The 72,089-nt window shown below is 41.7% G+C and overlaps 2 protein-coding genes across 2 annotated transcripts; one reads left to right on the forward strand and one right to left on the reverse strand.

Annotated features, from left to right (window-relative positions):
• The first annotated feature begins 19,011 nt into the window (after positions 1 to 19,011).
• Positions 19,012 to 20,203, forward strand: LOC103410112 (GATA transcription factor 4-like). The gene is given in 2 exon segments (NM_001328767.1): positions 19,012 to 19,320; positions 19,415 to 20,203. Coding segments are annotated over 2 exon segments (720 nt in total). The 5' UTR covers positions 19,012 to 19,137; the 3' UTR covers positions 19,952 to 20,203.
• Positions 20,204 to 43,397: 23,194 nt separating this feature from the next.
• On the reverse strand, positions 43,398 to 47,912 carry LOC103431878 (disease resistance protein RUN1-like). Its single transcript, XM_008370051.4, has 6 exons — positions 47,277 to 47,912; positions 46,023 to 47,121; positions 45,620 to 45,916; positions 44,680 to 45,501; positions 43,828 to 44,428; positions 43,398 to 43,646 (listed from the first exon to the last, which is right to left on the reverse strand). Exons 1-6 carry the CDS (start codon positions 47,774 to 47,776, stop codon positions 43,453 to 43,455), a joined length of 3,513 nt encoding a protein of 1,170 aa, XP_008368273.3. The 5' UTR covers positions 47,777 to 47,912; the 3' UTR covers positions 43,398 to 43,452.
• Positions 47,913 to 72,089: the final 24,177 nt, after the last annotated feature.

Raw genomic sequence — 72,089 nt, forward strand, 5'->3', positions numbered from 1 at the left:
GACGAAAATTCCTAAAGAAGTTGGATTTTATGACACGGGAAAAGTCATAACTCTCAAAACACCAAATCTGGCCAAGTCCCATATCCCTGATGTGGTGTTCGTAATTGAGTTTGTGCTGGAGCAAGCAACTAAGCCATCTTCTCCAACTTCAATTTTATTATATACTAACTTGCTGATTTTGATGATTCAGGCACCTACACTAGAATTTAAACTATTGCCGGATCACGTCAAATATCATCTTCCATTCAAGGATCAATTCCATGTTATGGGTCATATCCAAGTTTAAAAGGAAGTTTCGTCCAGCTGGAAGACGTTAAAGCAAGCGCTTCTTGGGAGGCAACCCATGTATTCAAATAAGGAACATTTTTGAATTGCTCCACGATTGGTTTTGCGTTCCTAAAAACCTTCATTTTTCTGCAGTTTTATTTTGCCATGATTGTCATTTTTATTTGTTGCTTGTTTAATTGTTTTTGGTGTGGGTTTATTTTTGAAACATTGACAGATATGCAAGGTATTTTACATTCATTTTCATAAAAAAAAAAAGGAACATTAAGCAGAAAAATACAAGAGAGAGACTTCACAAAGGCTACTTAGGTGAAATCTCAGTAGTCGGCGGAGCCTCAGCAGTCGACGGAGCCCCAGAAGGAGGAGGCATCGGAGGTTGATCATTTGGAGCTTCATTATGCGGTATAGCCCCAGAAGACGAAGGCAAATGTTGTTGGAACAAACCCACAAACCTCTTATGATCAAGTAAAATCTGACCATCAGATTCCTGCATCTAGTCAATCTTCCTCTTCATGTTTGTAGCATAGTTATGTGCGAGCATGTGCAACTATTTATTCTCATGCTTGAGCCCTCTAATCTCCTATTTAAGACTCATCACTTCAGCCGCCAATGATTCAACTTAACGGGTTCGAGCAAATAGGTGTTGAGCCATATTGGACACGGAACCTGCACACTGCACACTGAGAGCCAGAGAATCCTTAACATCCAACTCATCAGATCGTTTGGAAAGTAGTCTGTTATCTTTGGGAGTGACAAGGTTTTGGGCTATCACCGCAGCGGTCATATCATTCTTCATCATCGAATCCCCAACGGTAAGAGGACCAGCAGGGGATATGAAGGATGGGCGCCATATGTTGTCTGGAGAAGGCATGGCTGCCTCTTCACCAAGGTTCAAGTCAAAACGACGGTCGAAAGGGCCAGATATTTTCAAAGGTGTTAAAGAAAGAAGAGGTCGGACAAGTCAAGATCGTAGAAGTGCAAGAAGGGAGTTTCTACAAGCAGAAATTCAAGTGTGCTTTGAAACGTACTGCATACATCTATAAAAATCAGCACTCGACGGGATTTCAAAGATCGAAGAGGCGAGCTCAGAAAACAAAGAGGCCAATTCAAAAATCGAAGAAGCGCTAGCTTTCTCAAAAGCTGGGCTTGCTCAGAAACCACGGGCCAATCTTTTTTTCCAGATTTGTCCGCACTTGTCACATGCAACCTCTGCAGTCGACGGAGCTCAGAACTCGAAGAGGCGAGCTTAGAACTCGAAGAGGCAAGTTTAAAAATTGGAGAGGCATCTGCTTTTTCCAGACGTGTCAGCATCTGTCACATACACACTTAGCTTTGTGAAAATCACAGGCAGCTTGTCGAAGCACCGATTCCAGATATCGAAAAGGCATCAGCTTTATCCAGATGTGTCAGCATGTATCACATACACACTCAGCCTTGCGAAAATTACGGGCAATCTATCGAAGATTTCTGGTGAAGTAGAAAGCACGTGAAGTTTACTGTTCAATCATCCAACGATTGCTGACAAGAGTGAATGAATAGTACCGGTTATTATTTCCTATAAATGTCGACCTTCACCCTCCATAGCAAGGCAGACATACATAACCTTCCGTCATCTCCAAGAATGCCTTCCCAACGAAGCCTCTCAAGTCACTCAGTGTTCCTTATTCCTTGGGGTACCTCTGCAAACAACTTATCCAAAGCAAAAGTATTTTATATCATGAAGGTTGAAAGCAAAAGTATCTCATATCATGCTTTCTCCCTGTCCTTCTCCTTATCGTAGTTTTCATCTGCGGGACAAGGAGAAGAGAGCAATTAGCCAGCACTTGGTATCAATCTTCCGATCTGGAACCGATTGCCTGGAACCCCTTCCTGATTGCTTACCTAGCCCTGCTCTCGAGTACTCATCTTCAACATCTTATGCTTCCTCTTCGTCTACCACATCTGCCTGGGGAACAAATAAGGGAAGTGAAAATGATACCTCGAAGCATGTGGAGACAATGTGCTAATTCATCCTCAGCTAGGGACAAGGAGAAAGAAAGCAAGAGGTGGGCACTTGGAAAGATTTAATAAAGAAACAGACCATCACCTCTACCTCGTGCCTAACTGCCGTGCAGAAGAAACAATCAGAAAAGAATGCAGACTGCACAATCAAATCAACCTAGCAGAAGGAGTCTGATTTGAAACCAAGGAACTCTCGCTCAGAATTTCGAACCAGTTCAAGATCAAAGCTGTGGAAAGACAATAAGATCATCTATCTCCAAAACCAGATTTGCGTTCTTAAACTCTACTTTGTCTAGTTTTTACTTTGCCATAGTTGCCATGTTTATTCGTTGTTTGTTTGCTTGTTTGCTTATTTTTGTGTGAGTTTATGCTTGAAACATTGAGGACAATATTTGATTTAAGTGTGGGGGGTAACCAAGTTGTTTTGCATGAAATTCGTAGAAGTTTATCACCCATTACTTCTAGTGTTGTTTCTTGTTGTTTTTAAGTGTTTTTAAGCTGTTTTGGAGTGTTTTAGTGTGTTTTGACATAAAAATCCGAAAATCTCATAAAAATTTGAAAAATTGTTTTGAAAAACCCAAAAAGAATTGTTTTTGTGTGTTTATTTGTGTCTTAGGGTACCTTCCAACCCAATGATGAGGATTTGGTTTTTAATTACATGACTGTTAAAAAGAGTTATAAACATGGATAAAAATTTGATTTACTCTTTGGTGTATGCTTGGTTGTGGTTATAATTTATGAATTCACATGCAATCATAAAGAAAAAAAATCAGTTTTTGTAACATGCTTGAAGGAAGGAACTCAAATGAACGCTACACCTTGTGAGACTTGAGCCTAAACGTTTATTTGGAGAGTTAATAATCTATGCATCATTGTTTTCTAAAGTCGTTGTATGATCTCATTATTTTTTGCTTGGTTGCTACTTAGAAGGCGTTTCATCATTTAGTTCCAAATGCTAGAACTCATGCCTATTTCATTCAAAGCATGCTATTGATTTGCATAACACATATTCAAGATGAAGTTGTGTAGTGACCACCAAAGCCAAATTGCCGTGCTCCTATTTCATTATGTGTTTAAGTTTAACCCTGTTGAGCCTTGTTAAGCCTATGTTCTTTGTTAACCCACACTATCCTTACCTAGCCTAGTTTTAGGATCATCCATACCCTTGTTCTTGAATCATAGTAAAGCATGACCTAAAATGAACTCCTTTTTTTATCAATGAATGTAGAAAGCAAGTGTGGGGGAAGTGATTCTTGTGTGTGTGTGTGTGTGTACCAGAGTCCTTAATAAGGCATGGGTAGAGAAAAGAAAAAAAAAAGTATGAAAAAGAGCTCTAAAGTGTTGTTTGTTAAAAAATGGTCCAAAACATTGAATTCGGCCCAAAGTGTTGCATGAATCTTCCCTTTGTATGTAAAAGTTGATTCTGCATTCTAAAGTGAATTCCAAGTGTCTATTTCATTGCTTTGCTTGCAATCGCTTTAAGAACATTTGTTATTCCTATCCTTTCTTTGTTAGCCATTACCCCCAAGCCCTGTTACAACCCTTGACTTCAATCTTGACTGTTGTGCGTTTTAATTTGTGGAGTTCGAAATTGGTATAAGCATATGGTGTCACTGGTTCTCGCATCTAAGTAGTAGCATACCATTCATGAGATCATATCTAAACATGCTTAATAAATCTAGAAAATTGCTTCCTTTGTTATAACATATGTGAGTCCCAGTCTCTAGTGTAGGGTGTGCAGTCAGAAAATGTGTGTGAAAATAGAGAGTATCTTGTAAGGAATTGAGCAAATTCTCTAAGGCATGTTACTACATTCAAAACATTGTTTTAATTGGTTAATTGTGAGCTAGTAAGTAATGACTATGAATAACTTTGTGCTTAAGTGTGAAGATAACCAAAATCTGTGGGAATGATGATTTTTAACATGTCATGTGCATTGGAAATCCCTGAGGCAAATGTTGGAAGGTTAGGTTGTGTTTTGTTTGTTTTGTTTCGTTTTGTTTCTTTTGTTTTGCTCGAGGACTAGCAAAAGCTAAGTATGGGGGAATTTGATAGGAGCATATTTATGCAACTTAGTTAGCTTGTTTCTTGGCATTTACTTAGTTTAATTCTAGTTATTTTGGTACTTTAAGCTATTTTCGTGTGTTTGTAGGTTCAAATAACAAAGTTAGCAACAAAGTGCTACTTGGAGCATTTTGGAACATTTTTGGGCCAAGATTGGATAGTGCAAGCATGGAGACATGAGGATGGACATTTTTGAAGATTTGAAGGCTAGAAATCAGCATATGTGTGTGCAAGTGTGTTGACCTACAATTACCAAACATCCATCCATTACACCCATTACGTCCACTCATTACCAAACATCTATCCACTACACCCATTACATCCACTCATTACCAAACACTCACCCACTACACCCATTACATCCACTCATTACCACAACACTCACCCACTACACCCATTACATCCACTTATTACCACAACACTTACCCACTACACCCATTACATCCACTCATTACCAAACATCTATCCACTACACCCATTACATCCACTCATTACCAAACACTCACCCACTACACCCATTACATCCACTCATTACCCACTACACCCATTACATCCACTCATTACCAAACATCTATCCACTACACCCATTACATCCGCTCATTACCAAACATTTATCCGCTACACCCATTACATCCACTCATTACCAAACACTCACCCACTACACCCATTACATCCACTCATTACCGCAATACTCACCCACTACACACATTACATCCACTCATTACCAAACATTCACCCACTACACCCATTACATCCACTCATTACCAAACATTCACCCACTACACACATTACATCCACTCATTACCAAACATTCACCCACTACACCCATTACATCCACTCATTACCAAACATTCACCCACTACACCCATTACATCCACTCATTACCAAACACTCACCCACTACACCCATTACATCCACTCATTACCGCAATACTCACCCACTACACACATTACATCCACTCATTACCAAACATTCACCCACTACACCCATTACATCCACTCATTACCAAACATTCACCCACTACACCCATTACATCCACTTATTACCACAACATACACCACTACCACCTTAATTAGATGGTGGTCCTCTCCTTAGCCTATAAATACATCCACCCTTCACCAAAAAGGGGGGGGAGATCCATCCAAAGACACATTCACGGGGACAGTTTAAGGAGAAGGGAGGAAGACACATTCTGCCGCAAGGCAGAGTCTTTTCTTCTTAACCATTCTACACATTCCCACAACAAAAACACAATTCCATGCACCTTCATTTCCCTTTCCTTGCCGTGACCTCTATCCAACCTAAACACATTTAGCCATTCCCTTCCATATATCCATATGCATCCATCAAACCACACCTTATGCCATAACAAAGAGAAGAATGAGGACCCTTGGACGTGCTTGCCATTCAAGTTGGATTGTTGGAGCGTTTTTAGGTGTTTTCATTCTTTTGTTTTCAATGTCTAAATTTGTTTATCTTTGCTTTGTGAGTATGAGGAACTAAACCCCCCTTAGCTAGGGGGTGATTCAAAGCCATGAACATATTTGCAATATGAATTGATTACCTTCAGTTGTGATTTCATAAGTTGTGAATTCAATTTGTTTAACTGCTTGATTGATAACTTATTCGTGTATGTTTATTAAGAATGCACACTTAGTTTGCATGCATGAATATGATGCTAGAGTATAAGGGAGTTTAACCTAATAGTTACGAACTTATATTCACAAGTAGTGGAGGTCGCTTATAAACGATCGCGTTAAATGAATTATTGGCAGGAGTTTCATGCTCATCATAGTAACGAATGCCTCGTCAATACTTATAGTTTTCATAATGCTTAATGATCTTTGATTGTATCTTTATTGTGCTGTTTACGAAAAGGACTTTTGAATAATGCTTGAATTGTTGTATGCTCTTTCTCATCCAATTCAATAACTTAAGGAGAACTTGAAGGTTAATTTAAACGGACTTAATTAACCTGGGGTGTTGAGTTTCATGATTTATCGAAAGAACAATTGAAAAATTGGTTTATATGCAAGTGTGTCATGTGTGGAGAAGAACCCTCTAGCTAGTCCATCATCTATAGTTTACCCAAATTCGTCCAAAATCTATTTTAGTTTACAATCTGTTTGTTTTGTATTCAAATTCATCAAAATCAAATCCCCCTTTACTTTAAAGTGTTTTATTAGTCAAAATCTGTTTTGATTTGTGTTTTTAAGTGTCTTAAGTCAAGTTAGAACCTAATTTCGTCCAAAACCATCCCTAAAGTCAGTTTAGAGTCTAATTCTTTGTTTTAAGCTGTTTTGAGTCTTTTAAACTAGTTTTGAGTCTTTTTATCTTTTGAGTCTAGTTTGGTGTTTTAAACTTAATTTTATGTTTTTAAGTCAGTTTAGAGGTTATTAGCAAGCCCTCCTAATCCCCGGTCCAGAACGATCCCTACTTACATTCTTTACTACAATTGATACAAGAGGGTTTAATTTGTGTGTTAAGTAATTTTCGCATCAGATTGCCATTGATAAAGAACTCTTCATGGTAGCTATGAGCTTTTGGTGCTCGGCTACCAACACCATGATCCTTCCATTTGGCCTTATCAGCCCCACCATCCTCGACATCTCAGTTATCCTTGGGACTTCTCCCTCTAGCATCCCAATAGATGCCGCTCTTTTTGGGTTCCTGTCTAATCTCGACCTTAAAGCACTATTTGACGAACGGGCTGTCGAGACGCTTTGCTGGCTGGAGGGAAGTAAATTTACGGAAGGGAGAGCATAAAGCCTTCCTATTTTACTGGTACAATAAGTTTATCTGTTGTACCAAGTCAAATAAGTGCTTGGTCGAAAATATGTCGATGGCTAGTGGTCACTCCCTGGCGCTCAGTCTAGCTATCCTCGCCAATCTCCTACACTACCTGGCCGAAACAACCATCAATAAGATCGACCCGCACCAGAACAGACCTCTTTGGGTATTCTAACTCTCACTGCAGGTCTATTTTTCCGCACTTCGACCAGAGATCCCCAACTTTCAGTCTACTACAGAGCTCGGCCTTCAGTTGGCCTCTCGATCGGCGCCTCCTCACCGGGCCGAAGAAGTCTTCAAATACTTCTTTGGCCTAGATGTCCTCTCCGATGATGAATTTTTAATATGTCGTCGTCAAGAGTATCCATTTTCCATCAAGCTTCCAACGTCAACATGGAGTGAAAGTGAAGATGATGGTCTTTGTCAAAACTGGGGGTCATTCGTGTTAACACGCAACCTTCCCCTTGGCTGTGATGCTCGCCGAGCAAGCTGGGAGGTCTACCACCCCCACTTTGCTGCCCGACAGCTCAGCTACCTCCAAGGTTGCCCGATGCCTCTACTTGCTTCCAGCTCCCTTCTAAGCCGAGGACGCCTCTCTAGTTCCTCAGAGAGGGAGTGCAGAGATACCGAGAAAGAGTTTTAGGAACGGTGTAAAAAATTTCGCCTCTAACCAACTGTTCCTGAATCTCTCGGCACTGACACCTTCGGCGACTGGTGGGAATGATGCATTTATGACTTTTTTGGCGCTTCGGTCGAAGACATGGTCAACAAAATTTTTGGCGACCGACCCAAAAAAAGCTTCTGCCCCTCAATCCAAAAAGACAAACCAAGGTATACGGCTATCTCTTCCTTTATTCTCCAAGCACTTACTCAATTTTACTAACTTGATTTTGCTTTCTCAAGCGGTCGAGTACTGAAACAAGCAGACGTGATCATCGTGGCTATGGCCAGGAAAAAGTTGGCCCCTTCCTCCAAACAAACTAAAACTGCCGAACTTACTGAGCAAATAGTCTCGCCAAGAAACCGAGACGGCAGGTGAAGCTCCTAGTCCCACAAAATGCGTCAAGGAATTGGCAAAGAAAAGAGAACGGGAGATTCACATTATCTCCAGCCAAACCACTCCTAGTGCCTCTCATCCTACTCCTGTTATCCAGGCTTCCACGGAGAAGCAGCCAACTCAAACTAGCCTAGCATTCCAAATTCAACCCGTCCATGGGGTCCCTGAGGTCATGGTCGAGCCAATTACTTCACCATTGGTCGAAAACCCTGCAGCTCCGGGGCCGACCGTTGCACCTGTCTTGGAGGAGGTAACCCCTTCAGTCAGGAAAAATCTCCCTAAAAATCCAAAACAATCAACGATCATCTTGGAAGAGGTGTGATTATGTTGTTAGTAACTCCTTTCTTTCATTAAATTCAAAAGTATTAATAGCTTTTTATTTCAGGATGACAGAACGACGAGATTCCGCTGGCGAGTCGCCCTCGACCAACCAAACATCCTTCCATCGATCCTCCCCTGTGGTTGAGGCAATTGACCAAGTCGATTCTCCTGCAGTCGATCGTGGAAAAAGCCTCATGTTGAGCCTGAAGCGACGGCAGAAACCCCAATTCACTAGCAAGATCAAGACCTCGGCATTCCCCTTCAAGAAATGACTTCGGCTTTTGTAAGGCTCGATTACTTTCATTTGTTAACTTTGATATAATGAGTCTGAACCGAAAAAAATATTAAATGTCAGGTGCCCAATTATTCATTTCATCGAAAATTCTGTGCGCCGAAGGGTGTTATCTATATTTCCTGGCCATCGAACGTAGATAACCTTTATCGGGCGCGTGAATTGAGAAGCAGTCTAAAACATTGGGCTTGACCATTAAGCTCTCTAGGCTCAAGCAATGAACCAGGAGACATGGCCGAAGTTTTCTCTCGGCAGGTCTAAAATAACTTTTCTTTGTTATATTCTTTTACGATTTTCATTTTGCCTAAATTCTTTTCATGTGCAGCCTTCGTGGGAAGTCGAGTTCGATGCTCTTCTTTCGAATACTTCTAGATCGGTTGGCCATTCGGCAGCTACAACCAGGCCCTCTGTATCAATGACCGAATCAAATACTCTTGTTAGGCTGCAAGAGTTCTTGTCTCTCTCAGCTTCATAAGTTCCATAACACCAAGGCCTCGACTTAGTGGGTGCATGTCTAAACGATCTCGCAGCTGATGGTCAATTGAGTACTAAAGCTATGACTCGAGTGTCTTTTATCCTAGAACGAACTCGACAATATTTCGGTATTTTTTAGAAAGCTCTTCGGGCCGAAGATGACTTGAAAGCTGTAATGGTCGTTTGAGAAGCTCTTTGTCCAAGGTCAAAGTTTTGAAGGCAAAAAAAGAAACACTAGCCGACCTTGACAATTAAATTGTCGAACTCCAAAATCGAAGATCGACAGTTGCTTCCGAGCTTACAAAGGATTTTGAGTTAAGCGGTAAATCTTGCTTAACCGAATACACGGCTAGCATGAAGTGGGTCGAGTAGCTAAAATGGATAAGAGAAATCGGCAAGTTGAGGTCACAATGGGCAAGGTGAGGTGGTTGGAGTTGAAGGCCGTTCTTGAATCTCTCATTCATTCATCACCCTAGAATTAGTTGTAAACTGATTAACCAATTCTATTTGTACACCCTTTTGTGAACTTAATGAAATGAACTTTCATTCCCACATCTTTAATGTGACTGGATAGTATTTTTTAAAAACTTCCCGTTGATTGGCAACTTGTGAATTACAACAGCTTGATCCCTAAGATGGTATACCCCATTGCCGAGAACTTTATGAACAACGAATGACCCTTCCCAATTCAACGACCACTTGCCGAACCTGGGGTCTTTAATTCCTACGGGTAGTAGGGTTTGCCAAACCAACTCTCCTTCGCCAAACATTTTTTGTCTAACTCGTTGATTATAAGCTCACTCGGCGATCTTCTTTTGCGCCATCAATAAATTATAAGCATCAAGTCGATTTTCTTCCAAATCTTCTAACTCTTACCGCATGGCCTGACTGTACTCGGCACTGAACAAACTACTTTGTTCAATCACTTGCAACGAATTTATATTTAGCTCAACTGGTAACATAGCGTCATGGCCATAGGTTAACGCATATGGAGTCATTCCGGTTGCCGATCGGAGTGAAGTTCGATAACCCCACAATGCTTCGTTTAACTTTAAATACCACATACCAGGCCTTTCTTTTACCATTTTCTCGAGAATACCGATTAAAACCTTATTACTTACTTCGGCCTGTCCATTCGTCTGCGGGTAATACGGTGTAGATTGCTCGAGTTAAATTTTTAGATTTGTCGTGTACTCCTGAAACCTGCCAGATGTAAAGATCGTACCATTATCTGTTATGATTGTTTCTGGTACGCTGAATCTAATCACGATGTTTTCTTCTACAAAATTAGAAACTTCTTTAGACGTTAACTCGACATATGACTTGGCTTCGACCTATTTGGTGAAGTAATCTGTTGCAACAAGTATCCATGCAGCCAGCGCATCTTTCGTCTAAGTACCCCTTTGCGTACTCGATACAATCCTTCAGAATGCTCGGCCAGAAATAACCGTGTCGCTGAAGCAGCTAGCACATCTTTCGTCCAAATTGATGAACCCCGTAAATTCCTTCGTGTACTTCTGCCATTGCTTGAGCGGCTTCTTGTGGGATGAGGTATAACAATAATAGCCCATCCTCACCTTTTCGATACAACTCATTCTGGTATGATACGTAGTTTGTGGAATGGACCCTTGTCCATCGGTCGTGTTTTTCGCCTGGGTTATCAAGATATTGTATAATCGCCCTTCTCCAATCGTCTGGTAATGCCTCGACAGCATAAACCTCTATAAGGTCCTTCCGTTATAACAATGATGGTAAAGACATGACTCGTGTATGGATCACGCAATCGCGTTGAAGAACTTGCTGATTAACCAAGGCCGAGTATACTCGTCGTGACATAGGTATTTCTCGACCTAGTTTGCCCTCTATGGGTTGTGCTCCGGAGGCTATTTGAGCTAATTCGTCAGCGTCGGTGTTGTGAACTCCTGAAATGTGTTTGAAAGTAACACCGTTGAAAGATTCGGCCAAATAGTTAGCAACCATGTGATAAGGTGCCAGAGTACAACTCATGCAACGAAAAGTCCCATTAATTGATTAATCACAAGTTCGGAATCATCGAGAATAAGGACACGAGTGGCCAGATTGTGTAGGACACCGAGATCGATGAAAAGGGCTTCGTAATCGGCCTGATTATTCGTATAATCGAAATCGAGCTTAAGCGAAAAATACCAACGGTTGTGTTCTGGGGATTAAATAAAAATCCCGACACCAACCGAGGCTGAAGTACTAGAGCCATCAAAGTACATCGTCCAGTAATTATCATGTATACCATGCCAATTTCAACATCATTGCCCCCAAACCCGTATGGTGAAGGATGTTGGGCCAAAAAATCAGCCAAAGCTTGGCCTTTGACGGCTTTCTAGGGCATATATTGCAAACTAAATTCAGACAGTGCCAGTGTCCACTTCCCTATACTGAATTCAGATAGTGCTAGTGTCCACTTCTCTATTTGGCCTTTTACTATTGGCCGAGTAAGCATGTAACGAATGACGTCGGTCTGGGCAATGACCTGAGTGACCGACGGGAGCATATAATGTCAGAGCTTTGACGTGGTGAAAAATAAGGCTAGGCAAAGCTTTTCAACGGCAGGATAATTGATCTTCGGTGGGTTGAGATTACGACTAAAGTAGAAAATGGCTTGTTCGCGCCCAACATCATTGTCTTGTGCGAGGAGGCAACCGATGGATTCTTCGGTCGTAGAAATGTATAACTTGAGAGGTTTGCCGCATCGAGGTGGTGCAAGGACAGGTGGGGTCGTGAGAGAAACCTTGATTTTTGTAAAAGCCTCTTCATGTTCAGTCCACCACTCGAAAGTATCAGAATCCTTGAGCTTCAGAAGTGTAGAAAAGGCTCGCATTTTCCCTACCGAATTAGTAATGAATCGGCGAAGAAAGTTAACCTGGCCAAGCAACGACTGTAGTTGCTTTTTAGTCGCAGGGGGTACAGTATTGATGATTGCTCGAGCCTTATTTACGTCGACCTCAATGCCACGGTGATGTACGAGGAAACCTAAAAATTTACCAGCGAATGTGCCGAAAGCACATTTGGCAAGATTCATTTTCAAGTTATGTTGGCGCATGCGTAGGAAAGTTTGTCGAAGATCATCCAAATGTGTTTACCGACGTTTCGATTTGATTACAACATCATCGATGTAGACTTTAACGATGGTTCCAATTAAATCATGGAATATGGTATTCATCGCTCGTTAGTACGTGGCACCGGCATTCTTGAGGCCGAATGGCATAACAACCCATTTGTATGTGTCGAGTGCCCCCGGGCAATGAAAAACGACCTTATGAACATCAGCTTCGGCAATGAAAATCAAGTTGTAACCGGCATGTCCATCCATGAAAGATAAGATCGCGTGTTTTGCTGCTGCATCGATTAACAAATCTGAGATCAGCATTGGATATTCATCTTTTGGAGTTGCTAGATTCAGATTTTTGAAGACGATACAAATACGTAAAGCACCATTTTTCTTTAAGACTGGGATGATATTTGCCAACCATTTGACATATCGAGCTGTCCGAATGAACCCGGCTTTCAGAAGGCGAACGAGCTCATCCTTTATACCGAGTTATACCTCGGTTGAAAATCATCGAGGTGGTTGACGGAATGGTTTACACCCATGTTTAATGTGTTACTCGTGTTCGACGAGTGCTCGATCTAAACCAAGCATCTCATGGTAGCTCCAGGCAAAGCAATCTTTGAATTTCGTAAGTAAATCACAAAGTTTGACTTTCATATGTTGGGGTAACAAAGCACTAGCAAATAAAGGCCGTGGATCATCGGTTGTCCCAACATTTATTTCCTTCAAGGGATCTTTGACTTAGGGTCAACTATCTTTGAGCTCAGTCGGGGCATCTTGAATCTTATCAAAGGATAAGACGAGACCATTATCTCTTTCGGTAAGAAACTCCACGAGATTGACGCCTGAATTCGGTTGTTTGGAAATAGCGAACTAGTGGGCCAGCAATCGTTCCATGGTATATGAAACTGCGACCCAGCGTTTGGCATGCTTGGTGTCAAACATCAGGATTGGTGATGAGCTCAGCCAACCTAAGTCTTACCGAATCCTGGTGAACAGTCTCGGCGCCTACCTCGATGGCTTTTTGAACCGAAATCTAAGTCAGTCGTCTTTCATCGTTAAAACCATGCAAGGTGATATAGCCGACGTGGTCATCATAGTAACGTGATTGTATCATGTTGGCTTCGAATGGCTGATTGTCGGTCGAAGGGACCAAGACTGATTTACCATCCCAAAAAATAAGAACCTAATATAATGAAGAAGGGATACAGTTTGTTTGATAGATCCAATCCCGACCGAGCAATACATTATACTCAGTCTTAGAGTCGACTATGAAGAATGCGATCACGTGATTACAACCTGAAACACTCACCTTTTACTCCTTTGGTTTGGGACTTGTCACTGACGAAGCTGCTCATGGTTATCCCTGATGGAATAAGTTCGTCGTGAGATCGTCGTAGTGCCTTCATGACAGAGACAGGCATAATGTTAACCGTCGCCCCAAAATCGACAAAATTTTTGGAAATTGGATAACCTTCAATGTGAGCCGTGACATACATCAGCTTCAGATGTTGAAGATTAACAGAAGAAGAGTAAGGAAATAGTTCGGCCAAGGCTGCTTTAAGCTTGTCTTCTTTGCTTGTTTGCCCATCTTATTCGATGGCGATGAAATCAACCTGTGTTGCCTCCTCGGTAACCACGTCCTCATCCAAGAAGTTTGGTTGGTGCATGGTGGGTTGAAACTCGACAGACGAAACATAGACCATGCTGATGTCCATATTTTCAAGGACTGAAAGGCCTATTAGATCTTGATCGTCGTTTTCTAGGCCATCGAGTGAAGTAATGTGTTCTGGAGCATCTTCAACTTGATCATCTTACGCCTTAGCTAGTACTTGCTCTTGTGAAACATCGACTAGACCTCTTTCATTCTGGTTGTCGTCCTCGAGATTACTTGTTGCTGGGGTTTGATTTTGTCCTTGTAGCGTTTTACGGGCCCATTTCTCGTAAACGATTCGAGCATCTCTTATGTCTTGGTAAGCATCCAAATGCACCACTCGTTCTTTTTCATGACCGTAAAGTCGAAGAGCGATACGACTGAGAAAACTTTGAAATGATGTCATAAATACTAAAGGTCTTCAAGAGAAAATTGGAGCTCGGCAGTATCTATATCAGTATATGGGTCGACCACGAAGCCGAAGACTCGAGCTTCGCGTATATGCTGGAACCTGGCCTTCATCGCTGGATCAGTGATTTTCTGGATAATCTGTTCAGCATCAGGGCAAGTGAACGCCAGGTCGAGGGCTTCTTGACATGCCTTGGACAAGCCGTACAAGTCATTAGCGGAATGCTTCTTGTGAAATTCTCGCATGTACTTTAAAGCCTCGCCAAGAAACGGGGGTTGCATATTTCGTCGTATTTTAATTAATGGCTCTGGGGAATGAAACAAATGGAGTTTGCTTTCTGTTTCTTCTCTGAATTGCTCAAAACAAGCTTTCATTTCCCCGAGTCGAAGAAGAAGTTTGATGCGCTTCTCAAACTCCTCGATTGTAGTTTCAAAGTCGCAATTAATTGCCTTCTTTTCCTGAAGTAATTCGTCCATAATTACTGGGGGCTTTCGGTCGTCTTTACGACCTACTACTTCTTTCAACTCCTACTTGGTAGCCGAAGTCATCTGTGCCGCCTGTCGTCGAGCCATGCAATCGATCTGTTGGCATCACCGCTTCTGAGACTTAGATAACGCGGTATATACGTCGGTAGGAGAATAGTAGCTATACCATTGTTGGTCGCATGGCTCAGGCGGCTTAAAGGTTTTTTGATTCGATGAACTCAAGCTGCTAGAGTTACGCGAATAATAATCCTCATTGTAGAATAGTGCGTCAAAGTCAAGACGCCGTCTGGCTAAGGGTGGGTCGTCAGTTCGTTTTTAGGGCCGAGCCTTTCGAACACCTTTTCGCGCTGTCCTGCGTCGAATACCGTCGGGGATGTTGTGGCGACCGTAGATGGTTGTCGCGATGTTAGAGCATGATGAGGTTTTTCTTTTGGCTCGGTTAGGATGACGCGTGTTTGACAACGACTGCATAAAACCATTAGCTCATCGGTTTCCTCTGTGCTGGAGTCTGACATTGATTCCACTATGGCCAATCCCGACAACTCTGTAGGTGGTTCGTTTGAAGATAAATCGATCTTGAGTCGCAGCTGAGAGTTCTGCTTTGGGACAGGTTGTATCGAAATGAACCTAGCCTTTTCTTTCCTTTCATTTTTAGGTAAATGACCATCCACCATACCAACTGTCGTCGAAGGGAAAAGGTCGACGTCAACAGTCATTTGTTTCTCAGGAAATTTTAGCTTTCCTTCATCGATCCAACTCTGAATGGCATCACGAAACACGACAGAGTTGTTTGTCTATGCTTACTTGAGTTGTGTATTTGCAATATGTTTTGCCCTTCAACTCTTCGGCCTTAGGAACGTTATGCCCTGGCCGAAGTTTGATAATCTTTGTAAACAACAACTGGTGGAAAATTGCATCAGCCTTAGTGATATCAAAAGTATAAACTTTTAATGCTTTGATTGTGGCTTCTTTAGAGGCTGAGCGATTTTTGGCATCCTTGAAGTTAGGATGGGCTAATGCCTTACATATGTACGGCTTATCGATTACAATTTCGACCGCGTCTACATTAGCATATTGGGAGTCTTCTCCTTCGGCCGATGCATAACTGACCGAAGGATTCTTGTAGATTGTTCCTTAGGTCGGAGATTTCAATATTTTTTCTTCCCGGAGTGGATAATCATACTGCTTTACATGTTGAGCCAGTTCATACATATCTCGAAAATTTGCCCCCAAGAATTTCTTTTTGTATTCTACGTCTAACCCATTCAAAGCAAGCCTAACAAACTTGACTTCGGGCAAAGACATTCGGCACCAACTTTTGGTCGATTTAAACCTTGTAAGATAATCCATCGGTGACTCATCAAATGCTTGAGCCATCCTGGCCAATGAAGACACTAACATTTCCATTCCCGGCCGATAAAATTGCTCATGGAATTTCTTGACTTAATCCTCCCAACTTTGGATAGAGTTAGGTGGGAGGTTGATGTACCATGCGAATGCCGAGCCTGTCAACGAAAGTTAAATGGTCGCAATTTATGGAAGTCACTATTAACATCTCCGCATTGCACAGTGAACCGGGCTACATGTTCTAATGAGGACAAGGACGATTCTCCAGCAAAAAGGCTGAAATCTGGAATCTTAAAGCCTTTTGGATATTTGAACTTTTCTACATAAGCTGGGTATAGATGGATGAACTTTGGGAATTTCGGCCCTTTTTTCATGGCTGAATCAATCATTCTTTGGACCTCAATTACATCGACGGATGACGTTTCTACGCCTTGGACAAAATCGTCCATCTGATGCTTAATCCACTTATTTTTTCCATATCAATCATTCTGAGCCAAGCAGATTCTGTCTCTGCTGGTGATGCTGTTATTAAACTGTTCTTTGGAATAAGTTGTTGGTCGGCGTAGCCAATAGTCTAGGTATTGCTAACCAGGACCTCGAGCAATCTAGTATGCACGGTGCTATAACTACGTACTTATTCGAGTATTCCTTTTATTTCTCGGTTGAACGTCTGTTTAAACTGCCAAGATTGTTCCTCAAGCCTTCTTCGGAAAAATGACCTAGTTGATGGATTAGAGCCTTCACCACCATCATCATCACAATCTTGTATTAAAACACACTCGATTTTGTTAGGGGTTCCTGCGTTGTGAGGTTGGCCGCCGAGGCCAACGTCTTTTTCTTAGGGCGTCGCGCTTGTGGCCTCAGGTGTCACGACGACAAGAGGATTATGTGGCATGTGAGGAGTCCCCTTTTCCTGGGTTCTGGACTGGAAGATTAGTCGTGGACTTTCCCATGACTATTTTCTTTTTAACCGATCGTGTCTCAATGGTCATGAGCTTTGTAGTTTTTAGCACTACGTCCCACTGGGCGTGCCAAAATGTTGACCCTAAAAACTACCAAGCTTACCTGATGCGCAGGTCGAGTAACTAATGAGCAAACTACGTCATTCAATTGATGCAGGGCGTGCCAACTCGTTAGCCGAGCTCGGCTGAGGAGTAAAATGTGTTGACGTTGCGTTGAGCGCACGGCTGACTTCTTGATCTTGCGACTTCAGCCGAGGAAGGAACATGTCTCGGCATTTGGGTTCTAGAGCTTGAAGACAAGGCTGCTAATTTTGCGAAGTTCACAAATCGTCGGCGCCTGATTTGGTCACAGTGATTATATTTGTAAGGGTATAAGCACGCTGAATCGACACTAGAGTATATGGGCACAGATACTCAAAACAGATATATATCTTGATGGTAAATGTGGTTTGGCCGTCAGAATGCCAAACTCTAAAGCTTACTTGTGAGTATCTAATCATAAAACAACTCGGCGTTCAATGTGCCGAGCCCTAGTAAACTCTAACACCTCACATCGCCGAAAAGGCTAATGAGATGACCTTTACCAATAAAGACCCGAAAGTCTTTCTCGACCGAGACTTAGATAGGTAACCAGTCGGCCTCGACGCAGTGCTGTTTATCTAAACTGAAGGTGTTCCGTGGTCGGCTGGTTCTATGACGATAATGTTGTTTATCCAAACTAAAGGTATCACCGGTTGCCTTCACAGTGCTATTTATCCAAACTGAAGATGTGTTGGCGGAAAAAGAATAAAAATCTCAAAGTTGTTGAGTGAGTTTGCGCAGGGCAATTTATGTGTTGAACTGGAGGGCCTTGAATGATGCACTCCTCCCTTTATTTATAGTAACAAACCTGCTTCTGATCAAATCAAAACTATATTTGGATTAGGACTTCTTACCCCGATCCAATCTTATCTCAGCCAGTCCTACTCCTATTAGGACTTTGAACTCCACCCCTTATCAAACCGCATTCATTCCCAAGTTTCGGCATCCTCATCCTGCCAACACTCCTTCTTGTATCAGGATTCAACTACCCCATTCGTCCGTCTCGCAATGGGACTCATCCACTTCCTCTTTATCTGGAGTATTCCACTTCCTGAAAGGACTCGGGCGGCCTTGGCTATGCAGCCCATGAACCGAATGACCCCCAGCGACCCCTGAGCAAGGTTTCTGGGCCGAGAACAATTCTAAGCTCGGTCCAAACCAGTATCTTGGGCCCAAACAACTTTCTAATTTAACATCCAATTTAACAAATTCAAAAAAAAAAAAATTACTTGTTAATTTATTTATCCATACTGGGGGTTTTGGAGGGTTGTAGAAGCGTACTGGCGTACTGTGCAGCACTAATGTGCTCTCTCTGCCCCTCTATCTCTCTGCACAGAAAAAAAAGCCAGAGCCCCAATTAAAAACACTCGCCACTCTCTCTCCTCACGTTCCTCTGCCCCCTCCTCCATCAATATATCAACCCCCACCCTCCACCCTCTCTCTCTCTCTCTCTCTCTCTCTACAGAAAGAGAGCTGAGCCTGAGAGAGCCTGAGAGAGCCAGAGAGAAGCAGCTCACACACAAACCCCATTTCTCTTAACTCGCTCACTTTCCTCGGTCTCACTGAGTCACTGCCCTCTCACTCGCTCTCTCTTTCTCTCTCTCTCTCTCTCTCTCTCTCTCTCTCTCTCTACAGAAAGAGAGCTGAGCCTGAGAGAGCCTGAGAGAGCCAGAGAGAAGCAACTCACACACAAACCCCATTTCTCTTAACTCACTCACTTTCCTCGGTCTCACTGAGTCACTGCCCTCTCACTCGCTCTCTCTTTCTCTCTCTCTCTCTCTCTCTCTCTCTGTTGAACTGCAAAGCGAAATACTAAATAAAAGAATAAAAATGGAAGACTTCTTCCCCGTCGACGACCTTCTGGATTTGTCAAACGACGCCCTGTTCTCTACCGACTCCATGGACCTCCACCACCATCCGCCGCCACCTGACCACCTCCACGGCACCACCACCACCTCCCTTTTCGCCCCCGCCACCACCTACACCGACTTCACCAACAACCTATGTGTCCCTGTAATTCCCACATTACCCTTTCTCCATTCAATTTCCCCATTTTCATATTTTTATAACGTTTTCTAATTCTGGTTTTGTTTCTGGGTTGCTGTAGAGTGATGACGTGGCGGAACTGGAGTGGCTATCGCGCTTCGTCGACGACTCCTTTACCGATTTCCCCACCACCGACCTAACCGGTTCCGCTTCCTTCCAAAACGAAGCGTCCTTCATGTTTCCCAGTCGGGTCCGCACCAAACGCTCCAAATGGGCCGGCCCGCCCGACCCCCAAAACACCCCCGCGAGGCCCAACAGGCCTAAGAGAGAGCCGTCGGAAGCGTCCCCTTCACCGCTCAGGTGCACGCACTGCGCCTCGGAGAAGACGCCGCAGTGGCGGGCAGGACCGATGGGCCCCAAGACTCTCTGCAACGCGTGCGGGGTCCGGTACAAGTCGGGTCGGCTCGTGCCCGAGTACCGGCCGGCGGCGAGTCCGACCTTCGTGCTGACTCAGCACTCGAACTCGCACCGGAAGGTTCTGGAGCTCCGTCGCCAGAAGGAGGCTTCTCAGCAGCAGGCACCGCAAGAGCAACCACAGCAACACCGTCCGCATCAGCAGCAATTCTATCTTCACCGCGACGAGTTTCGAGTTTGCTGACGTGTGGAACACGTGGCGGTCTCTCAGTTGATGGGCCGTGTGGAAATTTGACCATAAACAATGGGAATTTTTTGTTTTTGAGGCAAAGAAAAAAGTTGAAATTAATTTCCATTACTATTTTGGATATTTAATTAATTAAAAGAAAATGTATTAATTTTTGTGAGGGGGATTATTGATTAAAAAATGAATTTGTGGTGGGCCGGTGGATGATTTTAATTAGGATCACCGACCAATGCTCTCACTCTAAATAAAGCATGGCTGGCATGATGGGGAGGGAACGGCACGTGATCAAGTGGCAGAGGATTTTTTAATTTTTTTAATTTTTGTCAAACAATAAATTTGTTAAATTAAATGTCAGATTAAGAAATCGAATGGGATTCAAACTCACGCCGTGGTGTAATGGCTGATTTAATATTTTTTTGTCACACAATTACAGTAGAGCAATTCTTTTCTCTTGATAAAAAAGAGTTGGGCAAATTGGGTAAAAAGAAGGGATGTGATATCTGTGGAGCCAAAAATATTCACAGGGCGACACGTGGATTTTTGGACAAAAATGACAAAAATACCCTTGCAGTACAACGAGGTTCCTACGCGCAAGCAGCGGGCAACCCTCTTTCAACCAAGACAGAAGTGCCCAAAATAGGTAACAATTCGAAGTCTATCTCATCAAATCCTTTCTACAAGGTAATTCCTAAACACATTTCTTTTAAATTATGTTAATTGGCTAATTAATGGATTTATTGCCTAATTAACCCATTAATTGTCAATTAAACCATCCATTATATCCAAATAACTACAAAATACATCCAATTCAACCCTAAAACACCACATGGCCGGCTATCCCCATTTCAAAACCTAATCCATCACTTTTTTCTACCTTTTTCACCATTTCTTCCTTTTTATTACCCAATAAATTCAAAAACCACCAAAACATTCATCTTATGTTTAATAGCCAAATAAATTGGCTAATTAAACCTAAATTAAACCTAAAAACCCTAGCCACCTCCTATCCCTATAAATATACTCCCATTCTCACCAAAAAGCTAAATTCCAACACTTTGGCAAAAATCCCAAAATTCTCTAAACACTATTTCTCTCTAAATTCTAACTTTGGCATCGGAGGTTCTTCGGCCAAAGCCCCCCCAATTCATCATGGGCGCGTGAGGCTCTTGGCCTTAACCTAAGGTGTTAATTGTTTTGTAGGTGCAAAATCGTCCAAGATCGAGGAGGAAGAAATTTGCATCCACAATATCCACACATCCCTTTTTACTTTTCTCACATCTTTTTAATTTTCGGCCGTCAGATCGGATGAATTGAAGAAGATCAAATAACAGAAATTAATAAAGAGTGGGAGAAGTAAAAAAGGGGTGTGTGGATAGTACACCCCAAAAAGAATTGTGCTAGCAATGGTCACTCATATGCTTTGTAAAATTGTTAATGATTGTCAATTTGTTAAAGCATTATAAGGTTTTGCTGTCAGTTATTGATGTATTGTGTGACTTATGGGTGGTCTGGGAGTGATGTGCTTAAAAAAAAAAAACACCTATGAAAAAAAGCTGTGAGGGTTTTAGGTGTTTGATAAACTAAAAAAAAAGGCTTATTTTGGAAGCTGCTGTGAGAATAAGCTGAAATTAAAGGAAAAAGCTGAAGCTACTATTTGCAGCTTTGGAAAACTGGCTTTTTTTCAAAGCACACGGAACTACAGTGCTTCTTTAATGAAAAGACCTACTATCAGACTATTTTTTTTCCAAAAGCACTTTTACAAAAAAAGTTTACCAAACACTCTGCTGATTTATTTCATAGCCGCTTATTCTCACAGCACAGCCGCTTATTTTCACAGTAGCTTTTTTTCAAAGCACAGCAATACCAAACTAGCCCTTAGTTGTGGAGCCTTCTGCTCCAAGAAATTAATGTCATGACATAAATTGTGACTCGCTAGATGCATTGGAGAATCCTCTTGCCCTTGTGAGATGAAAGGAAGCTTTGGATGGGTAATGGATCAACAAGGCACAAATTAGGGCTTCTGAGGCCCAACACGTGAAAACAGGGGAAGAAAGAAAAAAGATAAATGAGTTGGTGTTAAAATGAATAGGTGTTAAGTTATGGCTAGTGGAACTCCAGGTCAGCTAGGTCAGCTAATGCACTAGGAACATGGAAAAATTTCTCATGCATAAGGCATTTCAAAGTGAGTTGGATTTTTTGTGCTTGTATAATAGAGGTATTCGTTGATCTACCCCCTAAACTTGTAAGGATTAGCCAATTTCCCTCTCAACTTTAATTTTGGTCAATTTCCCCCTCAACTCTCATAATTAGTCAATTTCCCCATTGTTCACTTTAAGGACAAAAATGTCATTTTCTCTACCCCTTCCATCTTCTTCCTTTCTCCATCCACGTTTTCTACTCCCACCCAGATTCTTCTAGGGGTGGGCATTTGGAACTGAAAACCGAAACCAAAACACGAATCGAATCGAACCGCACTGAACAGTTTGGTTTTGCGGTTTTGAAACGATTTCAGTTTCGAAACCAAACCGCAGCAAAGAAAACGGTTTGGTTCGATTTTGGGTTTTCAAAACCACACCGAAACGGAAACCTAACCATATAATAAAATTAATAAATAAATGTTATATTTTAAAACTGAAACACATCTTCATCTCCTTAACTCATCTTCTTAAAACTCATCTTTTACTTAACTCATCTTCAATTCTGTGACCTGGTTGCTTCTGCTTGCATCTCTTCGAGTCTGCGACAGTGCGACCTGGTGCAGATTTGGTGCAGTTTTGCTGTAGTTTTTTGCTGCTGTTTTGGTGCTGTTTTTTTATGCAGTTTTGCTGCTTTTTTTTTGCAGTTTTGCCACTGTTTTTTGCTGCATTGTTGTTGCTGTTTTTGCTACAATTTTGCAGCATATTCATTAATTAATATATGAGGAAAATAAGACCGTGTTATACATAAATAAGTGTGTATATTTTAAATTGTACATTTTTTTCTCAAAAACCAAACCAAAACCGTTTGAAACCGTACCGAACCGAACCAAACGGTTTGGTTTCATTTCGATTTTGGCTTCAAAACCACATCGCAAAAAGTTTCAATTTCGATTGTGGTTTCACTCGAAACTGCACCGAACCGCACCGCGCTCACCCCTAGATTCTTCTTTGTTAGAGAAGCACCTCTTCACCAAAAAAGAAATTGACCAAAAAGAGATATGCACCTTTGTTAGAGTAAAATTGCCAGTTCCTAAACAAAACGCCTGAGTCTGTAATATTAGACTAGTGCTTGTTTTCAGTTGTAATTATTTTAGTCTAAGTTTGTCTCACATGCTCTCGATCACAAAATGGCAAGCGTTTCAGAGACATCCACTCAAGTAAGTTTGACATGCATATGCATTCACATGATATAAGTTTTTGTTCAATGGGCTGTTTAGCTTTGAAGTTTAACAATTGAGATATGGGCTTTACATATTAATTAATTTGCTATGAGTTCGTTTAGCTTAATTAAAGGCCTATTTATTAATATAAGATTTATTTGGAGTCAGATGCTATGCAGTTAAAATGAGGATAAATTCAAATGGTTTTGTTTTTATCTTGATCTCATCTATTTAGAGTTTTAAGTCATGTTGAAGTCTCCTACTGCAACTTATATAGGGTTTTGAGGGTGCTGCCGCTAGATTAATAGAGTGCATCAAAATATGTTTTTATGTTTTGCCGCATGCACTAGATTAGTTTAGGGTTGTCCATGTTGCTGCCGCATATGCATGAAATTGGGTTTCTTAGTTAAAAACATCAAAAGGCAGTGGCGTTGGTTTTTGAGCAGAACGAATTGTTTTCTTATTGCTGCCATCTTGTGGTTTCAACCAAGGAAGAAAATATCGGTAATATCGGAAATATCGGTAGGCCGAAAACATGGAAATATCGATGGAAATATCGGGATAATATCGATATCGATAAAAATTACATGGAAACCACGGAAATTGTAAGAAAAACTTGGAAATTTTTATTAAAACTTTGCAGGATGTTTATTTAGTCAATTATCTATTAGTTTATCACAAAAAATTGGAAGGAAATGCATTGCATGATGGATTTAACATTATCAAGTTGATTATATAGCGAGCTGACAAACATTGTGAGTGTATAAAATATGTAGAAATTAATGAAAGAAGTCTAAACACACCATAATCATTTATATATAATGAATTAGTACAATATTTTACACTTTATACATTGCATGGTAAGATACATGAGTGACTTAGTACCACATAGAGTTCCTATGAGGTTCAAAATTTTCACTATCTTCATCATCTCTATGTGTAGAGTGAGTGTATTTTGAAGAGTAGTTAGCAACCATGGCAATGGTTTTCAAGAACCAAAACCCAAAAGTCAATAAGAAACCGAATACTTCGGTATTTTTCGGGATTACCAAACAAATGGGATTTGGAAACCAATCCCATATCGAAAATTTTGGTATTTTTCGGGATGGGATTCTCGAACTTCAGGATGGTTTTGGTTTGGGATTTTTCGGTTTGGGTTTGGGACTTTTTCGGTTTGGTTTGGGATTTTTCGGAATTTTTTCCAGCCCTACCATGTAAGTGACCAAATAAAAAATAGAAAAATTAAAAACCACATGCCATTGACTAAGTAATTAATTGACACAATTTAAAATATAATACCACAAAAAATTTGGAAAATGTGCAAATTTGTTTCTTGTAAAAAGAATTCAAAACAAAAGCATATATATAAGTATTGTAGCATAATATCACAACAACATAAGTGGTATGGTGGTTAAGGCGCTAAGGAGTTAATGTGGGAGGGGTTCGAACCCCTCTGTGTTCAAAATTGTGACTTTTCAAAATTTTCAGGAATTTTTGAACAAAATATCGCGCCTACTAGTATGCGGTCTAGTTGATGAGTTTTGTAAGTCTTTCTGTACTTATTTCTCTTAGTATTTGTCCTGGCTTGGGAGCCCGAGGATTTTCCCAATGGTGGGTTTTGCCTCGTTAAATCCTACATCATGTGTGCACTTTTTATTTATCGTTTTAATTGCATATGAGTATGATAGTTTGATATGTAATGTGAATGTAGATTTAATTTGAGAACTGAAAATTAAATTGAAAATTGAATTGGATTTTTAAATTGGAACCTATTCACCCCCTCTAGGTTAAACTAGTACCCATCCTAGAACTTTCAACCTTAGGGTGCGTTTGTTGCACCGGACTGTCTCGGACTGGACTAACTTCAAGGACTAAGCTGGAATGGCTTACACTAGACTAAACTGGACTAGTTTAGTGAAGCGTTTGGTGCAGTGTTGGACTAAGAAGCAGGATAATGAAAACAGTACTATCACCAGTTTGATGTTTGCTCAGACTAGGACTACATTCTTGTTCTATTTTAATTGCTTTTTTATTAAAGATATTATTAAAATTAATAATATTCGATGAAAGTGAGATTCAATAAAAATACAAAAACCAAATTTTCTTACCAACAAAAGAAACATACATGATTCAAGAGTAGCATTGTTCCAAACAACAATATAACAAAGTGTTCTCCCAACAAATCAAACGATGTTACATGAAAGCAACAAATCAAACATCTAATAACTAAAGAAAATAAACACCCGTAAACAAAACATAGATCATGTAAAAGAGGCCTTAATCGGGTATCAAAATTTGATACAACAACTACTTTAACACCTGCTTTCCTCAGAGCTTCAACCACCTTCTCAGCATCAGGATCACAGAGATGCCAAGCCTATGAGAAAACAAAGAAAAATATTATCACCCACTTCACACCTCTATATTGCTATACAGAAAATGGTACGTAAAAATCACCCAACCTTGTCAGTCGTATAATAGTTATAAAGTTCTTCAAAGCACTGAGAATCGGAACAGCTAGTGGAAGAACTGACTATATATTGCGATAAGGGTCTCCCATCATTTACATATCTACAATGAAAAAGGAGAAAATGCTCACTTTAAAGATAAAAGAGAAAATCAGAGAATTCACTCCAAACATGGCATAATTACTGCTAAACTTCTGCATTAAGTAATTGAGATTAAGGGGGACACTGAAAAGAAACAGAAAGAAATGATTCACTTCTACTTGACCAATCCCATTGAAAACACGATGGCTAGACGGGGGAAAATTCTACGCTAGACTTTAGGGGACTATCAATATATTTCCAAAATACAAGGAACCATAAGACCATTCCTACGTCTTCACATTTCCTTATCCAGTAGCCCTCCCCTCCCCATCACCACGCTCGGGAGATTTATCTACTACAACTAGTAGTCGATCCCATGACCTATTAGGTAGAAAATGCAAAAAGTTCAAGGTAGAACGAGAATCGTTGGATAACTTCCTCACTCCCTCCCACTGAAGCACAAATTTAATTGAAAGTCTGAAACAGTTCAATCTTTCCCACGTTAAACGGTCAAGCCAGAACGAGACGGGTGATGAAATCACAAAAAATTATGTATTCATATGGGCAGTAAGAATGTAAACTTTGAGCCATAAAAAAGGATTAGATCACAGTAATCCTTTTCACTGTTCCAGTCCATGTAAATGGTTATAACCTGGATCTCAAAGCCCTTGCGCAATTTTCCAACATCATCTGGCAGACTTACTACAAATTCTATCAACAATCAAGAGCGAACCCTAAATCAAACATTTGTGTCAAGCCATGGATTATATGAGATCCCAAACAAAAAGCTAAGAGCATCTACTGCACCACAATCTGATAAATACTTTAATCCACCCCCTCCCCACACACACAAAAAGTAGAAATTCTCACTTCGGATTACAAAGTAATTAAACAGCAGAAGCAGACAAATATGTGAAAGAAAGAAATTTTGCAGCAAAATTGAAAGAACAATGAAAGAAAGCAAGGATTTTTAGCAAAAAATTGAATTAATTCGAGATGGGTTGAAAGAATTACAGTGAATTTTGTGACAGAGACGAAGCAGAAGAGCGACGGAGGCCAAGGTGTTCGTTTAGGGCAGGCGGGGAGCAGAGAAAATTGAGAGGGTAACCTTGAGTTGAAGTTAGGCTAGACTAGGGAAAGAGAGCTTGTTCTTTGCCGTCGATCGAGCAAGGCGAGGAGTCGAGCGGGACAACACGAGAGAGAGGTAGTCTTAGCAGTCCGCTCATATTTGGGGGGTCTCACTAGGACCACCTAACGAAGGAGTTAGTGAAAGTGAGTCCAACTTAATACCATCAAACTTAGTCCTGTAGCCAACAAACAGAGGATTACACTAAAAACTAATCCAGTTCAGTCCAGTCCAGGTTAGTGAAGCCAAATAAACGTGCCCTTAGTTCTTTAACGTGGCAATGACTTTCAACACCGCTTACAAATCCACAGCTCCATGGCACCAATAAGCCTTCTCATGAAACATTTCAAATAATAGCCAACAAGTGGCGATGCCTGCTAACCCTCCCATGAAACCTTTCCATTTCAATTTTGTATAAAAGTAGCAAAAAAACTTACTTGAATAATGAAACTCCAAAACCCACGTGCAATTATACACCTAATACAACACATAAAGCAAACCAATCACAAAACCCCTAAATCTTACTCTCCATAATTGCCGAAACCTATCCCCAAACCCCCCACACACCGACACCACTACAACAAACCCTGACAGTGCCGCCGCGCCCAAAAACTTTAGGAAACCCACTGGAAGCTTAGCCCGGGCAAGGGAATTACCGTATGTCGAATCGGAGCCTCCTGGAACAAAAAGGAAGCGAATGAGTTGGAGAAGAGAGGTCGGGCAATGGCGGTGGGCAAGGAGACAAGGGAGAGTGAGAATGAGAAGGGAGCTGGGAGAGTTGGAAGGTCAAAAATGTAGAAAAAGGCAAAAATTGATGGGGCGAAGGGAAACATGAATGGGGGTTTAGCAACGGAAGAAGAAGCGAAGGAGACGACTGATGAGAGGGTTCTGAAGATGATGAAGGTGAGGGAAGAAATCACGCCGGTGGAGTACCGGTGGAACCAAAACGGGCTTGGCTCGGAGAAAATGAAGAAAATAGAAAGTTCGGAGAAAAAGAAGAAGATAGAATGTTTGGAAAAAATGATGTTTTTACCCTTCAAGGCGGTCACATGGATAGCTGTTTGGGCCAAAAATATTGGTTTAGGCCGATATGTATTCTCAACCCGAAAGGCCTTACGGAAAGATTACCGTGGATCGTTTAGTTCATGGGCTTCCTAACCTAGGTTGGTCAAGTCATGCTGCGAGATGGGTAATTGAATCCTGACACAATAAGGAGTCTCGGTAAGATATGGATAGAAGTGAATCTGGTTTGATAAAGGACTGGGTTCAAAGTCATAGTGAAAATAGGACTGGTCGAGATGGTGTTTGATGAGTAGGGTTTTAACTTAGTCTAGAAAGTGCCTGGTGCTATAAATAGAAGATTTTGTGCATCGTTCAAGTCTCTCCAATTCAACACACAACTGCCCTACACAAATTCTCTCAACAACCTTGAGATTTTTTCCTTTTCCTTTTTTCGCTAACACATCTTCAGTTTGGATAAACATCACTGTGAAGGAAACCGATGATATCTTCAGTCGGCATAGATAGCACCGTCACCGTAGGACCAGCCAGTCTCTTAGCATCTTCAGTTGACATAGATAGCATTGCGTCGAGGGTGACTGGTTATCTATCCAAGTCTCAGTCGAGAAGGATTTCTGAATCCTTATAGGTTGAGGTCATTTCATTAGCCTTCTCGGCGAAGTGAGGTGTTACAGTTTATTAGGCTTGACACATTGCACGCCGAGTTGGTTTATGATTAGATACTCTCAAGTGGGATTTAGAGTTCGGCATTCTGACGGCTAAACCACGTTTATTGTTAAGACATATATCCGCTTTGAGTATTTGTGCCCTTACACCTTGGTGTTTATTCGGCGTGAGTTTACTCTGACGAATACCATCACTGCGACCGAATCCGACAACGACGACGATTCGTGAACTTCGTAAGAATAGTAGCCTTGTCTTTAGGTTCGAGAGCCCAAGAGGCCGAAATGTGTTCTTTCCTCGGTCGTAATTGCAAGACGAAGAAGTCGGCCGCGCACCCAACGTAACATCAACATATTTTACTCCTCGGTCGAGCTCGGCCGACGAGTTGGCACGCCCCGTATTCAACCGAAGGACGTAGTTAGCTCATAGATTACTCGGCCTGCACGCCACGTAGGCTTGTTAGTTTTTAGGGTCAACATTTTGGCACGCCTAGTAGGATCCAATGCTAAACTACGAAGTTCATGCCAATTGAAATACGATCAGTTAAAAAGAAAACAGCTATAGGAAAATCAACAACCGATTTGCCAATTCAGAACATAGGACAAAGTGTATCACAGGCACAGAATCCCCTTAGTGTCGTGACACCTGAGTCCACAAGTGCGACTCGCTGAGAAAAGGAAGTTGGTCTTGGCGGTCAGCTTTGCGGTCTAGAAATCCCTAACAAAAACACATGCGTTCTCAATGAAGGGATAGTGGAGGACTGTGATGAGGATGGTGGTGAAGGCTCTGATCCACCAACAGGATCGTTTCTTCGAAGACGGCTGGACGAACAGTCTAGGGCAGCTGAATAGACGTTTAGTTGAGGAATCGATAAGCTGCACGACGTGATACGCAGTAACAGTGAGGTACAAAACAGATTGCTTGAAATACTGGTTAGCAAGGTCTGTGACGACATGTCATTAGATTTTTCCCTACAATTGCCACCAAAGAATAATCTGTTGCCAGTAGTACAGGCCGAGCTAGTTCTTACTCGGCTCAAGCCAATTGACTTAGAAAAGAAAGGAGGATCGAGTAGCAGGACAGATGGACCCGACCAGAGGGTGGAAGTAACGTCCGTCGATATAACCGAGGTCCAGTGGATGATTGATTCGGCCATGAAAAATGGGCCGAAGTTCCCTAAATTCATCCATCCATATCCAGCTTACGTGGAACGGTTCGAATATCCTAAAGGTTTCAAAATTCTAGACTTTAGTCTTTTCGCTGGAGAATCGTCTTTATCCTCGTTAGAACATGTGGCTCGTTTCACTACGCAATGCGGAGATGTCAACAATGATTTTCACAAGTTGCGGCTGTTCAACTTTTCATTGACCGGTTCAGCCTTTGCCTAGTATATCAACCTTCCACCTAATTCCATCCAAAGCTGGGAGGAATTGGTCGAGAGATTTCACGAGCAATTTTATCAGCCAAGGATGGAGATGTCAGTTTCTTCGTTGGTAAGGATGGCTCAAGCATCTGATGAGTCACCAATGGATTATCTTACCAGATTTAAATCGGCCAAGAATTGGTGCTGAGTACCTCTCCCTGAAGTCGAGTTTGTTAGACTTGCTTTGAACGGACTCGATGTAGAATACAAAAAGAAATTTTTGGGGGCAAACTTTCAGGATATGTATGAATTAGCTCAGCATGTCGAGCAATATGACTATTTGCTCCAAGAAAAGAAGATGTCGAAACCCCCATCTCGATGGACGATATACAAAAATCCTATGGTCAATTACGCGTCGACCGAATGTGAGGAATCTTAGTACATCAACGTGGATGCTGCCGAGATAGTAATAGATAAACCATACGTGTGCAAGGCATTGACTCAAATTAATTCCAAATAGGTCAAAACCCGCTCGGCCACTGAAGAAATAGCAAAAACATCAAAAGTTTATACCTTTGATATCACAAAAGTCGAAGCAATTTTTGATCAATTGCTATCAGCAAAGATCATTAAACTTCGGTCAGGGCGTAATATTCCCAAGGCCGAAGAACTTAAAGGAAAGACATATTGCAAATACCATAACTCGACAAAGTATGCAACAAACAATTGTGTCATATTTCGTGATGATATCCAGAGCTGGATTGACAAAGGCAAGCTAAAGTTTCCTGAAAAACGCATGATGGTTGATATGGATCCATTCCCTTCAGCGACAGTCAGCATGGTAGATGCCCGTTTGCCTAAGGGTAAAGGAAAATAGAAGGTCGAATTTAGCCCAGTACAACACATCCGAAAGCAAAGCTCCCAGCCTCGACTCAAGATAGATCTATTTTCCAACGCGCCACCTACCGAGCTATTAGGACCGGCCATAGTTGAACCAATGTCAAACTACAACATTGAAGAAAATGGCAGGCTAATATTACCACAGATCCTAAAGAAAGGTTCCCAACCTCGACTCAAGATCAACTTGTTTTCTAATGAACCACCTACCAAACTCTCAGTACCTGCCATAGTCGAGTCCATGTCAGACTCCAGCGAAGATGGAAATGGTGGGCCGATAGTTCTATGTAGCAATTGTAAGGCACACGTTGTATTAACCGAGCCCAAGGGGAAACTTCCCCTAATGCAGATACCGACATCACAACCCCAATCGACGATTACAACAAAGCCCTCAAAGGAACCTAGTGAAGGCCAGCGCCAAAAAGTATTCGACAGGCTCAGCCCAAGGAAACAGACAGATGGTCCTGCATCAATCAGACGGCGCCTTGATTTTGACGCACCGTTTTACAACGAGGACTATTATTCCCGTAATTCCAGTAGTTAGAGTTCATCAGCAAATCAAAAAACCTTCAGGCCACCTGAACCACATGACCAACGATGGTACAGCTACAATTTTCCCACCGACATGTATACCGCGCTATCCAAATCTCAGAAACGTCGACGTCAGCGTATAGATTGCTTGGCTCGATGACAAGCTGCCCAACCTGTTTTGACCACTAAATGGAAGCTGAAAGAAACAGCATGAAGTGGAGATGATCGGCCAACCCCAACAATCATGGCTGAATTACATGGGTAGAAGGAAACCAATCGGGATTTCAAAACTACCATTGAAGCAGCCGAGAAGTGCATCAAACTTCTTCTTCGGCCCAGGGAAATGAAAGCTCGTTTTGAGCAATTTAAGAAAGAGGCCGAAAGCAAACTGCCTTCGTTACCTTTAAAAGAACCATTAATCAGAGTTTGGCGGAATCTGCACCCCCCATTCCTAGGTGAATCATTGGAATATATGAAAGAATTTCACAAGAAATATTCCGCCAACGACTTGTATGGGTTGCCCAAGGCTTGCCAGGAAGCTCTTGTAACATTAACTTGCCCCGATGCTGAGCAGATCATCCAAAAAACCACTGATCCAGCAATAAAAGACAGATTCCAGCACATTCGAGAGGCTAAGGTTCTCGGCTTCGAGGTCGACCCATACACGGATATTGACATAGCCGAACTCCCTTTTTCTCTTGAAGATCTTCAACACCTTCGGTATCACTTCGAAGTTTTTTCGACCGCCTCTTTGTTCAGCATAACGGCTAATGAGACAGAACGGGTGGCACGACTTGATGCTTACCTGGACACCAGGAATGCCCGGATCGCCTATGAAGAATGAGCTCGCAAAATACGGTAGAAGCAGAGTCTAACACCAGATGCATGCAATCCCGAAGACGACAGTCAACAGGATACAGCGTCGAATTGTATGGCGCAAGCGCCTGAATGTGTTGAGACACACAGCAAGCCGGCCGCGAATGCTCCGACACACGATGATATCCTCATAACTCTGGAAGATGATGACCAGGATCCAATGGGCCATTCAGTCCTTGAAAATATGAAAATCAACATGGTCCATGTTCTACCGATTGAATTTCAGCTGACTACACGCGAACCAAGTTCCTTGGATGGTAATGTAGTCGCCGAGGAAGCAACACAAGTTGATTTCGTCACTACGACGGAGGATGAGTCACCAGAAGGCGACGATAAACTTAAAATAGCCTTGGATATCTTGTTTCCCCGTTCTGTTTCGACTAATCTTCAGCATTTAAAATCGTTGTATGTCATGGCTCATATTGAAGGCTACCCAATCTCTAAGATTTTCGTTGATTGCAGAGCAACGGTCAACATCATGCCTGTATCTGTTATGAAAGCATTACAATGATCCACCGACGAACTCATTCATTCCGGAATAACCATGAGTAGCTTTGTCGGTGATAAGTATCAGACCAAAGGGGTACTCCCTTTAGAGGTAAACATCGTAGGTCGTAATCACATGATCGCATTTTTTATCGTCGACTCCAAACCTGAATATAATGCTTTGCTTGGTAGGGATTGGATTCATCAAACGAATTGCATTCCTTCTTCTTTGTATCAAGTTCTCATTTTTTGGGATGGTAAATCAGTGGTGGTCCACCTGGCCGACACTCAGTTGTTTGAAACCAACATGATCCAGGCCTGCTATTATGATGATCACGTCGGCTATATTACCCTACAGGGTTTTAATGAAGATGGACGGCCGACCCGGATCTCAATCCAAAAAGCCATCGAAGTAGGCGGCGAGACTCGGTTTGGCCAATTTACTCCCCACCACTGATGATTGACGTCAAAAGTGAGAGGCGTCGGGCCGCAGTTTCATCAACGATGGAATGCCTGCTGGCCCATTGGTATGCTATTGCCAAGCACCTGCATTCAGGCATCAACTTAATCGAATTTTTGGCTGAAGAAGATAACGGCCCAGTACTATCGCTAGATAAAGTTCAGGCTGCACCGGCCGAGCTCGACGACAGCCGACCCTAAGTTAAGGATCTTCTAGAGGAAATAAATGTTGGAACGGCCGAGGATCCTCGGTCGCTCTTTATTAGTGCTTTATTGCCCCATGCCATGAAAGTTGAACTCCATCGATTGCTTCACGAGTTTAAAGATTGTTTTGCTTGGAGTTATCATGAAATGCCGGGTCTCGAACTGTCGAACATGAATTATGTATCAAACCTGGTTGCAAGCCTGTTCGACAACCTCATCGCCGATTCTCGACCGAAGTACAACTCAGCATAAAAGATGAAATTGTTCGACTATTAAATGCCGGGTTTATCCGAACTGCTCGATACGTCGAGTGGTTGGCTAATATCGTACCCGTGCTCAAGAAAAATAGGCCCTACGCATTTGCATTGATTTTCAAAATTTGAATCTGGCAACACCCAAGGATGCATATCCAATGCCAATTTCAGATTTGCTAATCGACGCCACAACTAATCATGACATGCTGTCATTCATAGATGGACATGCCGGTTATAACCAGATATTTATTGCCGAGGTCGATGTTCATAAAATTGCTTTCCGTTGCCCAGGGGCACTCGGAACCTATGAGTGGGTAATCATGCCATTCGGTCTAAAGAATGCTGGTGCTACATACCAACACGCGATGAATACCATTTTTCATGACTTAATCGGCACTACCATAGAAGTATATATTGATGACGTCGTAGTCAAATCGAAAAGTCGCCAAACGTATATTGATGATCTTCGGCAAGCTTTCCTTTGCATGCGACGACACAAGCTTAAGATGAACCCGGCCAAATACACCTTTGGTGTGTCGGTCGCTAATTTCTTAAGTTTTCTTATCCACCATCGTGGCATCGAGGTCGATGCGAACAAAGCTCGTGCGATTATTGACGCACCACCACCGACGACCAAAAAACAACTCCAGTCCTTGCTCGGGAAGATAAATTTTCTTCGCCTATTCATAGCTAATTTCGCTGGCAAAATGACGGCATTCTCTACACTATTGAAACTTAAGGACTCAGATAAGTTTGAGTGGCATGAAGAACATCGAGCGGCTTTCACACAAATCAAGGTTGCTCTCGCAACTCCACCCATCATCGTACCACCTCGACATGATAAACCCCTTAAGCTTTACATTTTCACAGCCGAAGCATCCATCGGTTGCCTCTTTGTGCAAGATACTGATGCTGGGCGAGAACAAGCTATTTTCTATCTCAATCGACACCTCAATCCTCCAAAAATCAATTATTCAGCAATTGAGAAGCTTTGCTTGGCTTTGTTCTTCGCCGCATCCAAACTCCGACATTATATGCTCCCATCCGTTACGCAGGTCATCACCCAGACAGATGTTATTTGATATATGCTTACTCAACCAATATTCAAAGGTCGAATCAGGAAATGAACACTGGCACTATCGAAGTTTAGTTTACAGTACGTCCCATAAAAAGCCGTCAAAGGGCAAGCGCTTGCCCATTTTTTAGCCCACCACCATTCTCCATATGGGTTCGGGGGCACCGATGTTGAAATTGGCATGGTGGAAACACGTGACAATTATTGGACGATGTTTTTCGATAGTTCCAGCACGTCAACATCGGCCGGTGTAGGGATTGTACTCCAGTCGCCACACCGACACCCTTGGTTCTTTTCCCTCAAGTTGGATTTTAATTGTACCAACAATCAGGCCAAGTACGAAGCCCTTGTTATCGACCTTAGCGTACTTCATGATTTGCACGTTGCTCACGCCCTCGTTTTCAGTGATTCGGAGCTTGTGATTAACCAACTTAATGGAACTTTTCGGTGCATGAGTTGTACTCTGGCGCCCTATCACATGGTGGCCAGTTACTTGGCCGAGTCATTCGACAGTATCATGTTCAATCATATTTCCTGTGGACAAAACACCGGCGCAGACGAACTCGCTCAGATAGCTTCCGGAGCACAAATCTTAGGGGGCAAGAGTGGACCAATGATTCCTGTTTTATGTCAATCGTGTCTAGCTCTGGTTAATCAACAAATCTTTCAGCGAAACCTAGTCATCCGTACATGGGTAATGTCCTTACCTTCGTTGTTGGAACGGGAGGATCCTGTAGATGTCTGTGTGGTCGAGACGCTACTAAACAACTGGAGAATGCCAATTATGCAATACCTTAATAATCCCAGAGGCAAACACGACAGAAAGACAAAGGTCCATGCCACAAACTATGTCTCATACCAGAATGAGTTGTATCGAAAAGGCGAGGATGGTTTATTACTGTTATACCTCAGCTCGTAAGAAGCCGCTCAGGCAATCACAGAAGTACATAAAGGAATTTGTGAAGCCCATCAATCAGGATGCAAAATACGTTGGTTACTTCACTGCCACGGTTACTTTTGGCCAAGCATATTGAAAGATTGTATCGAGTATGCACGAAGATGCGTCCAGCGTCAAATTCATGGACCCATCCAAAGGCCCCCGACCGAATTACTCCATTCGGTCACCAAACCTTGGCCGTTCAAAAGATGGGTAATGGACGTGATCGGTAAAATCACACCATCATCTGAAGCAGCGAAACATGCATAGATACTTGTGGCAACAGATTATTTCACTAAGTGGGTCGAAGCAAAATCATACGCCGAATTAACATCCAATGAGGTTTGCGATTTTGTGGAGGAACATATTGTGACCAAGTTCGGCATACCAAAAATGATCATACCAGATAATGGCACAGTCTTCATAGCCGAAAGGTTCAAAGAATACACAGCGAGCTTAAAAATTCGGCTTAAGCAGTCCACACCATACTATCCACAAGCAAATGGACAAGCCGAAGCAAGTAATAAGGTTTTGATCGGTATTCTAAAAAAAATGATAAAAGAAAGACCCGGCATGTGGCATTTAAAATTGAATGAAGCCTTATGGGCATATCGGACTTCACCCCGGTCGGCAACAGGAACCACCCCATATGCGTTAACCTATGGACATGACGCGGTGTTACCAGTCGAGCTAAGTGTAAATTCTTTACGCGTGATCGAGCAGAGTAGCTTGTCCAACGCCGAATACAACCAGGCCATGTTACAAGAGTTAGAAGATTTGGAAGCAGATCGGCTTGACGCTTATAATCTTCTAGTGGCACAAAAGAAAATTATTGAGCGAGCTTATAATCAAAGAGTCAAACAAAAAACGTTCGGTGAAGGAGAGTTAGTTTGGCAAACTGTTTTACCCGTGGGAATTAAAGACCCCAGGTTCGGCAAATGGTCGTCGAATTGGGAATGACCGTTTGTCATCCATAAAGTTCTCGATAAGGGGGCATACCATCTTAGAGATCGAACCGGTATTATTCACAAATTACCAATTAATGGAAAGTTCTTCAAAAAATACTACCTAGTCACATGGGAGATGCAAGAGTAAAAACTTGTTTCATTTCATTAATAAGATGGTTTACAATCAAATTATTCTAAGGTGATGAATGAAGAAGAGTTCCAAGAAGTGCCTTCAGCTCCAGCCACCTTACCTCGCCCATTATGACCTCGGCCTGCCTGTTCTTCTTGTCCATCTTTAGCTGCTCGACTCACTTCGCGTTTACTGTAAATTTGGTTAGACAAGATTTTCCGCTCGACTCAAAGTCCCTCGCAAGCTCAAAAGTAAAGGTCGACCTTCATTTTGCCAGTTCGGCCATTTGACGGTTGAGGTCGGCTAAGGCTTCCCTTTTCATCTTTAAGGCATCGATCTTCGGACGAAGAGTTTCCTAAATGGCCAGTGCGATTTTCAAGTCATCATCAACCCGAAGAGCGTTCTCGAGAATACTGAAGGATTCCTGAACTCGCTTCAATACGGACGACACCTGAACGATAGCCTCGGTGCTCATTTGACCATTTGCTCCGAGATCGTTTAGGCATGCACCCAACGAATCGAGTCCTTTACGCTCAAGAACTTGTGACACCGAGAAAGATAAAACTTCTTGTAGCCGAACCAGAGCAGCGGAATCGGCAGGTTCAGTCGTAGCGGCCGAAGAACGAGTCGCTCCAGAAGTGCTTGACAAAAAAGCATTAAATTCAACTTCCTATGAAGGCTGCACAAAAAAATCATTTTAAGTACAAGAAAATTATGAAAAAATATAACAAGAGGGTTTTTGTTTTAAACATGCCAGGAGGAGACTTCGGCCATATCTTTGGGTTCGTTGCTCGAACCTAAAGAACTTAATGGCCGAGCCTAGTGCCTTAGACTGTTTCTTATTTCACGCGGCCGATGGAGGTTATCTACGTTCGATGGCCACTGAGGCGGCCAAGAAATATAGATAACACCATTCGGCGCGTAGAATGTTCGATAAAAAGAATGGGTAGGCACCTGACATTCAGTAACTTCCTGGTTTAGAGATCTAAGGCAGAAAAGTAACCAAAGAAATGCGGTAGGGGTACTTACAAAGGTCGAAGTGGCTTCTTGGGGAGGAATGTTGAGGTCCTGGTCCTGCGGATGAACGGGTGTTTCCGTCGTTGCTTCTGGCTCGACGGTAGGTAGTTTGCCACGATCGACTGCAGAAGGGCCGACTAGGACAACCGCCTTTGACGCAGGGGGAGGCGGATCCCGTAGTTGAAGGTGACTCAGTAGTGGAATCTCATCGCTTCCGTCGCTCTCTTCTAGAACGACTGCCGTGTGTTTTGGATTTCTGGGAAGATTTTTCTCTGCCAAAGGGGCCGCCTCTTCCAAGACAGGCGTAACAGCTGGCCCTGAAGTTGCAGACGCCTCGACCAGCGGAGCAACAACTGGTCCAACGACTTGAGAAACAGGCCATACATGGGCCGTTTCTTTGGCCGATACTGGCTGTTTCTTTGTCGAAGCTTGAACGACAGGGGTAGAAGGGGATACTCTAGGAGTCGTCGCCCCCGTAGTTTGACTAAAGATAACATGAATCTCCCGTTCTCCTTTCCTCACCAACTTCTTGACCCGTTTTACGGGTTGTGGGGGTTCGAGGGCCATCTCGGCCTCTTGACGAGGCCGTTTCCTCAGCAATGCCTGTACGGTAGGCTTAGTCCTTTTAGAGATGGTCGATTTTTTCCTAGCTGCAGCCACAACGACCATTTCTGCCTTTTTCAGTGACCGACCACCTGAGAAAGCAAGAGCAAATTAGTAGAGTTAAAAGTCGAAGGAAGAAGGTAGAAATAGATCGTTACCTTGAGATTGGGGGGTATAAGCCTTATTGGGTCGACCGCCGAAGATCTTGTTCAAGACGTCTTCGACCAGAGCACCAAAAAAGTTTTGGGTATACTCTTCCCACCAATCACCGAAGGTGTTAATGCTAAGAAATTTTGGAACGGTTGGTCGAAAGCGGAATTTTTGGCACCGTTCTTGAAACTCCTTCTTGGCATCCTTGCATTCCTTGTCTGAAGAGCCAGATAGGCGTTCTCGGCTCAGCTGGGAGCGAGAAGTTAGAAGAGGCACCGGGCAACCCTGAAGATAGTCGAGTTGCCAAGCAATGAATTAGGGGTGATATACTTCCTAACTTGCTTGGTGCGCATCACACCCGAAATGAAGGTCGCGGGTAAGCACAAACGACCCCCAGGATTGACAGAGATCAACATCATCATCTGCACTCCATGCTGATGTAGGAAGTTTGATCGACAAAGGATATTGTCGATGACGACAGACTAGGAATTCATCGTCGGAAAGGGCATCAAGGCCAAAGAAGTATCTGAACACGTCTTCGGCTTGGTGAAGAGGTACTGGTTGAAAAGCCACTTGAAGGCCGAGCGCTTCAGTAGGCGAGAAGCTGGCAAGCTCTGGCCGAAGGGTGACAAAATAGACCTGCAGCCAGAGTTGGAATACCCAGAGAAGGCCACTCTGGTGTGGGTCGATTTTCTGAAGGGTCATCTCGGCCAAACAAGGTAGAAGATAGGCAAGAATAGCTGGACTGAGCGCCAGGGTGTGACCGCTAGCCAGGGTTTTGGCCACTGGCATGTTCTCGACCAGGCATTTGTTGGACTTGGTACAACAAATAAATTTGTTATACCAGTAGAAGAGGAAGGCTTCGTGTTCCCATTGTCGTAGGTTCTCATCCCCTCGGCCGGCAAAGTGGAGATAGAGAGTGTTGTAGTTGAGGAAGTTCTTGTAAAGTTTTTGAACTTCCTCCTTTGAGGGTTCTTGGCCCTCTCCGCTCAGTGTTTCGATGGCCCGATCATTGAAAAGAACCTTCATGTCAATGGTCGACGGGTATCTGGAGAGGGTAGCGTCAACCGGGATGCCGAAAGGGGAAGTCCCTAAGATCGTGGTGATATCAAGGATAATGGGGCCCATAGGGCCGAGGGGAAGGACCATGGTATTGGTAGCTGAGCACCAGAAACCTGAGGTTGCCATAAGAAGCTCTTTGTCCACGACAAGCTCCATAGATGAAAGATGGATGACATCATAAATGCCCAGAGCTTTCCATTGCTCGCCGAAGATCTTTTCCATCCGAGCAACCCAGGCTGCCCAAGTCGCAGTAGTCGAGGGCCATGAGCCTTGGGGTTTTGCCAAATCCCACCTCGACCATTCAAACCTTGATAGTAGGGGTGTTAGGCATTGATCCTTGAAGAGCTCGGTAATGGCTGGTGGCACTGCATCCTTGAAAAGTGGACCAAGGATTTGGTGGGGGGTGCTCATATCGCTCTCAAAGTGCAGAGTCTTAATTGAGCGCTAATCGATGATGGTCCCACATTTGTCGCATTCCTTAGAAAGCTTGGAAATGAAGGAGGCCATTAGAAATGGTTTCGAAGGGTTTCTGGGAGAAAGTCAGGGGGTTTTGTTTAATCTTTGAGCAAAAGAGAGTTGAGGAAATTTGAAAGCGTAAAGAATGAATGATAGAAGGTTGGGTATTTATAGACTCGTGGAATGAAAGACCAAATGGGGAGAGTGATCAGGAAGATCGCTAATAATGATGGAGTGATGGAGAATATTAACAGACTCAGGAGAAAGAAATAAAAAACTCATAGATTAAGGGGTCATGATGATTTCGTGACGGTGTCTTTTATGAAGAAATGGTGTTTTGGTGTCCGCACGATCTCGAGGGTACCGAAAGATTCGCAAATCAAGATTGCATGATGGCATGCGGTGACAGGTATATTGATTTGAAGACGTTTGGACATCCGCATGTCTTGAGGAATTCAAAAATCTCGCGAATCAATGAGGTAATGATGAAAGGATACTCCAAGTCATGTTGAGAAGAGGACACTTGGCGAGATATCTGACGAAATCAAGATCGTGCAATCGTGCTTCATAAATGCTCCTCGGGAGATGGAGCATGGTGTCGCTTTTTCAAGGTCAGGCCTCGGCCAGAAACTTCAGGCCGAAAAAGTTCTAAGAAGCGAGGGGGCAATGTTTGGGCCCAAAATATTGGTTTGGGTCGAGATGTATTCTCAGCCCGGAAGGCCTTACGAAAAGATTACCGTGGATCATTTAGTTCATGGGCTTCCTAACCTAGGTTGGTCAAGTCATGCTGCGAGACGGGTAATTGAATCCTGGCACAATAAGGAGTCTCGACAAGATATGGATAGAAGTGAATCCGGTTTGATAAAGGACTGGGTTCAAAGTCATAGTGAAAATAGGACTGGTCGAGATGGTGTTTGATAAGAAGAAGAAATCCTAATTCGAGTAGGGTTTTAACTCAGTCTAGAAAATGCTTGGTGCTATAAATAGAAAAGTTTGTGCATCGTTCAAGTCTTTCTAATTCAACACACAACTACCTTGTGCAAATTCTCTCAACAACCTTGAGATTTTTTCCTTTTCCTTTTTTCGCCAACACACCTTCAGTTTGGATAAACAGCACTGTGAAGGCAACCGGTGATATCTTCAGTCGGCATAGAGAGCACTGTCACCGTAGGACCAGCCAGTCTCGCAGCATCTTCAGTCGGCATAGATAGCACTGCGTCGAGGGTGATTGGTTATCTATCCAAGTCTCGGTCGAGAAGGATTTCTGAATCCTTATTGGTCGAGGTCATTTCATTAGCCTTCTCGGCGAAATGAGGTGTTACAGTTTATTAGGCTCGGCACATTGCACGCCGAGGTGGTTTATGATTGGATACTCTCAAGTGGGATTTAGAGTTCGGCATTCCGATGGCCAAACCACGTTTATTGTTAAGACATATATCCGCTTTGAGTATTTGTGCCCTTACACCTTGGTGTCTATTCGGCGTGAGTTTACTCTGACGAATACCATCACTGTGACCGAATCCGACGACGACGACGATTCATGAACTTCGTAAGAATAATAGCCTTGTCTTCAGGTTCGAGAACCCAAGAGGCCGAGACGTGTTCCTTCCTCGGTCGCAATCGCAAGACGAAGAAGTCGACTGCGCACCCAACGCAACATCAACATATTTTACTCCTCGGCCGAGCTCGACCGACGAGTTGGCACGCCCCGCATTCAACTGAATGACATAGTTAGCTCATAGATTACTCGGCCTGCACGCCACGTAGACTTGGTAGTTTTTAGGGTCAACAATAGCACATGACATATTTAACAGAAGAATGGATGGAAAATTTAGAAAATTTAACAACAGGGGGAAATTGACTATTATGAGAGTTGAGGGAGGAAATTTGCCAAAATTAAAGTTGAAGGGGGAATTTGGCCAATCCTCACAAATTCAGGGGGTAAATTGATAAATACATTTTTATAATAATCAAACTTATATGATGGAAATGCCACTAGCACTACGGTCTAAAATATTTTTCTCTACTTAAAGAAGTCTCATGTTTGACTCTTATAGGTGACGACTTTTTTGACTTAACAGTTGTGTGACTAGCGATTTTGAGCTCAACTGGGGAAAATTTAATAGTTGAGTATATTTTGAGCTCATATTGACTCTTGCTAACCATTTTGTTGGTTTACTATATTTACATTTTACATGTGCATAAAAATTAAAAATATTAATTTACTAATATTATTTTTTTTGGTCAAGAATTTACCAGTATTGAGAATACATGTTTATAGAATTGGTCTATAATCTATAGTTTTTTAGCCAAAATAATCTCTAAGATTTCATCTCTTCATTTTGGTTTTTGAGAATTGAAATCAATTGAGGTGGTCCTTGAGTTTGTTCATCATCAATCATTTTGGTCATTTCTTGAAAAATCTCCATTAAATAAGAATAAAAAAAGAAAAATATCCTCAATTTTTGTCAAAACATTTTGTCCTATTCTTTAACAAGGAAAACACTAAATTAATGGGTAACTGAAGGTTTTCATTTTGATGATGGCTCATAAAGTCATTATTTCAAATGTATTTTCTAAATTAATGGGTAACTAAGGTTTCATTATATATAATAAGGAAAACACTAAAATTGAATAATCTACTAGCTTTATGTTATTTATGAAGAATCGGAGAGAAAAGAGATTCATGTATTCATGATTTTTTTTTTTAGTCAAACGATAAATTTTGTTAAATTAGTCTCTGATGAGGTTTGAATCTACACCATCATGTAAAAGCTCAATACCTTCTTACCATTGCGGTAAATGTCACTTACATGTATTCATGAAATTGGATGAACCCTAAACCCTCGTAAGAGATTAGTCTTACCTGAAATCGGAATAGAGGAAGAGGGAAAGAGATGAGGATGGGCAGCTGCCATGGCAACCGATGACTGTCAAGTGGGGTTGGAGTCGTGGAGGCGAAGGACTGGGATTGGTATTTGTCAGGGACAGGGACGGAGGGTGGTTGCTAGATTTTGTTGTTTTTTCTTCAAGTATTTAATTTGTAATCCCTCATAAGAAATTATAAATCCACCCATAACAAAACGGTCCACACGTCAAATTTTAAATGAGTAGCATGGATGATGTGGTACTACAGTATTATCTAATAACCCGCCAAGATTAATCAATTATTCAAAAAAGGTCGTACCCAGTGCACAAGGCTCCCGCTTTACGTAGGGTCTGGGAGAGGTGAATGTCGGCTAGCCTTACCCCTATTTATGAAGAGGCTGCTCCCAAAAGATTAATCAATTATTCAGATAAAGTAATTTGATTGTGTCAAGTATAACAAATGTGTTTCATGACTGAGAGAGAGGAAAGCGAGAGAATACTAAAGAAACGAAGAGAAAGAAGACAGCGGTGGATATAACGAAAATCTTGCAGCCTCTTCGACCGCCGCTATTGCTTGCTCTCTCTGCTTCTGCCAATGCCTCTGCTGCTGCAACTGCAATCGCAAGCGGCTTATCGCCCACCTGCTGCCCTTCTTCTTGGTCTAGACAAAACACAAATACCAGACAGTCCAAGAGATCAATACAGCAAGTTCTTCAAAAATGCAAGTGGATATGGACTTACATGTGTACTCTAAGATTGATATATATCGTATTTTAAAGCACTAACAAGAACAATGCCGGATGAGAAAGTGAGAGTACGAACAACTTTGCTAAACAACATACCATTCTCGTCATTAGAGTCTCCAAAGATGCCGCGGAACAAATCTTCCTTTTGGAACCTAAAAACATAATCTTTATCTTTCACCATGGGTCCACCCCACAAGAGGTACGTTCCTGGAACAAATTCTTCCAAATCCTCATAAAAGGGATGGCAAGGGTCTATGTTGTAGTCTTGGGTGCTCATGATCTTGACTTCTCGCTCGTACACAAGTTGGATGCCGCACTCTTTCACTAGAAAAGGAGGATCTGTAAATACGGAAACAGTCACTTCATCGCCACATTCTAATCGATTCCCAAACTTCCAGTGGCTTAACCATGTCACGTCGTTTCCTTCATCTGGAATGCCGTAGCAGGAGGGGCCATATATCCACTTAAGGTCCTTGCTTTGGTTACTTATTTTGATCATTACTGGATTAGGTATACTAGAAAAATGATACACACCAGAATTTGTGTAGACGGAGAAGATATTCAAGCCTTGGATCTTGAGATTAGGAAGTGAAGGCAAAGTATAAGATATTGAGGACCCTTTACTTGTATGACTGAACTGGCCTGGAACCTCGTTTCCAGGAAGAAATGTGCTGAATATACCATATTCATACAATCCCTATGCCAAATAGCAAACAGTAATTAGGCAGCTGATCTTGCTAGGCCATAGTCGAAGTTGTTTTACCAAAATTTAGTTCTTCCCAACTTTTCTTTCTCTAGCTTACATGTCACATGATAATGCACAAACCATCATTGCGTTAAATACTAGTAGTGTGAGCATGTCATGCAAATTTGGAAAAACAATTGGGGTTACATATAGCATTCTTGAGAGAGAGAGAGAGAGAGAGAGAGAGAGAGAAAGAGAAGCACCTCAATGGGACGGATCATGCCATACCGATATAGCATATCTGGGATGAACATCCTGATGGCTTTCATGGATTCCAAGTTGCACAATCCCAAAAGTTTGATCATTTCTACATCAACTCTTTCAATGGGTTCTAACTTATACCAGTACTCAATCTCAGCAAGTTTAAAGTTGTAACCATGCATAAACCTCTCCGGGATGCACGAAATTGTTTGAAATGTTATTTTTTCCAAGGATTCAGAATGGACTGTAACTAATTCTGTAACTCTCGGTAGCCCCACAAGCGATTTGAGTTTCGAACACCGGGAAAATGCAAGGTGATCGAGCCCCGTAAGGCCTCTGATGCAATCTGGTAGGCTACAAATTGGATTGCTACTTAGATCCAATCTCTGCAATGTGGGTAAGTTACCAAAATCCCTTGGAAAAGCATCATCAGAAAGATTGCATTCCGTTAGACTTAAAACAACTAAAGTGCAGGGTAAAGTGTGTAATCTACTAATTGGAATTTCATCTCCTAGAAACACTTTTAGAGATTCCATCTTTCCTATTTCCATGGAAAACTCAATAAGACTCGAACAACCAGATACAATAAGTGTTTCAAGTGACTTAAGCATAGAAATGCTTTTCGGAAGCTTCGTAATATTTCTGCAATCTTTCATATTCAAGTAAACAAGCTTCTCTAGATTTCCAATGGATTCATGGACATAAACCAAACTTACACAATCTTCAAGACTAAATCTTTCTAGATTGGGGACCGATGAGAAGTCAGCGGTTTCAATGAGATCATGGGAATGGCTGAGATCAAGGATCTTTAACGCTGGAAGATACTGTAAAACAACAAAATGCAAGAAAGCATGGGGTTAATATTTGATGTTAAAAAAACATGGAGTTAATATGGATTCCCTAGATTCCCTACAACAGAAGAACAAAACAATAGTTCAATACCTTTGTTCCCTTCCATATTTGTCTTAAGCTGCTGTAGTGCATTTCAAGAACAACCAAGCTCTCTAAAAGAAGATCACTAGGTATAGAGTCTAAGGGGAATTTAAGCCAATACAACCATCTCAATCCATTAGGAAATTCTTCATAGCATCCATTAAGTTGTACATAACTAAGCTGGAGCAATCTCAACTTGACCATCCTTTTAAATGCCTTGGTTTCCAAGACAACCATATTCGATTTTCTTGAAGGGTGGTCTACAAGATGCATGTTCAGGGCAAGACCTTCAATTTTTTTTGAACCCTAATACAAAATAAGAAAGAAAAACAAAAGAATTTGGATTAGTAACACACACTTATACACAAAAAGAGGAAAAAATCATGCATAATTATAAAAGGAAACTTCTTACATTCTTTTCTCTCAAGACATTGAGAGAATCGTTATGATTCCATAATCTGCTACGTTTCTCAAGCTCTTTCGATTCTTGGCGAACAATTTCTCTTCCCATGTCCCGAATCATTTGATGCATCTTCACTTTATTATATTCATCAACTGTTACCAAACATCGGTCACTGAGATTTTGAATGCCAACAGTTGTAAAGAAGCCGCATCCATCTAGTATTTTGACAATGACATCCTTATCCTTTCCAATAAAGAAACATGCAATGTGGAGGAATAAATTTTTGTCATGGTCATCTTGTAAAGAATCGTAGCTTATTCTAAGCTTATTCACGATGTCACTATTTGGAATAGCTTCCAATTTCTTCAATGCACTTTCCCATACATCTAAATTTTGCCCTGATAGAGAGGAACCCAAAACTTGAAGAGCTAATGGAAGCCCTCCGCTATTGCTTACCACTCTTTCTGAAAGCTCGATGTAACCATAAATTGGATGGTCTTGTCCAAAAGCATGCCAACTAAAGAGCTCCAATGATTCAACATGATTTAGAGTTTTAACATTATGTACCTTAACAGCCTTCTGAGACTTTAACAACCCTGCACGCCTAGTTGTTATAATGATTTTACTACCTGGATAAAACCAATCTCGCATTCTAAGTATTGCATCCAATTGGCTCGTATGATCTACATCATCAAGAACGAGAAAAACTTTTTTACAGCTAATGACATCTTTAATCTTAATTATTCCCTCGCTTATACTATGTATCTTCACTTCTCTCCCACCCAATATATCATAGAGAAGTTGCATTTGAACTTGTACCAAGCCATTAGGTCTTTCTGAAATTTCCCTGATATTTTCAAGGAAGCTTCTTCCTTCAAATCTTGAAAAATTTGAATTGTAAACAACTTGCGCAATGGTTGTCTTCCCTATTCCACCAATACCACAAATTACAAATATGCCAACATCGGATGATCCATCTTGTAACCATAAAGTAATCTCTTCTACTCGAGAATTGATACCAACCAGGTAAGGGGCAACACTTAATGGTGTGCGACTTAATTTGGCTTCAATCACTTTAACAATTTTCTTGATAAACTGCGCCTCGTGCCTAAAAAATTGCAATCGAAATGACTTCAAATGATTAAATTATAATGTATTGAATAGAAGTAACTTAGTGACAAAGTTAATCCACTAGCTAGCAATAAAAAGATAATCTAATTACTGAAACTTCATAAAAATAGACTAGTTGAAGTGGGAATTTACCCGTCATTTTCATTTTGTAAGACCATCCCTGCTAGATCTGCAACTTCTGCAAGTGCTGCCCTCCATCCATTTACCCTGTCCTTGCTCAAAGATAGATTTTTTTGGTGTCTAGAAAATGCTTTCGCAAAGGTTCCAGTCTGCTTCCTCACCTCCGATGGATCAATGTCATAAAACACTGGTATAACTACATGCTTAGAGGCCTTTTTCCGTTCAAGGATCATCACAAGCTCGTCAAGGCACCACTTGGAAGAAGCGTAGTCTTTCGAAAACACTATGACTGAACTTCGAGAGTGTTGGATTGCTATCGGCAGCTCCGACTTAATATCTTCCCCTCTCTCAAGTTCATCATCATCTCGGAAAGTTCGAAGGCCTGCACTGACAAAGGCTTCATAGAGGTGGTCAGTAAAAGTCTTGCGAGTGTCTTTGCCTCTAAAACTCAAGAACACGTGATAAGTACTAGAATCGGAAGACGAAGCTTCTCGATCTCTAACGACAGCCATGGATGAACTCAGTTCTCTTGCTGGTAATTACTCTGCTGATCATAGAGATAAGGAGATACTAATGTCCTTTCTTGGTCAAGCAAATAAAGATAGTCTACCCCATCGACTTAAAAGCAATTGGAGCAACATGAAGGTACATATGCCCTCTCTTTTTTCACTCAGCCAAGAAAACGAAATTACGTTCCTTCCCATAATGCATGACAGCTTGGTAAAATTGGGGCAACGTGAAAATTCGATAGTGACATAAATTGAAAGATGCCAAACTTTTCTTAATACAAGCGATATAGGGAAGCATAAAATTCAAACTTCGGATATTGAGTGCAAAGAAAAATACTTTTGATTAATTTAGTTACAAGTCTCTTATATATTGAAGATATAAGTAGTACTAGAATTTAGTGGGATTCTTAGTTATTATGGTTGACTTATTGGTTAGCTTAACCTAAATCAACACCTCTTAGAGTCGAACCTAAAACTAAATTAGAAAAATGAGACTTTTTTTCTTTTTTGGTAAATATATAACTGACAATTTTTACCTTATATATATATATATATTAAATAAATGCATATACTGTAATCAAGTCCTATTTTCAATGGAAAATCAAGTGGGATAGGGAGAGATTCCCTTTGCTTTTTTACAAAGGTTGTCTTGGTGGGTTTGTGTAGTGGCAACGGCATCATGTGACTAAAGTGTACGTTCATTCACAATGACTTTCAGTCAAACCTCTCCACTATTATGCAGCACAAATCTATCCTTGGGAGGAGAAAAACTATGGTGTCACCGTTGCACATGCCCATTGTCTTAAAAACATAAAATCCTTGTTTGAGCCAAAGAATAAGGAAAATGATTCCAGTTCTTGATTTCAGTCATAATTCCCAATGACTCCTCTTGAAAATTATTTTTGTTTTACAACACGATGTTTTGTCACAAAGACAGAGATCGAATTGGAGTGCAAGGAGATTGGCCTAACCACATTTGTCGCAAAGTAATTATATATAGCCTTCTATTGGTTGTAGTTTGGTAGTTTTTAATTTTCTGTCTAAATATATCAATTTTCGTTTGACAAGATGGGGTTTTACATTATTGTAATTGATATACAAGAACGGAGATTGAAATAGGAGTGCAAGAAGATTGGCCTAACCCATATTTATCGCCAATTTAGTTGTATAGTCTTATATTGGTTGTAATTTGGTAGTTTCTTATTGTTTGTCGAGTTATATCAATTTGGTTGAGGAAACATAGAGAAAATGATAATCTAATGTATAGGTCTCGCCTTTTGCTAGAACTAGCTAGGAATATCAATACACATGATAATAAACCTTTTTTAGGGTAACAACTTTGACACTCCTAATAAATATTCGAACTCAATGTTTCGAGATAAAATTAAGTACTCTTAACCATTAAGTGTAAAGTTGGAAAAGAAGTTGCACTATTCATGTTGCATATGATGGGCCCTGATTTCCATCTAATTACATTTATGCCATTGGTCTTTTGGGTTTTGGGCTTTCCTTCATAAATGATGATGAGTTTGGGCTGCTCTTTTGGGCCCAGATTGGGGTGGGCGGCAGCCTGTTTTAGGGCCGGGTTAGGGTTGTGAATTGACAATTTTGCCTGCGTGATTCCACATCAAACGGCCACAATCGTGGGCATTTTTGTATTTCGGGGGTTAGATTTCTGAATTTATGAGCTTTGCTGCTAGAGAGTCCAATTTTATGGGGGAGAGAGAGAGAGAGACAAAGGCACGAACAGGGCAATTTGGAGGTTGGGATTGTGCGTGTTGGTTGCACAGAGAGAGAGAGAGAGGTTGGCAGATTGCAGACACAAATGGTGAGGGAGGGATGGGGGGTTTGATTTTCGGCTTACTCCCTCTTATTCAAAAGGTAAAATATTGTTTTTAATTCCTTGCCTTACTGTTGGTGTAGACATCGAAATTTCGGTAAATAAATGTTGACCGATAAATCAAAGTGTCAACGCTCATGTATTACATAAAATTTTACACGTAGCGTGTGTCTCAACGAAAATTGAAATGAGTTGGAAAAGTCATCAAATAGGACACGTGTCAACACCTGGCAGAAACGACTTATTTCATCTGGGATATTATATTCAAAATTAGGTCTTGGAAAATTCTATAAATACAAGCCCATTTCATTCATTTGAGAGGGGAACCAATTCATATTACACCTTGAAGCTCCTCTGAAGCTCTGAAACTCCGAAGCTCTCAAGCATCCAAGTTCCCGAAGAATCAAGAAAGCCTTCTTCGTTCTTCGTTCATCGTTCTTCCAAGATCAAGCCCCGACGGCCCTTGGATCAACAATCACGAACTCAAGATCAAGCCCTGACGGCTCTTGAAGAAAGTGTTCTTCATTCTTCGTTCATCGTTCTTCCAAGATCAAGCCCCGACGACCCTTGGATCAACAACATCAACAAATCCACACATCCAACCGTTCTTCAAGATCAAGCCCAAAAGTTCTTGAAGATCCGTTCATCACCATTATTCAAGATCAAGCCTTAACGGCCCTTGAAGAAACACTCATCTTCAAGATCAAGCCCCAACGGCTCCTTGAAAAAAGAACCATCGTTCATCATCCGTTCATCCAAGATCAAGCCCCGACGGCCCTTGGATCAACAAACATCAACAAATCCACACATCCAACCGTTCTTCAAGATCAAGCCCAAAACCCCTTGAAGATCCGTTCATCACCATTATTCAAGATCAAGCCTTAACGGCCATTGAAGAAACACTCATCCTCAAGGTCAAGCCCAAAAGCCCATTTGAAGATCCGCTCAAATCCACCTTCAAAGATCAAACCCACGGCCTCTTGAAGAAACTTCCAACAGTTCATCCAAGATCAAGCCTCGACGACCCTTGGATCAACGAAACATCCACAAATACACACCTTACGGAGATCGAATCAGAGGATCAAAATAGAGAGAGATTGTAACCCAAAATCATCAAATACAAATATTTGTTTGTGCACGTTGTTCTTGTCTCTTTCGTTTCGGGAATTTTCCGTGTTCACAAATTGGCACGCCCAGTGGGACCATCTCTACCTCTCATCTCTTTCTCCGTTCAAGAAATTCGAGCACACTTCCAAAATTAATGGCATCAAGGAAGGCTCACACTGTTCCCGCAACTGGCACAAAGAACAAGAGCGTCTTCGTCGCAAGTGGTGTCACTTTAGGCATCACGACTCGAAGCAAGACAAGAGCTACTTCTGCCGCCTCTTTCACCTCTGCATCAACTCTGCCAAGGGAACAAGAGCACCCAAGGCACGAGCCTTTGATCACCTTAGCCTCACCAAGGGCACCAAGGGGCGAAAGTCCAAGGAAATACTCCGAATCCATGCTCTTCGATGCCGATTCGAGCGGCAGTTTAGCCATGCAAGTTATGACCATTGGAGCAACTTCAATCGATGAGCAGCTGGCTCAAATGAATGAAGCAATCGCAAGGCTAACCCGAACTGTGGAAGAAAAAGACTTGCAAATCGCTGCACTCGTCAGCAGACTGGAGCCACAAGACGGCGATAACCCTAACCCAGAGAATGATCCACTAAAGAGAAGAGATGATGAAGAAGAGGAGCCTCAGGTGGAGAAAAACGATGTGAAGCCGGAGCCAGACCAAGCAGCGGCACTCATGGGATCTATTTCTATCCAGCAGCTGCAGGAGATGATCACCAACACCATCAAGGCACAGTATGAAGGGAGCTCACATGCCTCATTGTTCTACTCGAAGCCCTATTCCAAGAAGATTGATGCCCTAAGGATGCCAAGGGGTTATCAACCACCGAAGTTCATGCAGTTTGATGGAAAAGGAAACCTAAAGCAGCACGTTGCACATTTCGTCGAAACTTGCAACAACGCGGGGACGGAGGGAGACTACCTCGCCAAGCAGTTTGTGCGCTCGCTGAAAGGAAATGCCTTTGAGTGGTACACGGACCTAGAGCCTGAGTCCATCAACAGCTGGGAGCAATTAGAGCGGGAATTCCTCAATCGCTTCTACAGCACCCGCCGCACTGTGAGCATGCTAGAGCTAACGAGCACAAAACAGTGGAAGGACGAGCCAGTCATTGACTACATCAACAGATGGCGCACTCTAAGCCTCGACTGTAAAGACAGGCTATCGGAAACCTCTTCAATCGAGATGTGCATCCAAGGCATGCAATGGGGTTTGCAATACATCATTCAAGGCATCAAACCACAGACATTCGAAGAGCTAGCCACCCGCGCCCATGACATGGAGTTAAGCATCGCCCATCATGGGAAGAAAGAACCGATCGTCGACTACAAGAACGACAAAGTTCTTGGGCCAAAGTTGGAGAAGACTGCGTGGAAATCCACCAAGGAAGCAATGACGGTCAACACCGCCCCCGATCGCAACAGCAAGCTAGACCCCGTGCCCTCCATGGCTGAAGCACCGGTGCTCCGGAGCCCTTTCCAACTCCCCATCCTCTCCTCCTTGCTCCGCCATGGCTGCGGCCTTTGAATGAGATTGACAAAACCAAAGTTTGACAATCCACACCCAAAGACCTCCTCCGTCTCTTGCCTCGCAGCTGCCAACAACTTCAAAGACCGCTGTCAAACAACTAGCCGGCCGAGAAGCGCTTCCTCAAACTCCAGCTCTCCGTCCGTCTTCGTCCGCTCCCTGCAAATTCCTCTACCCACCACCCAAATTTATACAGAAAAATATATTAAAAAAAAAAAAAAGAAGGGATGGTGGAGCAAAGTGGTGCTGGCACCACGTGAAAAAAGAAAAGAAAAGAGGAATGGTGGATCAGCACCATGTGAAAGCAAAAAAAAAAAAAAAAAAAAAAAAATAATAATAATAAAAAATGAATAAAATAAAAAAAAAATATATATATATAAAATAAAAATAATAATAAAAAAATAAAAAAAAAAGGAGAGAAGGTGGATTCTTGATGGCTAGCACCATGCAAAGGGGAAGGGTTTTGGAATGGTGGATCAGTCCACGTGAAAAAAAATATATACATATATATATATATATATACATATATATATATATATATATATATATATATATATATACACATACATAATATATGTATGTATATAACAAAAAAAAAAACAAATGCATTGAGAGAAATAGAAGTCCATTTTATTTATTTTTCTGGAAATTTTACATAAATTTGCATTATACATACCTTAAAAAAAAAAAACAAACAAAAAAAAAAAAATCAAATCAAATCAAATTTACAAGAGGGGATCTTCAAGGACGATCAGGTGCTGCCTCACTACTCGGCAGAGCTCCAGAAATGAGAGGCGCCAGAGGTTGACTGTTTGAAGCCACACCACTCGGCGGAACTCCAGGAAGATGAGGCACCAAAGGTTGATCATTTGGAGCTTCATTACGCGGTACAGCCCCAGAAGATGAAGGCAAATGTTGTTGGAACAAACCCACAAACCTCCGATGATCAAGTAAAATCTGACCATCAGATTCCTGCATCTGGTCAATTTTCCTCTTCATGTTTGTGGCATAGTTGTGTGCGAGCTTGTGCAACTGTTTATTCTCATGCTTGAGCCCTCTAATCTCCTGTTTAAGACTCATCACTTCAGCCGCCAACGATTCAACTTGACGGGTTCGAGCAAATAGGCGTTGGGCCATGTTGGACACAGAACCCGCACACTGCACACTAAGAGCCAGAGACTCCTTAACAGCCAACTCATCAGACCGCCTGGAAAGTAGTCTGTTATCTTTGGGAGTGACAAGGTTCCGGGCCACCACCGCAGCGGTCATATCATTCTTCATCACCGAATCCCCAACAGTAAGAGGACCAGTAGGGGATATGAAGGATGGGCGCCATATGTTATCTGGAGAAGACGGGACTACCTCTTCACCAAGGTTCAAATCAAAACGACGGTCGGAGGGTCCAGACATTTTCAAAGGTGTTGAAGAAAGAAGAGGTCGGATAAATCAAGATCTTAGAAGTACAAGAAGGGAGTTTCTGCAAGCGAAAATTCAAGTGTGCTTTGAAACGAACTGCGTGCCTCTATAAAAAAAATCAGCACTCGACGGGATTTCAGAGAACGAAGAGGTGAGCTTAGAGTTCGAAAATGCCGATTCAAAAATCGAAGAGGCAAGCTCAGAAATCGGAGAAGCATCTTGCTTTTCCAGACGCATTAGCACCCGTCACACGCAAACTCAGCTTTGCGGAAATCACGGGAATTTGTTAAAGTGCCAATCCTAGATATCGAAGAGGCGCCAGTCTTTTTCAGCCTCGTCAGCACCCGTCACGCGCAAACTCAGCTTTGCGGAAATCACGGGCAATTTGTCGAAGCGCAGATCCCAGATATCGAAGAGGCGCCATTCTTTTTCAGCCTCGTCAACACTTATCACATGCACACTCAGCTTGACGAAAATTACGGACAATTTGTCGAAGATTTCTGATAAAGAAGAAAGCACGTGAAGCCATACTGATCAATCACGCATTGGTTGCCGACACGAGTAAAAGAATAGTACCTCTACAGGTACTAAAGAAATTCCTATAACTGTCCACCTTCACCTTTCATAGCAAGGCAGACATACAGAACCTTTCTTCATCTTTGAGAATGCATTCCCAACGAAGCCTCTCGGGTCACTCAGTGTTCCTTATTCCTTGGGGTACCTCTGCAAGCCAATGACTCCAAAGCAAAAGTATCTCATATCACCAGGGTAGAAAGCAAGAGTATCTCATATCATGCGTTCTCCCTGTCATTTCCTTTGTCCCTGTTCTTACCTACAAAGACAAGGATAAAGAAAATAATATGCCGGAACCTCCACTCAAACTCGGGTAAGGAACCGACTGCTTGGAACCCTTCCCTGATTGCCTACTTAGCACTGCTCTTGAGTACTCGTCTCCCACTACTGCTGTACTTCCAAAGAAGCTGCCACATCTGCCTGAAGAACAGATAAGGCAAGTGAAAATGATACCTTGCAGCATGTGGACACAACGTGCAGAAGAAACAAGCAGAGAAAAATGCAGCCTGCACAGTCAACTCAGCAGAAGGAGTCTGAGATGAGGAACTCGAGAAGATGCCACATCTGCCTGAGGAACAGATAAAGGAAATGAAAATGATACCTTAAAGCATGTGGAGACAAGTGCAACAAAGCACGTGCTGATTCATCCGCTACTTCTTCAAAATCAAAAGTATCTCATATCATCAGGGTCGCAATCACTCTGGGTAGTGGACTCGTTTTGACCCTCAAATTCTTGGGTCGACTCACTAGGCGTTGTGGGCTGCACATGCTGATTCACCACCCTTGGATCAAATCCTTAAAGATCAAGTTACCAACTGGAAGAAAAGCCCATCAATCTTGAAGATCATACCGCTTACCAACCTGCTCAGGTGTGAATTAGAAAGATTGAACAAAGCAACAAGTCGTCACCTTCACCTCGTGCCTGCCAGCCATATGTTCGAGTCAGCCTTCAAGAATCAAGCCTCAACGGCCCTTGAAGAAGCTTCCAGCCAAATTTAAAATCAAGCCTCGACGGCCCTGAAAGAAATCACAAGTCTGATTCAAGATCAAGTGTCTACCACCCTTGAATCAAATCCAGTTTAAGAATAAGCTGTGGAAAGTCAACAATTGGAGGAAACCAGAAAATCCTCCAACCCAGTTCAAGAATAAGCTGTGGAAAGTCAACAATTGGAGGAATCCAGAAAGTCCTCCAATCCAGTTCAAGATCAAAGCTGTGGAAAGTCAACAAGTGCAACAAAATACGTGTCGATTCATCCACTACCAAAGCCAAAGATCATCTACCACATGAAGTTCCTTGTGGTCCAATTTCAACCTTCAAGATCAAGCCTCAACGACCCTTGAAAAAAAAAAAATTTCAAACAAAAGTTCAAGAACAAGCCTCAACGGCCCTTGAAGAAATCTCCAGCCCAATTCAAGATCAAGCCTCGACGGCCCTTGGATCGACATCTACATTAAGGGACTTCAAAACGCATCTCCTACACGTGACAAGCACATGTATACGACGCGCCTTGAAGTGGGGGCATTTGTAGACATCGAAATTTCGGTAAATAAATGTTGACCGATAAATCAAAGTGTCAACGCTCATGTATTACATAAAATTTTACACGTAGCGTGTGACTCAACGAAAATTGAAATGAGTTGGAAAAGTCATCAAATAGGACACGTGTCAACACCTGGCAGAAACGACTTATTTCATCTGGGATATTATATTCAAAATTAGGCCTTGGAAAATTCTATAAATACAAGCCCATTTCATTCATTTGAGAGGGGAACCAATTCATATTACACCTTGAAGCTCTGAAGCTCTGAAACTCCGAAGCTCTCAAGCATCCAAGTTCCCGAAGAATCAAGAAAGCCTTCTTCGTTCTTCGTTCATCGTTCTTCCAAGATCAAGCCCCGACGGCCATTGAATCAACAATCACCAACTCAAGATCAAGCCCCGACGGCTCTTGAAGAAAGTGTTCTTCATTCTTCGTTCATCGTTCTTCCAAGATCAAGCCCCGACGGCCCTTGGATCAACAACATCAACAAATCCACACATCCAACCTTTCTTCAAGATCAAGCCCAAAAGCCCTTGAAGATCCGTTCATCACCATTATTCAAGATCAAGCCTTAACGGCCCTTGAAGAAACACTCATCCTCAAGATCAAGCCCCAACGGCTCCTTGAAGAAAGCATTGATGCGAAATATGTAACCACACAAATTAAACCCTCTTTTATCAATTGTAGTAAAGTATGTAAGTAGGGATCGTTCTAGGCTGGGGATTAGGAGGGATTGCTAAATCACTTGGAAACTGACTTGAAAACGTAAAAACAAAGTTTAAAACACTAAACTAGACTCAAAGAATGCAAAACTATACTTTAAAACACTAAAACAAACCAAAAGACTCAAAACAGCACCTAAACACTCAAAACGGCCTTAAAAACACAATCTGGGCAGTTTTGAACACTAAGGAAGAATTTGAACGAAAATATGTTATAACTTGACTTAAGACACTTAAAAACACAAACTAAATTGATTTCTAACTATTATGACTCAACAAAATAAAGGGGGATTGATTTTAGACGAATTTGAAAACAAAACAAGAACTTTGTAAAACAAAATAGGTTTTAAAATGAGATTGATCAAATTGAATGGATGAGAAGCTAGTTAAGGGGTTTTTCTCCACACATGTTATACTTGCATACAAAATGATTTCCAATTGCTCTTCGACAAACCATGAATACTCAACGCCCCAAATTAACTGTGAATTGCACTAATTAACCCTCAGTTTTTCCACAAGTTATTAGGTTGGATGATTGCATACGACAACCCAAAACATTCCCTACAAGTTCCCTATATGAATTGCATAATAGAGATACACGCAAGAATCATTAAGTTCTATGAAAAACATAAGCATTGACGAGGCACTCGTTACTATGAATTGCATGAAACTTATGCCAAGAATTTACTTAACACGATTGTGATCAACAACCTTTACTACTTATGAATATAAGTTCATAACGATTAGGTGAAACTTCCTTATATCCTAGCATCAAACTTATGCATGAAAATTAAGCGTGCATTCTCAACCAACATACACAAATTAGTTTTAATTCATAGAGATAAGTAAACTAAATTCACAATTCATGAAACGCAATTGGAAGTAATCAAATCATATAGCAAGCATAAACATGGTTTTGAATCCCCCCCTAGCCAAGGGGGGTTTAGTTCCTCATACTCGCAATTACACAAGGATAACTTAATTTAAACATTGAAATCAAAGATAGAAAACACCTAGAAACGCTCCAACACTCCCAAGGCTTGGGCATAGGCACGGCACAAGATGTTCCTTCTCTTTCCTTCCTTGCAAGCAGCGGTACTAGAGGTTTTGGACGGTTTTGGGTGGTTTTTATGGTGTAGAATGGATGGGGAATGGTATGGAAAGGTTTAGGATTGATAGGTGGTGTGGCTAGGGGTGGTTTTTGGCTGAAATTAGAGAGAATGGTGGTGGGAAGTTTCGGCCAAAGCAAGGAGAAAATCTGTTGTGTTGATGAATATGGGATGTGGTATTTATAGGCTTGAGAGAGAACCACTCCATTTCCTTTGCATGTGCAGCTTGTGTGGGTGTGTGTTGTCATGTTTCCCCTTTACATTTACACACACATGCTTCATCATTTCAACCACCAAACACACACAATTTTCTGCCATATTTTCCTTTACATTTACACACACATGCTTCATCATTTCAACCACAAAACACACAATTCCTACCCATGTGTGTGTGTTTCCTTTGCCCATGTGTGTGTGTTTTTCCTTTGCATTTGTAGACACATGTTCTTCATTATTTCAGCCAACAATCCACCCATTTTCTGCCCATGTGTGTGTGTTTCCTTTGCCCATGTGTTGCCTTTGCCCATGTGTTGCCTTTCTCTTTTTATTAGCCAAATCTGCTTAGCCCTTTTTTGACCTTTCAGTGTTACAATGCCCATAACTTCTTCTAGAAAAATGAGATTAACAATCCGTAAATTGCTTCAGAAAATAGACATCCGTAGCTTTATGCATATAAGGCTCATTCTCTCATTCATTCTGAGCTGTTTGTAACATGCTTCCAAAGTCAGATAATCTGCACAGGCAGTTTTGACGAATTTGTTACTTAATAATTCACTTGTGCTACTTTTCTTTTCTTTGCTTGATAAATCACACAAAACACAATAACATAGTAAATAGCTCAAAAATATAAGGAACTAACTAAGAAAAGACAAGTGAATTTTATGTAAAATATATATAAATATGAGCTTATCAAGCACCATCGTTCATCATCCGTTCATCCAAGATCAAGCCCCGACGGCCCTTGGATCAACAAACATCAACAAATCCACACATCCAACCGTTCTTCAAGATCAAGCCCAAAACCCCTTGAAGATCCGTTCATCACCATTATTCAAGATCAAGCCTTAACAGCCCTTGAAGAATCACTCATCCTCAAGGTCAAGCCCAAAAGCCCCTTTGAAGATCCGCTCAAATCCACCTTCAAAGATCAAGCCCACGACCTCTTGAAGAAACTTCCAACAGTTCATCCAAGATCAAGCCTCGACGACCCTTGGATCAACGAAACATCCACAAATCAATACCTTACGGAGATCGAATCAGAGGATCAAAATAGAGAGAGATTGTAACCCAAAATCATCAAATACAAATATTTGTTTGTGCACGTTGTTCTTGTCTCTTTCGTTTTGGGAATTTTCCGTGTTCACAGTTGGATTTGCCATTTTGTTTTGAATTCCTTGCCTTACTGAGGGATGGTTGTTTTTTGCCCTTTGCTTTTCAGGAAACCGAATTCAGGTTCCTTTTCCACTGATTATTTAGGTTGCCCTTTTAATGGATGTCCATAATTTAGGCTTCAGACTTCTCATTGGTTCTTGAATTTTTTTCAACAATTTTTGTGGGATTGTTAGCGTTTCTGTTTACAGATTCTAGGCTTTAGAATCTGTGGCTTTTGGTTTTGTAAACTGGGTTTTTTTTTTTTTTTTTTTTCTGGTTGCAGTAAATTAGATAAATCTGCCATTCTTTTCTTGTTGGATGTTAACAACTTTGAAATTACTTGGAGGTTGTAGTTATAGACTGCGAATCAAACAAATTGGTCAACACGTGATGGCCAGAGGAAAGAGTGGCATGTATTTGAAATGATGAGCATTTGAGAACACCCTATATTATTACATGTGGGATGATTTAGTTAAACACCTTATATTACTTGACATGATTTGGTTCATGCCTCTCTTTTTCTTGTATTCATATTAAGGTGCTTGTAAGCACTATATGTGCATGGACGTGGCTCTGAATTTGCATACAAAGGACATGTGTGTATGTGACTCGTGAAATTTAAGCAGGAGCTATTGAAACAAGAGAACTGATTATCAAATTGGAATAAACTTTGCCACCCATTTGAACCAATTAGGGGATTCTTAAGCTGACATTGTACTACTATGAATAGGAAGCTTAAGTTTCATTTTGAATCATGGAAATTAGAGGAAAGCTACAACCTAGAGATGCTCGAAAGAAATAAGAGAGGAAGATAAAGCAAAAGAAAGAATGAAAGAGAGTTTAGGTTAGAGAATTCGACATGTGGAGATTGTTAGATGGTTGTCTTGCCAAAGTTTGGATTATCAAGGTAAGTGGTCTATGTAATGTGTTCAAATTCTTATTATCTGATAAATGAAAAACACAAACTATTATGAGGTTTCTCTATTTCCAATTATCTCTCTATTTTTAAGTCAAACATGTTAGTTTTCGGGAAATGTTTTGATAAGTATATATGTGAAATCCTGTTTCCAAATTTTAGTATTGGTTTTTCGTAATTCATATTTTTGGGAATTTATTGTTATATTTCATTAATTTTTTAAGAGAAGCTAAGTTAGCGGCTTATGACGATATGTATAAGCCACTAGATACCAAAGAAGGAGAGAGTTGGATATCTATAAACTAGCTAGAGCAAGGGAAAAGAAGACAAGGGACCTAAACCAATTGAGGTGCATCAAGGATGAGGATGGAAAGGTTCTTGCTACAGAGAACGCGGTCAAATACAGATGGAGAGGTTATTTTCATAATCTTTTCAATGAAGGACGTGAAATGAGTACTTCTTTAGGGGAGTTGAGTAACTCAGAAGAGTGTAGAAACTACTCCTTTTATCGTCGAATCAGGAAGGAAGAAGTGGTTCTAGCTTTGAAGAAGATGAAGCATAGAAAAGCAGTGGGCCCAGATGATATACCGATCGAAGTGTGGAAAGTCTTGGGAGAGATAGGTATAGCATGGCTCACTGACCCTATAGGATTTTGAAAATGAAGAAGATGCCAAATGAGTGGCGAAAGAGCACTTTGGTGCCTATCTACAAGAATAAGGGCGACGTACAAAATTGCATGAACTATAGGGGTATTAAGCTAATGAGTCATACAATGAAACTTTGGGAGAGAGTCATTAAGCATAGATTGAGGCAAGAGACACGGGTTTCAGACAATCAATTCGGGTTCATGCCAGGGCGCTCAACCATAGAGGTAATCTATCTCTTACGAAGATTGATGGAAAGATATAGAGATGAGAAAAAGGATTTACACATGGTCTTTATAGATTTGGAAAAAGCGTATGATAGGGTCCCAAGAGACATTCTTTGGAGGATTTTAGAGAAGAAAGGAGTACGAGTAGCATATATCCAAGCTATAAAGGATATGTACGAAGGAGCAAAGACTTCTGTAAGAACTCATGAAGGACAAACCGAAAGCTTCCCCATAACTGTAGGATTACATCAAGGCTCATCCTTAAGTCCTTACCTTTTTGCGTTGGTAATGGATGAGTTAACATGACATATTCAAGATGATATTCCTTGGTGTATGCTTTTCGTAAACGATATAGTGTTGATAGATGAAACTCAGGAAGGGGTAAATGCGAAGCTTAACCTTTGGAGAGAAGTGTTGGAATCTAAAGGTCTTCGCCTAAGCCGATCAAAGACAGAATATATGGAGTGCAAGTTCAGTGCAAATGGAGGCTAAAATGAGTTAGGGGTGAGGATCAAAGATCAGGAAATACCAAAGATCGACTGCTTTCGCTACCTAGGATCTATCTTGCAAAAGAACGGAGAATTAGATGGAGATTTCAACCATAAAATACAAGCTGGATGGATAAAGTGGAAGAGTGTATCCGGCGTGTTGTGTGACCGCCGTATGCCACTGAAGCTCAAGGGAAAATTTTATAGGATGATAATAAGGTCGGCGATGCTGTATGACACAGAATGTTGGGCGGTGAAGCATCAACACGTACATAAAATGGGTGTAGCGGAGATGAGGATGCTTCGTTGGATGTGTGGGCACATGAGAAAGGATAAGATTAGGAATGAGGATATCAGAGGTAAAATAGGAGTAGCTGAAATTGTAGGAAAGCTGAGAGAAAATCGGTTACGGTGGTTTGGACATGTGCAAAGAAGGCCTACTAACGCTCTGGTTAGAAGATGCGATTACGGGATAGAGGTTCAGGGCCGAAGGGGTAGAGGAAGACCTAGGAAAACTTTGGAAGAGACTCTAAGAAAAGACTTAGAGTACTTGGATCTAACGGAGGACATGACACATGACCGAGCACAATGGCGTTCTAAGATTCATATAGCCAACCTCACTTAGTGACTTGGAGTTTTCAAGTCTTCAACCGAGAAGTTTTTCTCACTCGGGAAATTAAGGGAACACTACCTCAACCTACATGCTCCACTCACAAAGCTTCAACATACAAGCTTCAACAAAAGAAAAATTCAAAGAACTTAGTGAAGAAGGCTTCGGTGTATTTAACATAATACATTGAAATGAAGCAAAGCTTATTTATTGATATCTCCGATAAGTTACAAATATGTACATATACATGAGTCAAAATAAACAAACAAGAGCGAGCCTTCATAAAGGTTGCTTAGGAGAAGTCTCAGCAGTCGGTAGAACTCCAGAAAGAGAAGGCACCGGAGGGTGATTATTCGGAGCCTCAATACTGGACAGAACCCTAGAAGGAGGAGGCATCAGAGGTTGATCATTTGGAGCTTCATTACGCGGTACAGCCCCAGAAGACGAAGGCAATAAATGCCTTTGGAACAAAACCACAAACCTCTAATGATCAAGTAAAATCTGACCATCAGATTCCTTCATCTGGTCAAACTTCCTCTTCATGTTTGTAGCATAGTCATGTGCAAGCCGGTGCAACTATTTATTCTCATGCTTGAGCCCTCTAATCTCTTGTTTAAGACTTATCACTTCAGCTGCCAATGATTCAACTTGGCGGGTTCGAGTAAATAGGCGTTGGGCCATATTAGACACAGAACCTGTACACTTAACACTGAGAGCCAGATAATCCTTGACAGCCAACTCATCAGACCGTTTGGAAAGTAGTCTGTTATCTTTGGGAGTGAGAAGGTTCCTAGCCACCACTGCAGCGGTCATATCATTCTTCATCACGGAATCCCCAACGGTAAGAGGACCAGTAGGGGATAAGAATGAGGGACGCCATATGTTGTCTGGAGAAGGCATGGCTGCCTCTTCAACAAGGTTCAAATCAAAACGATGGTCGGAGGGGCCAGACATTTTCAAAGGTGTTGAAGAGAGAAGAGGTCGAACAAATCAAGATCTTAGAAGTGCAAGAAGGGAGGTTCTACTGGTGGAGATTCAAGTGTGCTTTGTAACTTAATGCCAGCCTCTATAAAAATATGCACTCGATGAAGCTTCAGAAATCGAAGAGGCGTCTGCTCAGAAATCGAAGAGGCGTTTGCTTTCTTAAAAGCTGGGCTGCTCAGAGACCATGAGGGCCAATCTCAGAAATCGAAGAGGCGTTTGCTTTCTCAAAAGCTGGGCTGCTCAAAGACCACGAAGGCCGATCTCATAAATCGAAGAGGCGCTTGCTTTCTCAAAAGCTGGGCTGCTCAGAGACCACGAGGGCCGATCTTAGAAATCGAAGAGGCACCTGCTTTTTCAGCCTTGTCAGCACCTATCACATGCACACTCAGCTTTGCGGAAATTACGGGCATTCTGTCGAAGATTTCTGGTAAAGTATAAAGCACGTGAATCTTACTGTTCAATCATCCACTTTCCACACGCAACATCAGCTCATGGGTACCACAAATAACTTTGCCAAAGATCTCTGACAAAGTTTAGACATGTGAAGCTTGCAGCTCCCACTACATCGCTATGACCAAGAAGGGTAAAAGAATAGCAAAGAAATAGCATTAACAAAGTTTAGACACATAAATTTTGAAGGTCTAGCTACCATATTATTACCCACAAGGGTAAAGGAACAACACCACTGCTGGATAATTGGAAAGTCCCTGTGTGTCAACCTCTGTGCTCCGTGGCAAGGTAGACTAGCAAACATGCTAACATTTACTCACATTCGACAAAACACTTCCAACAAGATTGCTTGCTCTAAAATCGAAGAGACATCGTCCTCTGAATCTTGAGAGCCAGACTTCCAACATGATTACTTTCTCAAAAATCGAAGAGACACCGCTATCTAAATCTCGAGAGCTAGACTCCCAGCATGATTGCTTTCTCAAAAATCGAAGAGGCACCGTTCTCCGATCTCGAGAGCCAGATCCTCGATAGGATTGCTTGTTTGAAAACCAAAGAGGCACCGCTTTCTCAACTTCAAGAGCCAGATCACCTTGGATAAAGCTTGTCTGTAATCTTCACACGCAACATCAGCTTCCCAGATACCATAGACCACTTTTTCAAACTGCTCTGACTGAGTTAAAACACATGAAGCAGGCAGCTCTCACTACAGTGCTATGACCAAGCAGGGTAAATGAATAGCATTACTACTTGTTATTAGGGAGACTCCTATATATGTCGACCTCCATCCTCAACGGATAGGAAGACCTGCATAAATTCTCAACCCTTCCTCATATCTGAGAGGGCACTCCTAATGAAGCCTCTCGAAATACTCAACTTTCTTCCCCCCCCCGATAATACCTCTGCAAACAAGTTACACCAGAGCAAGAATATCTCATATCATCAGGGTTAAAAGCAAGAGTATCCCATATCATGTTTTTTCTTTGTCTTTTCCTTTGGCCTTGTTCTTACCTGCAAGACAAGGAGAAAGAGAGCAATCAGTTAGCATTTGGAATCAAGCTTCTAGTCAGGAATTGACTGCTTGGAACCCCTTACCTGATTACCTACCTGACATTGCTCTCGAGTACTCATCTTTAACATCTTATGATTCCAGAGAAGATACCACATATCTGAGGAACAGATAGGGCAAGTGAGAAGGATACAAGGAAGCATGTGGAGATAAGCGTAACAGAACACATGCTGATACATCCACTACTTTGTCAACAACAAAAGTATTCCATATCAGCAGGGTCGAACGTACTGTAGATTTGATGAACTTGTTTTGACCCTCAAATTCTTCAGTCGGCCTTATACTCTGGAGGAAACCAGAAAACCCTCCAGCCCAGTTCAAGAATAAACCTGTGGAAAGTTACTTCTTCAAAAGAAAAAGTATCTCATATCATCTCTTCTCATTTTCTTCTCTTTATCCTTCATGTTACCTGCAAGATAGGGAGAATAAGAACAATCAGCCAGAACTCGAAATCAAACTTCTGATCTGGGACTGATTGCTTGAAGCTCTAATTGCTTACCTTGTCTGTCACCTCTTTCAGGAGATCCCCTAGCTCAGCGACTGGGGGGATTCCTACTACATGGTTTGTATCGCGCTTGACCAAGCCTGAAACTACAAGTAAGCTTCAAGTGAAATTGATACATTACCTTGTGCATCTCCACCAGTTAAAGATACCACCCTTGGATGGAGGAAGAGTACTTCCAGAGAAGATGCCACATCTACCTATGAGACAAATAAGGCAAGTGAAGACAACACCACACTTCGGTACTTAGAAGTTTCGTGATTACTCAGCAGCTTGGATCTTGCAAGTCCCCAACCGAGGAGCTTCCTTCACTCGGGAACTTAGGGGAGCACTGTTTGTACCATACTTGACCAATACCGAACCTACCGAGCACCGGTCAATGTTACACCATCAAGGACCCAGAAGAGTTTCCCTCCAACTAGGATGCCTATCACAAAGCGACACGTGTCGACATCAGAAGCCAATCATAGCGCGACACATGCCAACATCGGAAGCCAATCACAACACGATATATGTTAATGTCAGAACAAGGCTAGAAACTCTCTTCTATAAAAGGAGATCATTCTCCCACAATATTTCCTAATGTCATTTGTATTAAATCATTCACTTGTACTCACTAAGGGAGAGCTTGAACATATGTACTTGTGTAAACCCTTCACAATTAATGAGAATTCCTCTACTCTGTGGACGTAGCCAATCTAGGTGAACCACGTACATCTTGTGTTTGCTTTCCTATCTCTATCCATTTACATACTTATCCACACTAATGACCGGAGCAATCTAGCGAAGATCACAAACTTAATACTTTATGTTGTACCAAAGTCCTCACTGATTTTGTGCATCAACAATCCTTAAGTCCTTACCTTTTTGTGTTGGTCATGGATGAGTTAACAGGACATATTTAAGATAATATTCCTTAGTGTATGCTTTTCGTAAACGATATAGTGTTGATAGATAAAACTCAGGAAGGGGTAAATGTGAAGCTTAACCTTTGAAGAGAAGTGTTGGAATCTAAAGGTCTGCACCTAAGCCGATCAAAGACAGAATACATGGAGTGCAAATTCAGTGTAAATGGAGGCCAAAATGAGTTAGGGGTGAAGATAGGAGATCAGGAAATACCAAAGAGCGACCGTTTTCGCTACTTAGGATCTATCTTGCAAAAGAACGGAAAATTAGATGGAGACCTCAACCATAGAATACAAGCTGGATGGATGAAGTGGAAGAGTGCATCCGGCGTGTTGTGTGATCGTCGTATGCCACTGAAGCTCAAGGAAAAATTTTATAGGACGACAATAAGGCCGGCGATGTTGTATGACACAGAATGTTGGGCAGTGAAGCATCAACACGTACATAAAATGGGTGTAGCGGAGATGAGGATGCTTCGTTAGATGTGTGGGCACACGAGATAGGATAAGATTAGGAATGAGGATATCCGAGATAAAGTAGGAGTAGCCGAAATTGAAGGAAAGATGAGAGAAAATCAGTTACGGTGGTTTGGACATGTGCAAATAAGGCCTACTGATGCTCCGGTTCGAATATGTGACTACGGGACAGAGGTTCAGGGCCGAAAGGGTAGAGGAAGACCTAGGAAAACTTTGGAAGAGACCCTAAGAAAAGACTTAGAGTACTTAGATCTAACGGAGGACATGACACAAAATCGAGCGCAATGGCGTTCTAGGATTCATATAGCCGACCCCATTTAGTGGGAAAAGGCTTTGTTGTTGTTGTTGTTGTTGTTTAATTAAAGTTTTATTATGAGGTTAGTCATGAAAATTCATAGACCTTTCGGGATCAAACTTAATATTTTTGTATAGAGCTTGATCCCCTAAGCACGTGGGCGAAATCCGTTCGTGAATCGGAGTTATAACAAAGGAGAAGCAAGCGAGCAAAATCAGGGGCAATTTGGTAATATGAACCTTCTATAACTAGGAAGCCCAGGTTTTTGGAAGGGGAACTAATTAGAGGCGGTCAACCCATTTTGACCCGGTTTACTATTCATGACCTGTGAAAACTGACTAAATTTTTGACAATTTTTTGGGGCTTTTTCATACGAATTATGGCGACTCCAGGCATAGCCACCACCACTTTTAGACTTTTCTCACTCTCATGAACCTACCCACCCCTTGTCAACCCCGTTTGGCCACCGTATTGGATTTATTAGAGACCTAATAGAACAAAGTAAACCTATCTTGGCCGGCTAGCCATCCTGGGTGATGTGCATCTTGGTTTACGTGCAAGTGGCATTTTACTGGAATTATCATGTGTATTAGGCTTCTAGATGAGAGTAATGATAAAGTGTAAGTGTTAGTATGAGGAGATGAGTCGAGGACCGTTTTGAGTTAATTTGTAGAATGAGTACATTTGTGTGACTATATAATCGTGTTATATGGAAATGATAATGTATATGCTTACAGTTGCAATTTATGATGAAATGTTGTATGACATGGAATGTATGGTGTATGATCTGTGATGATGAGACTACACCATATAACAGTAGTACATGGATGGTGTCATGTCTTGTTAATTTGCAATAGGGGACCATACTATTATGTGTATACTTATGGTCTTACTTAGTTTATCCGCATTCGGAGACCATCCGCATTTTAGGGGTGACTCTACCTGGTTAACCTGCATTAGGTGGTCACTGCCTATTCAGTGTACTTTCATAGGTGGTTTTGCTTGGTTAATCTACATTAGGGGACAACATTATTGATGCTACCTATGGTCCTACCTAGTTAATCCACATTGGGTGACCATACGCATTTGAGGGGTGACTTTGCCTAGATAATCCGCATTCGGGGACCACTAGCTACTTGGTCACATTAGATCCATAGGTGATCTTGCCTAGTTAATCCGCATTGGGGGATCACGCTATCGGATAGATGCCTATGGTTTCGCCTTATTAATCCGCATTGGGGAACCATACACATTCTCAAGTTGAGTTTTGTTGAGTGGTCCGGAATCCTATCATCGTTGAATCCTATATTCTTGTGCATAGAAGTTGCTCAAGGTTACTCTTGTGATGGTAACTTAAGGTTATAATATTAGATATATGGATTGCATGTTGAGAAATATGACAAACCTTGTGGAGGTTGTATTTGTTAAACTTAGTGGTTTGGTATTAGATCATTGATTGATTAACATAGTTAAATGTTAATATTGTGCATCTTTGATTCATCAAATCTACTATTTGCTGTAATTGTGGAATTGTTGGCGGAAAATATTGTGATATATGTAAAAGATGACATGACAATCTGGGCGGCTATATGGTTTTGTTAAATAGACTGGAATCTAGTGAACCATGTTTGTCGAATTCTAGAAATTGAATGATGCTAAACTTTACATTTTCTGCTAGGAAGTGCCCTGAGAAACTAAAATTTATCAAAGGGTGAACTACGAAGAGCTTGATCTCATTTTAGGGCACATTGGTTGTCTAACACGGAGGTTAGATGCAGCCATGAAATAAAAGAAAAAGTTACTACATTATTAACCGTTGGGTTGTTTTTTGTTATGTCTCGGAGGTGAGGTATGGAAGATGAACAGGTAAATGGCGATGTCACTTGTCTATCTTAGAAGTATCTTAGGGTTGGGGTGTGATAATATATACATTCTGTGTTGTTGAAATTGATCATGGAGCATGAGAACTTTAGTATTGGGTTATCCGAAGTATAAATGTCTGGCACACGTGGACATTAGAACATAATGGCCAATATAGGGGTCATGTGATGAGCTGCATTTTATGAAGGATAACCAATATGTAAAGGGATGGTGTGATATAATACTTAGGCCTCGTCTGGTATGTCGTATAACATACCGGATCAGACTGATAATACAGAGTATGGTATTTGGTGTCCGGTTGTATTAAATAGCCACCAGATTTAATAATCTGACCTACTTTATATGTTAAACACTCACTTGCTTATATCGTCCAAAACCATGGTACAATTTAGTTGGGTTGCTTTCTCCTTCCTTTCCAGACACAGTGTTTGCCAAGCTTTCTCTACCTCTCACTCTCTCATTCCTCTCCATACGCAGTCCTCTCTCGGTCTTCTTCATTTGAATCCCAATTCATCTTCTCATTCATCTTTTTCTTCTTCCTAGGTTCCACCCCTCCCTCTGTTCTTCCATCATCCTCCTATTTTTCTTGCAATTTTCTTTTAATTGATTGAATCTAGTTATTGTTGTCTTTCTAATTATGCAATTGATTATGTAGTTTGTGTTTTAATTAGAATTTTAGGGTTAGTTGTTGGGGTTGAATTTTAGATTTGTGTTGGTGTTGAACTTTCATGTAATGTTGTTTGGAAGACTGTTTTCTTCCTCGACTTTAAAACCTAGGAAGCCTGTTTTCTTTGTCTTACCATTTTTCTTAAGAAGTTGTAAACGTTCATCAAATTCGTGTAATATCATTTATATTACTCCTTGCTTGGACGAACTCTTGAAGCATGATAACTTTGCTATAAATGAACGAGTGATTAAAAAATCTGAAAGAATTTGAGAGATTCGAATATCTGTTACTATTGGCAACATCAAATGAAAGAGACGCAACTATCGGTTAACATCATTGTCTTGTCACCTACAATGAAATAAATAATGCTGATATGATATTTGTGGAGCAAAAAATAATTAAGAAGAATATAAAGATGACACGTGGATTCTAGGGTGAAAAGGACAAAATTACCCTCGAGAAACATCGAAACTCTTATGCGCGAGCAGTGGACAACCATCCCTCAATCAAGTCAAAAGTGCCCAAAATAGGTATTTATTCAAAACTTATTTCATACATTATCATCAAATAGTCTCCACAAGGTAACCCCGAAATCAATTTTTTAATTATATTAATTAGCTAATTAATTGATTTATTATTCAATTAATTTACTAATTAGCTACAAATCATGAATCTCACCCAAAAAACCGTCTAAGTGGCCGGTCCATCTCTTCCCAAAGGGACCAGCCACACCCCTATATCAACACCATCATTCTCTCCAAAACCTAAGTTTTACACTTTTGCTAAATTCTCTAAATTCTCCAAACATTTTTCCCTCAAAATTATAATCTTAATCTACGGTGTTATTTGTTTTCTAGGTGCAATTTTGTCCAAGAGCAAGGAGAAAGAAATTTGTATCCACAAATTGGTGCTTTCATTGAGAGTTGAGTCACACACTCGTAGAAGACGTTCGCATCCAAGGTTTTTCGTTTTCTTGTTCATTTGTAGATTTTTCGTACGTTCTGATTCTTGGAATTTTTATTTCTACAAATTCTTTGATAAAACGTAAAAGAAAAGTACAATGGCAAGAGATTAGGAAACCTCGACAAATGGAAATTACAACGTTTAAGGATGAGGACCGCGACGATCTACAAGGCTCAACATAGCGGTGAGTAGAATAGCACCCCCATGAGGCACCACCGTGGCAACCACCAAGGCAGCTACCTTTGGCAAAACCCACGGCTCTAAGGCCACGACCTAAGTAGTGCCACTTCAACCTTCAAGGGCCCAAGCCCTAGCCGAGCTGGCTTGTGCCGTCTAAACCCAACGCAAGCCCAATGCGTTGCCAAGTTGAGCCCAAGCCTCACACCCGCGTGTGCCACACGTCGAGTAGCCTATTCCCACGGTCCAGCCTGTTCCCTTGGCCTCAAATCGGTCCAAGATTAGTTTAACGGTCCTGGCTTCAAATTTATGGGCCTACGATTGAACCAGAGGCATTTTCACCACATATCCCAATTCAAATCTCGCGCCTGGAGTTTACCACACTTCCACTAATCAAGGAGACGCATTCATTCCAAGCTCTTCCAACCAAAATAGAGAACATCACTTGTCTCGACAAGTCATAGAGTTGACGAACGCCCTCGTACAACATACGACCTTGGTGAATCAACTCTTATAGCACACCGAGATGCAACGTTCCCCATACAAGGTGTCCCAAAGTAGGCAATGGCAGATGAAGAACCTCTCTAGCAGCGTCCTGGTAAGCAGCTACTTGACTAGTCACGAGCCGAGCTTTCAGGCAGTGTACACTTCCAATTGGGCACCTGAGATAGCGTATACTCCCGTCTTAGCACGCGGAGGAGTGCACACTTTCGACTAGGCCCACAAACGAGCATACATTCACGGTTGGGGCCACACTTCGATAGTCAACATGAGCAACCTTCCAGGCGAAGTGTTCATTCGCGGCTAAGCCTGCAAAGAGCATCTTCCACCTCACATCGAAGTAGGTAGTGCAACGGATGGTGAGAAGTAGTCACTCAATCTGGCTCAAGTTCAACCAGCAGTCTGCGAAGAATTCCCTTACCTACGAGGAACAGACCACATGCACTGTTGTCGTGACATAGATGAGCCGAGCACGTAAAAGGGCAACCTAGACTAGCAAGTCAAAACTGGGGGTAGCCGAGAGCTCCGTTACCCCAACAAAAACAAATTTAGGAAAAGGTATAGAGGTTCTTAAACGAGCGATTGCGTGATTTCTAATGCAATGAAGTGGCCAATGAAGCACTACGACATGACCAACATGAGCATGTCCCTTTCGCAGGAGATCGAGCGGGCAAAGCCTCCACGCAAGTTTAGCATTCCATATTTCACATCTTTCAAAGGAGATGGAGATTCGAAGAGGTACTTGAAGCATTACCGAATCACAATGGTCCTTTATCGGAACAATGACGATCTTATGTGCAAGATATTCGCCACCACTTTACAAGGCGAGGCGCAAGTTTAGTTCTACGCCCTACTGCCACGATTCATTCGGAGTTTTGATGAATTTTCTTTGGTTTTCACCAAAGAACATTCATCCTATTGCCCGATCAAGAAAAGGTCCTACCACTTGTTCAACGTCAAGAAGAACCCAAAGGAGTTGCTTTGCGACTATATGAAGAGGTTCAAAGTAGAGAAGACAAAGATAGTCGGATGCAACGACTCAATAGCTAGAGCAACCTTCCAAAAAGGACTTTCAGCAAGTTTTGTCCTCGTCGCCCCAGAAGATTCTATATATGAGCAACATGTACCATTAAGTTAAGCACCACCTCTAGTTGCCCGTCACACGGCCCTAGCCGACCCTTACTCCATAATTCAACTCTACAGCGGTCCGATACCGACAGTTGAGCATCTTCTGCTACATGTAACATGGCCCCAACTCCACGGCTCCTTATCGCGGCTTCACGCCTAGCCTAGGCGACGCAACGGCGCTCCGGAGGTAGCCGAGCCCCTGGCCACGCCTACTTT

The sequence above is a fragment of the Malus domestica genome, chromosome 07 (genome assembly GCF_042453785.1).
Source record: "Malus domestica chromosome 07, GDT2T_hap1".
NCBI classification, from domain to species: Eukaryota; Viridiplantae; Streptophyta; class Magnoliopsida; order Rosales; family Rosaceae; genus Malus; species Malus domestica.

What these genes read in the sequence shown, in the direction of transcription:
- LOC103431878 (XM_008370051.4), bottom strand. Translation starts at nt 47,776, where the DNA reads ATGGCTGTCGTTAGAGATCGAGAAGCTTCGTCTTCCGATTCTAGTACT. An exon ending in AAATATGGAAGGGAACAAAG is followed by an intron (nt 45,502 to 45,619) that starts GTATTGAACTAT and finishes GTTGTTTTACAG; the next exon opens with TATCTTCCAGCGTTAAAGAT. An exon ending in AGACTCTAATGACGAGAATG is followed by an intron (nt 43,647 to 43,827) that starts GTATGTTGTTTA and finishes TGTTTTGTCTAG; the next exon opens with ACCAAGAAGAAGGGCAGCAG.